General features: G+C 46.9%; 1 protein-coding gene across 1 annotated transcript; it reads left to right on the top strand.

The window, feature by feature from the left end:
• Nucleotides 1-1,192: 1,192 nt before the first annotated feature.
• LOC102564163 (acyl-CoA (8-3)-desaturase) lies at nt 1,193-28,582 on the top strand. Its single transcript, XM_006274891.4, has 12 exons — nt 1,193-1,519; nt 10,763-10,873; nt 11,318-11,515; nt 15,415-15,516; nt 15,743-15,871; nt 20,260-20,317; nt 20,854-20,930; nt 21,410-21,507; nt 21,923-22,019; nt 22,811-22,890; nt 23,084-23,209; nt 27,954-28,582. The coding sequence occupies exons 1-12, from the start codon at nt 1,292-1,294 to the stop codon at nt 28,003-28,005; spliced, it is 1,356 nt and encodes a 451-aa protein (XP_006274953.1). The 5' UTR covers nt 1,193-1,291; the 3' UTR covers nt 28,006-28,582.
• Nucleotides 28,583-60,948: the final 32,366 nt, after the last annotated feature.

The raw sequence follows: 60,948 nt of genomic DNA, 5'->3' as shown, positions 1-60,948 counted from the left end.
CTGACGGATCAAGGCTCCAGGCAGGACCGCCCACCACACTGGTAGGGAGGTGGTGTCAGCTGTGGATGCTGCAGCTAGATTCTGTGTCCAGGCTCCTGACCTTATTGGCAGTGTCCACAGATGACACTGCTGCCTGCCCACTGCAGCAGAAGCCCTACCTGGGTCCACAGCTGCTGACTGATACTGCTGGGTGGAAGCAGTGCTGCCTGTCCACCCAGCACCACATGGTGGCTGGAGTTGCTGGCCACCCATGGGCTAGATCAAATTAGTTGGTGTCTGTCTATCTGTTGGCTGGGTCGTATCTGCTGGTAGGCTGGATCTGGCCCTCAGGCCATATTTTGCCCACCCCTGAGCTAGAGTGCTCTCAGTAGTGGCAGATGACAGAACACAGAGCAATGGTCTCAAGTTGAGGCAAGGGAGGTTTAGGTTAGATATTAGGCAAAAGTTTCTCATGAGGAGGGTATTAAAACACTGGAACAGGTTACCCAGAGAGGTTGTGGAATCTCCATTCTTGGAGATTTTTAAGATCCTGCTAGGCAAAGCCTTGGCTAGGAGGATTTGTTGGGGATGATCCTGCTATGAGCAGGGAGTTGAACTTGATGATCTACTTAGGTCCCTTTCAACACTAATTTTTTATGATTCTATGTTTCTATATGATTCTAAACCAGCCCTTTTGTGGTGCTGAATAGTTAAATTTCAGTGCATTGAAAATATAAAAACAGAGTAGCAAGTGAATGTAAACACCAAACAATGTCTCATATATAGGCTGGGGGAGCAGTTGGGCAGACATGCTGAGAGCTGACATTAGCTCTTACAGGCATCATGTACAGGCACATTTGCACACCAGGCACTTACTTAAAAAAGCATAAGGTGTTATTTAATCAGCATTGCCCTAGGCTTTTTTCTTTCTTGTTTTCTATTCGGGTGGTGCCATTCAGGATTGGTTGAGTTTGCTGACTTGCCCAGGCAGCTTCTAGTTATAGAAATTCTATCCCACGCACATCTGGCTGTCTGAACCTCCTATTAGTGGCACAGCAGTACTCAAATCCTCTTGTGCTATGGAATGAAATTCCTTAGAGTAGGAAGGTTAGTCATGCACTTTTATGTTGAAGGGTGTGTCTGAGATAGTTGGAGCCAATAGGCTGGCAGAGTCTCTTTTCAGGGTGCATCATAGAATGTAAGATGTTATATATCAGGTAATGAGAGAACTGGTCCAGTTTGCATCTGGGCAGTGTGACAGCAGATCTGGGAACAGGACATGTGAGTGTGAAGAGTGTAGCCAGCAGTGAAGATGCCACCACATTCTGGCCCCTCAATAATTATATCAGAGCCTATTCCAGATTTTCCCCAACTTTTTACTTGGGATGAGATTGCAGTCCGTACTGGCCGGGGCCATGGGACCTCAGGGAAGGACCGGTGGCTGGTAATTGACAGGAAAGTCTATGATATCAGCAAGTTCTGCCTGGTGCACCCTGGAGGCAAGCGGGTAATCAGCCATTATGCAGGGCAAGATGCTACGGTAAGACTCGCAAATGGGGAGCAGCACAACTTGATGGTGTCTTATCACCCACAATACAGAGCAGGATGGCATGATGAGACCTGTGGGAGGGTATCTGAGGTATTTGGCAGTATGCTTGGTTGCCTGACACAGTGACATAGTTAACAAAAGAGGAGAACAGCGGAGAAGTCAACATCCAGAGAGGTAGTGCAAGTTATTATTTAGGATAAAAGACCTAGGGAAGACACAAGATCCTAGGACAGATTATGAAGGCAGAGGCATTATTTTGAACCAGGGGGCAAAGCTGGAGAAATGCCAGAGGCAGAGACATTTCAAAGGCATGCATGAAGGGGAAGGCTGGGAACATGAAGGAGGAATGAGCTGAGGAACAGCAGATAACCACGAAGAATTCTCCATATTTAAAATAAATTTGCTGGGAATTTCTTCCGGTATCTTTGGAGCTTATTTTCTGTGAATGACCTTACACGGATGTTCAGAGAAAAGCTTGAGAAAAGCTCACAGCTTATTTGCAGAATGTTATATTTGCTGTTGTAGTCACATGTATTCACCCTAGAAATGCAGTCTGTATTACAGCATTATCTTGAGAGCTGAAAGAGCCAGATTTAATTCCCTGCCCTGACAGGTATTTTCTGTGACCCTCAGCAAATCTCATAGCTTCTCTGTGCCTCAGATATCCATTGGTAAAATGTAGATAGTACTTCCACAAGAAAGCTTAAGCAAAGTGTACAGTTTATTTGCAGAATGCTAGAGTTGCTGTTGTAGTCATGTGTATTCACCCTAGAAATGTAGTCAGCACTAGAGCATTAGCTTGAGAACTGGAAAAACCAGATTTAATTTCTGCCTTGACACAGAAATTTTCTGTGACCCTCAGCAAATCTCGTAGACTCTCTGGGCTTTAGTTATCCATCAGTGAAATGTGGATAGTACTTCCCACCTCACATAGTGCTTGAGAACAAAACAAAATTATGATGTGTTTAGAATCAAGCTTATAGGGATCTTATACATTTCTATGAAACTTGTAAAGTTTATAAGGAAGTGGGACAACTTTTCCAACAGGGAAACCATGCAGTGCCTAGAAATGAATCACTCCGAACTTCACCTTTAAGGTCCTTATGAGACCTACATCCCCTTACCCTTATTTTCAACTTCAGTTTAATCTTTAATTGAATTGTCTCCTGTCTACTATCACCTAATCTATATCTGAAACTTTACTATGTACTGTTGCTTTTTCTTCTACAATAGCAACACAAACCTGTCTCTTTTGCTTAGTACTCAACAATGAACCCCTAGCTGGTGCCATGGTCACTTCCTAGTAGTTGGCTCTAACCTACTGTAATGAAATGAAGAATGTTTTTTCATCTTTTATTTCATGAAGATTAGCACATCAGTTCCCAGGCTTCTGTGGGGAGTAAAAATCTCCGTAGTCCTGTTTATACTTAAGTCTGAGGAACATATGATATTTTCCCTGTCACCTTAGGTCAATGACTTGGGGGAGAGGGTGGAAGTAACAAGGGTCCCACAGAAAAGTAAAGAAGAAACAACAACTGGTTGTAGGGGGATATTATGAGTTGTGTCTGTGTGAGAAGAGCAGAAGAAAAGCATATGGATTGCCTTAAAATCTTCCAACAGGCAAGAAACTGTTTTGTGTGTCAGGGTTTTCCATTAGTCAACCCCTCCCATTTCTCTTTGCCTGCCTGTAGCTCCCCAAAGCCTCTCTATTTTTACTTTGCTCTAAAATCTGGGAGCGACTTAGTTTTTGGTTGTGCTGCAGCGAAGACTATGTTCTGCATTTCTGCTTGCTTAGATTCATTAGGTTTATCTCACAGCTGAATTTCCCCAGTTTTGACATACATTAGTACAGCTGTTTACACATGCAGCTTGGCTAGGAATTAACTCTAATAAGCCCCAAATGTCCTGGGGGAAAAGGTGTTATTTTGGTAAGTCACAGGTTCTTCACAGGTCCTAAGGGTGACAGAATACATTTGTATGTCTGTAAAATCCCAGAATAAAAAAGTTTTTCCTTGGGGAAATCAGTCCTCTGTTTTTTGCCTGAGGGTATGGACATTCCTAACACTTAAAACATTTTAAATACAACTTGAAACCCCTGGGACCCTAGATGAGTAGGGCACTTTAGGCTGTTTTAAACTTCCTGGAACATTTCAAAAGCACACTGGAAAAATGGAGTGCTATGTTAACCTGGTCCCCCTTGAACCAATTTAATGTTATGTGCAGACACAGGGCATTTTTGCCTACTGTCTCATCATTCCTCCAGGCATCCCACACTGCAGTGCTCCAGGACCCAGTGCTTAGAACCCATACCAATGCTTCTGCCCAGGGACAATTGTGAATTGGTTCCCAGGCAGTGACACTCTTGAAATGGTTAAAGTGGGATGTCTGTCTGCACCATAAATGTTCATCTTTCAGTCTGAAGTGGAGTAGGCAACCATTTCCTTTTACTGTCTCATTTCAGTAGGTTCAGATAGATGTTTCCCCCTTGCCATTCCCAGTCCTTCAGTTGTTAATACTGAATTTCGTTTCTACATAGTATGATGCAGTGATTAGATAGTGATGCCTTGAGACATGACAAAAACAGATGCACTATTTGTTCCAGCTTTTTATTGTCTGATAAGAACAAAACCCAGTAAATCTGTGTTTGTAGAGTACATCATTGCAGTTCAGACAAAATAATAAAGATACCCCATTGAACCTCAGAAATTGTTATGGTCTGGTGACATTTGAACTGGCAGCATTAGGAAACTGAATTTCTCCAAAAGAATGCCAACTCCACCTACAATGCACCTGTTTCAGTGGAGGGAAGGGTGGTCATTTGCACAGTTTTGTGAGTGCTGAGGACTGGAGGTGAATAACCCTGTGTTATCACAGGTACACAGCTAAATATATTTTGATATTGCCCCTTAGAAGGAACTGAGGTGGAGCAAGGTCTTTTTGCTCTGAATCCAGGCTGTACCCTGGGAATGAAATAAAATGCAAGATACTTTAGAGAGTATCATTCACTGCCTGTGGTCCCAGCATGAATTTTCTAATTGGTGTTCTAATCTACTCAAGACTGTCAGGTTCACAGTAATGCCAACTCTCATGAAAAAAATCATGAGACTCCTGATTTCCAAGTCAGATTAACTCTGACTCATGATCTCATGATTTTATGATTTTTTTTCTTTCAGCATGTGTAGAGAGGGCCAAGCTGGTAAGTCTATGGAGGGGAAGGGGCAGTGGGAGTGGGAGAGGGAAGGGGGAGGGGGGACAGATCAAGGTCGCCAGGGTGAGGGAGGGAGTGAAGCAAGGGCTGGGGTGAATGGGGCTCTGGGGACAGGGGGAGTCATGCAACAGAGCTTCAGGCAGCTGTCTGTGTGCGTGTGTCTGTGTGTGTGTGTGTATGCATGTGTCTGCCCCTAACTCCAAAGCCACAGCTCCCCCAGCCCTGCTGCTGCCCCTCACTCCTGACCCACAGTACCCCGCATCCTGCCAGGGTGTGCGGGTGCCCCCCCCTGCCAGGCTCCAAAGCCTGCACACACACCCACAGCCCCCACACCTTCAGAAATAACGCTCCCCCGCCCCTCCACCACACACACTTCAAAAATAATAGCTCATGATTTACATTCCAAATCTCCTGATTTTCAAGAATTTGTCTCATGATTTTTGACCTGGTGGGGTTGGCAATACTGGGTTCAGAATCGGCAGTGAAATGACTGGCCTAAATAGTGGTGGTATTTCTTACTACTTGAGTACTCACTCTCTTCCCTTTGCCTTCAATAAAAACATAGACATTGCTATATTCTTTTCTCAAAACTGCCCAGGTTACAGCATAAACGTGAGCAGAAAGTGTATTGTTTCATTCTGGATGAGAAATAACATGCATATTAGTAACTAGCTGCTAGAATTGCTTCCAGAAAAGTTTGTTGCTAAGAATCCTTTGAAGAGTCAATATGTTCTAAAAGCAGGCAAAGCCTCATTAGAGTGAGTGGCATTAAGAAAGCTTTATGAGGCTGGTTTTGAAGGGGCAGTGACTATAGGAGGCATGGGTACCACAAATGGCATAAGCAGCCTTCATGTGCAGCATGCAGTAAAGCAGGGAAGGAACAGAAAGCAAAGTGGCAGAGAGAGAAGCAAAGCAGATCAGGCAGGGAGCACAGGGCTAAGAGCAGAATGCAAAACAGAAGACTGGACAAGGGAAGGGGATCAAAGTGGCACTCTGGGAGGGTACAGGGCTAGTTCTGTGGCAGTCTTGCTCCCTCTGGTGACCTGGAAAGGCTTGTTTGAGATGAGCTTTTAAAACACTCTGCAAAGGTTCATTTGTGCAGAGGAATAACTGGACCCAGAGTGGTGGCAGTGCATGGGGAAGCAGCTGCAGCTGGGCTGCCAGCAGTGGTGGCCAGGTCAGCAGCCTGCCCAACCAAGTTGATGCCCGGGGCCGGTGCCCCAGTTGCCCTCTTTTAGTTGTGCTATAGCATGTGTGAATTGTGACTTTTCACTGTCTTGTTCAAGTCTTTGATTTCCGAGTTTGAAAGAGATGGGTATTTTTATACGTAAAACACATGTTCTAAGAAGTGAGCACAGAATAAGGGAATGGAATAAATTGGAGATGTTCAGAGAAAGACAGCTTGCCACCTAAGAAGCCTTCCTCATAGTACAAAACTAAGAAGTCCAAGTTAATTAATTGAACTAGAAGAAGACTGAGGTGTGTCTTGGTCACAATGTGCAAGTGCTAACCTGTAGAGAATTTTTCTGCTGAATGAGGGCTCTTAAGGCTTTAAATGATTCAGTCAAGAGAAGCTGAAGTTAAATAAATTCAGACTGGTAATAGGTACAAATTTTACCAGTGAGGGTAATTACTAAGTGAATTAATTTAAAAGGGTTTTTTGTGGGTTCTTGGTCTTTTGAGATCTGTATATCCAGGGTTTGAATTACACTCCAACTCTTGGTGGGGGCGGTCTGCAGTGTGAGGGCAGGTGCCGGAAGGAGCCACCGCCACCACTGCCGCTGCTACCTGACCTGCTTAGTTTCTTATGGGATGGGCTTTCGTCTCTTATGGGGGAGGCTTTTGTCTCTTATGGGGGGGCTCAGCTCCCCCATAATTTGAATCCTGTGCAGATTAATACTGAGTGGATCTCCAAAAGATTGGCTTAAGCTGAGCCAGCAATTACAAGTAGGTGCAGGAATTGCTGGAATGAAAGTGATGAAACTAGGAGATTGTAAGGGTTTCTTCTTACCTTAAAACCTGTGAAAAATATTGCCTGAAAGGGAATAATCTTGAAGCTTGAACTAGTACAATACAATGTGGAAAAAAAGAAAGGCACCGAGGGTTGTGCAAAATAAAATGGAATACTAAAGGCACACACTGAAAGGGGGTGAAAGAAATAAAGAAACTGAATGGGGAAGGAATTTGGGATGAACTGGAGGTGGAGGAGTGTAAAAACCAGACAGACAGAAAGTACAGTTCTAGCAAGAAAAAGCAACCTAGATATTGACCAGAGTCATTTCAGTAAAGATTGGGATGAATTTGGGGATACTGGGTGCATCTACATATGCAGTTAATGCACATGAATAAACTACAGAGCTTATTGTTCTGGAGTTTTTTGCTCCTGGGCATGCTGAGAGATGTGGGTGTTTCAGCATGGGGGCTGCACCCTCATGCCCCACCAGCCCCACCCTGCTGCACATGGAGCCCAGTTGGAGCAGACCTGGGTTGGCAGGGACTGGGGCTGCTCTGCAGCAGTCTCCCAAGCAGCTTGCCAGCCCAGGGCTGCTCTGACTTGGCTCAATGTACTGCCGAGGGGCTGGCTGGGGCATGAGGGTGCTCCAGTGTAGGGCTAGCTGGCAGGCAGTCCCTGCACTGAAGCACACTGATGCCCCAGCCAGCCTTGTTACTATCTACATATGCGCTGTGGTGAGTGAAATGAGACTGCCGTAGGGTGCCACTTGTGTTTAGCTGGACATCTTTGTGGTGGCATTTATTAGTCTACTGTGACCCTATAGGGTTGCACGTGTAGATAGTAATATTTTACTTCAGAGCTAATTAGTCAGATCTGAAGTAAATGTCTTGTGTAGATGCACCCAGTATAGCTCAACAAGGTTGGAAAAAGCTACTTGCCTACCAGCTCCAAACTAAGAAAATTTAATCTGAGCAAATGCAACACCTATGTACAATGTCCTAAGCAAATCGCTGACCTGAATTTACTGTATTGTTTTGCATACCATATGCACTCTTTCCCTGACAATTAGCAGCCCAAATTGGAGTGCATGCCTCAAGTGAGGAAACTGATTTCTGCACCTGAATGGAGGCAGGGGAATGCTGACACGATGACATGAGGCAAGGCTCAGCGCTGACTCACCTAGGTCAGAACCCTCCGGTTGCCTGGAGTAAGGGTGGTCTCATCATCAGCACCATTACCTCTCCCCTGCTGCAGAGCTGATACCTACAGGTTTATCCCTTTCACAGCCAGTGCTAAATTGGCACTTGTTGTTGACAAAGTAGCAGAAAAAGAGGGAGTGACACTAATGATAGGACAGCCCCTGCTCCAGGGTTCAACTCTACCTGAGCTGGTACCCTGCCAAGGAAGGCTCTGGAAATTGTTTGTCTTCCTTCTGTCTTCCCAAAACAAGGTGTGTGTCTTATTTAGTGGTGTGGGGTATGCTAATAAATATGGTAATTACAGTGATTAGATTTCTAAGAATAGGTGAGAAAGACCTTCATTCTGGTAGCCCTGCAGCAACAGCATTATAATATAGTCAAGTAGGTGTACTGAGTATTATACAGGCAGGTTAAAAAACAAGGTTCTTGCTCCCTAGCAGCTATGCTTTAAGGCAGCAGTTCTTATACTTTTTAAACTCAAAGCACCCCTCGTTCAACTTGAGGCACCCCTCATTAGACTTGAGGCATTCCTTGGAAAATGCCAGCTTTTACTTTTCATTCATTTCTTGACAACAGAAAAAGAATAGAGCAATTCTTTGGTTACAAGGAATTCAGATAGACTATGACAGATCTGAAGGTTTTGACATTATGGATTCCTATTTGAAATCCCCAGGTTTATTTATTAATCATGTACACACACCTAACAATAGGAATATTGCATGGCACCCCTTGACACACATGAAAGGATCTAAAGGCCATGACACCCTGGGAGAGAATTGATGGTTTAAGGGCTTAATCCAGTTCCCAAAGAAAAGACACTCAGGGAGACATTATTTTCTTTACTATCTGCCCAATTGTCCAGAATTCGTCATCTACATGGTTGTCTAGGGGCCAAAAATGCCATTTATGTACAGTTTGGGATTGTACCCTGGTCACTTAACCCAGTATGCATGGAAGATTACATATGTACTCAGACTTGGCATATTCCCTGGAAACAAAACAGGAGAGACTCTTCTCCTTCAAATAGCTACGTGGCTAAAGTATTCATTTGGGAAGCTGGAGGTCCTGTGTTCACCCCCCCCCCCCCCCCCCCCCCAATCCTGAGGAGTTAAGCGATTACATTTCTCTGGTTTTCCATACAGCAAGCTATGCACTGTACCACAGCCATATTCCAATCCCTTTTCCAGTGTTTTTTTTCAAAGCTGTTCCCCTGGACAGCCATGAATAGAAGATTTGTGCAAGATTTGTGGGGCCTGGATAAAATGTATAAGCCAACAGGTGTGTAGGTCAGCAATGTAAGTGCTGGACCGAAGGAAAGTAGTTCCAGGTTCTAGCAAGGTGCTTACTTCCAGTAAGGAAGAAACTTACCCCTGTGTTACTTTCCATTCATTTTTTTCAGTGGCTATATTAATGACTCAGCTTCAGAAGGAGCACTGGAGAAAGCACTAGCAAGTAGCTGATCTATGGCCTGGTGGTTGGGATCCTACATTAGGAATTCAGAGGCACCCAGGCTCAGATCCCTTTTGGGGAAGAAGGGAAAGGGCTACAATCCCAGACTCCCAGGTGACTGCACTACCCCCAGAGGTGTGCAATAAGAATTAGGTGACCTGTCAATATATCCCTGTCATCTGTTCACCCAATACAGGGTGTAAAGCAGAATAGTGATGACGTGTCTTTCTTTCCACATTCCTAGTCTTAGAAGTTATGTCTCCATTGGATTGCAGGCTTCTCTGTTTGTCTGTTTCTGTGTTTTACAGGTGGAGAAATAATGGTTGGACATGGGTTTGGAATAACTGCTAGAGGAAAACTTGCTATTGAGTTTGTCTCTGGTTGTAAGAAGGACTAGCTCTGTGATTATTCATATCTGTTGAAGGAACAGACAAAGAGAAGAACATGTCCCTCACATCATGAGGGCCAGTCATGAACAGGGATTGGAACATCAGGACCTCACCCCTAGATTCTGTTTTCTGCCATGGATAGGGAGTCCCCATTGGGATGTGTTCACTGAAAATTGTCTTGCTAAGGGTGTGGTTATATTATACCTTAAGTGGATTTTTCATGGTGATTAGAAAAAGTAGTAATAGTCCTGCCCCAGAGATCAGGGTGAATGTGACAGACTTCAGGGAGAAAGAGAGGGGGAAGGCCAGGAGGAAAGCGAGTTCAAAGTATGAGTTACTGTTTGGTTATCAGAAGTAACCCCTTTATGGTTATTTTTATCTCCTGTGGGAGCAGGCAAAGGGTGGAACACATCTTTCACATTGCTAAGGCTGGCCCTGAACATGGATCAGAATATCAGGAGCAAGATCTTGGAGTGTATTTGACAACAGAGAGAAACACATAAATGAAACTTGTCTTGCTATGCATGCAGCTATGTTATACCAGTAATAACTTTATTTTCAAAGTGGCCAATAAGAGTAGCAGCAATTCTAGCCAGGAAGTTGTGATGTATAACAGTGAATCCCTGATAGTCTGAATGGACTACCATCCCCTGAGCATTTGCAGATTGTCGTGGGAACTTTTACTTCTTTGCTTTGGGTACACAGCATCAGTACATGGGGACAGAGGAAAATTCGACCACCACATGCTCCTCAAAAACTCCAGTGAAGAACGCCCACTGTAGAGCAATGGTATTGACGTCAGAAAGAAGTCTCTACAATCCAAATTGCAATGGAGATTCTTGGTTGATGATCATCTTCTGCCTCAGTTATTATGATCTGTGCCTTCTTCATTGTCTTGTTCAAGTTGAGGATCTCTTAGTATCCTTGAGGAGAGTCTTTCTGTGTAATAAAGCAGATGACACCCAATAATAAAGGGCCACAAAGAGCAGGTCTACGTCTTCTCTTTCTCATACCAGGCCCTTCTGTCTTTCTCAGGATGCCTTTGTTGCTTTCCACAATGATAAGGCGCTGGTGAAAAAATATTTGAAACCACTGCTGATCGGGGAGTTGGCACCAGATCAACCTACCTCTGAGCCCGGTAAAAATGTGAGTACCTGGAGAACCAGATGTGGGATGGGATGAGGACTCCTATGTGGGAAAATGAAATATGAAATGGACTGGTGGCAAGATTCAGCAAACTGTGTGTCCAGCATTGCATCACAGATAGGAGGGTTGAGAAGCCCACCCTGGGAGGTAATGCATGCATAGATCTTGGGTTCAAAGAGACCTCCCCTGGAGTTGTGGGCATGTCACAGGGTCCACCCCGTGTCACTGGGACCCCACTCAGAACCCCTCACTGTCATATTCTCCAGGATCAAACAGTTACTGCATATAGCAAAGGCTGTCAATTATTGTATTTCCCCTTTGCCACAGAAATGCCTATTCAGGGAAGGGATAGCAAAGTGTCTCCTCTTGCTCTGGAGGCTGTTTCATAACTCCAGAGATTGCTCTCCTGCACAGATAATGCAGTAATGTTTTGTGTCTCCACAGAAACTGCTGGTAGAGGACTTCCGTGAGCTGCGTGCCACTGTTGAGAGGATGGGACTCCTGCAGCCTAAACACTTCTTTTTCTTCCTGATTTTCCTGCACATCCTGGTATTGGATGCTGCTTCCTGGCTCACTGTGTGGTACTTTGGTTCATCCTTAGTGCCTTTCCTTGTTGGTTTAGCACTGTTCACTACTGCACAGGTAAACTACCCGACCCAGCAAAACAGCTCAGGTTATTTTGTTCTTTGTCATGCATTAGATAGTTTTGTTCCAGCCACCCCCACCTGTAGTTTCTTCCGTTTAAACCCTATAACCTTTCTGGTAGCAATCAGGTACCTATGTCATTGGGTTTCTGTTAACACTGGTTAAGTGGGCATATAAAGCAATGTATTAGAAGTATTTGGAAGGGGAGTTTGAAGAACTCATTTTCTCTGTGGTCATATTTTCCTGCCTGATGAAAGGTAGGGAACACTATATGACTGATGGATGTCCTAGCCTTCTTTTCACAGCCCCTGATTCTGGGAAGGAGTGCAGAAATGCTGAGTGTAGAGAGCTTGGATCTCAGTCTTCCATTCAGGCTTCAGTGGGGACCTGAAGGGCTAGATGGCATGAAGTGCTGCATGAAGTGAATCTGTTTCATAAGTTGAATGTGAAATATGTTTTTGAGGAAGCAGAGCTGGTGCTGGCAGCCCAAGTCCACCCTCACTCCAGTCCACCAGACACCTTCCTGCTTCCTGTCTTGTTGTATCAGAATTGGGGCTGTCCTTCTCTGACTTCTTATTTCTGAAGATCAACACATATTCTTAAGCCAAGACTTCTATCTATTGCTATAGGAACAATGAATTTACTGGAGATCAGGACTTGTTATTACCAAAGATCCTGGTTTTCTCTTATAAAAATCACAAATTCTCTGATAAACCCCCCCAAATCCATTATTTAAATTAAAAGTCCCCTGCAGCCCCCCGAGCCCTGCTGGTGCCCCTCACTGTCCCTACAAAAGCTGCCCACCCTACTTGTGCCTCTTGCCCCCACCCACAACCCCTGTCCTGCTGCAGGGGGCCCTCAGCTGCCAGACCTATGGGGCCAGGGACCCAAGTTTGCAGCTCCAGCAGGCAGCTGCAGTAGAAACAGCATGGAGCCAGATCCCCCACTGCTGCTGCCTGCCTGGGTGGTGGCAGGGCCAGCTCCTGTCTCCCCACAGCCCTGCCAGTGCCCCCCAGCCATGACCTGCAACCTCCCAGCCCTGCCAGAGGGGCCCCCAGCCCCCTGCAAGCCCCACTTACCTCAGGCTCCAGAAGCGAAGAGTGAAGCTGAGCTGAGTGGAGCTGTGGCTGACTGAGCACCTCAGGCCCCACCATTCCCCCTCCCCCTCCTCCTCCTGGCAGAGCGGGGGGGGGGGGGGTTCCTGCCCTGCTTGCAAACAGCTCTTGCAGGCTGGAGCTCAACCAGCCTGCAGAGCTATTTGGAAAAGCAGAGAATCTGCAGGTTTCTCTGCTAAAAGGAGAAATTCACGTTTTCTCTAATAAAAAGGGGAAATCCATGGTTTTCTCTCTTTTTCTGTGGGTTAAATGGAAAACCAGGATCCCTGGTTATTACTAAAAGACCTGCATTTTCCTCTGCTCTCCAGCTGCTCCCTTTGGAATTACTAATATGCAGAAGGAATAGCACACTTCTGAGTTTTAGAAATGCAACTAACTGCCTGTTTTGCATTGCTGCAGTTTGAGAATAAGTTCTATCTATCTATCTATCTATCTATCTATCTATCTATCTATCTATCTATCTATCTATCTATCTATCTATCTATCTATCTATCTATCTATCTATCTCAGAATGAAAGTAGGGTCCTTAAGGCAGATATAGAGTAGGAGGGTACTGATAAAGATTTTTTTGGGCTGATACTGATGGCCAATTGTTGACCAGCCATATTGGCTGATACTGATCTGATTGCACATGTGCAGCCTGGCAGGTTGGAGAGCAGCATATGGCTTGTAAGTCTGTGAGGGGGAAGGGGCATGGGGGAGAGAAGGGGTGTAGGGGGAAGATCGAGGCATCCACAATGAAGGAGGAAGTGGGGCAGGGGCAGATGCTGCCCAGATGGGAGGGGCCATTGGAGGGAGCTATGGCTTGTTGGGGCAGGGCACAAAGGAAGGGGCAGCTCCAGCCACTGCACGCACCCCTGGGGCAGGCATGGGGGGCACATACCCCCCAGATCTGTGTGCGGCATGAGGGCTGGCCACTGTGGGATGGTGGGGCTGGACCAGGGCTGTACTTGGGTGGGTGGCAGTGGTGCTGGGGGGGGGGTTATGGGGTAGGCTATAGCCACCCCAAAATTTGCCATAGCTCTCCTGTAGCTCCCCTTCCTAGTGCTGCAACCATCTGCCCTGCCCCGCCCACCCTGACTGCAGCCAAGGCCCAGCCCCACCTCTGGGAAGAGCCTGGTGCAGCCGTGTCCCGAAGCACACAGTGAGCAGCCTGCTCTTGCCCTGTGCACAGATCTGGGGAGCACACATACCCCCATACCTCCCCCGGGGGTGCATGCAGAGGCTGGAGCTGCCCTCCAGCTCCCTGCCCCTGTGCCCCCAGATGAACCACGGCTCTGTCCTGTTCCCTGCCCTGGCTGGGCAGCACCTGCCTCTGCTCCTGCCCCAGCCCCAGCCTCCCTCCCTCACCATGGGGGCCTCGATCTGTCCCCCCCATGCCCCTTCCCTTGCCCCGTCCTTTACCTCCAATGGACTTACTGGTCAGACACTACTTTCCATGTTGCCAGGCTGCATTCCTGGCCAAGTATATTCTGTGGCTGTGTGCATGCACATGGCATTTATCAGCAACATTATCAGCCATATCAGCCAAGAAAAGCTGATTGCCGATAATATAGGTTTTCCTTTTATCAGTGCTGATATGACATGGACCAATGTATCAGTGCATCTGTAGTATAAAGGTTATTTTTTGTCAATGGGTGGACCTAGGATTTTGAAAAGTGGGGTGCAGGTGTTGCGGTACATCATCATATTACACAATGTGTATTTTTTCCCAATTGAAAAGAAACTTTACTAATGTGCTACAGGCCTAGGGCTAAATTATTCTGTTTTAGAGCCATGCAAACACAAATATAACTATGTCTGGTGGAAGTTGGGTGGGACTTACTGCCAGCCCCAGGGTGGGCAGGCACCTTGTGCCAGAGGAGTGCGTCTGTTACCCCCAACCTGGTCACAGAGAAAACGACTGCCTGTGCCCCAACACCTGGATCCCCCAGGCACTCCACCATGGCCCCAAATTGTACCTCACTGCCCTTCATACATTCTTTGTGCCACCTAAAATGCCTCTTGGCTCCACTCCATCACTTCACATATCCTCTATGCTCAGCCCCATCCATTGTGCCTCAAGCTCCATCAGATACCTTCATTCCCCTCATGCCCCATTGAGTCCTACCCTGTGCCATCACTTCCTTCACGAACTGAATACACCATGCACAGACACATCCCTTCCCCACCACAACCCAACCCCCTTGATCCCTCACCATCTCTCTTACATTGCCCCACTTAGCCCTCCCCTGCCCTTCTGAGCACCCAGACCTCACTGTGATCTCTCACACCCCTGGACCTTCCTCACCCACAATTCCTCTTGCTCCCAGCCCCCTACTCACACCTCATTTCAGCCTCACAGTTCACACACCCCCTCAGCCCCACATCCCTTCTGCCCCTCACCTTCCCTACCCTCCTAATGCCCCAGCCCCTCCTCACCCTATACCCTTTTAGCCCACAGCACTTCCCAAAAACTCCTTGGTGCCATGACCCCTAACTGGCCCCTCATTCCCCAGGAACCCTGTCCCCTCAGAATCCCTCCCAAACAGTTCTCTCTGTCCCTCACAGCCCCTGATCATGGGGCAAGACACAGCTGTAACTGTACTTCCCTCCACTTTCCCTTACCACACACCATCCTCACAGTGTGCCCATAGCTTCCTACTCCCAGGATCTGCCCCTGTCCTTGTTTTTCCAAAATGGGATGGAACTGCACTGACAGAACAGTAACAGAGGGGTTCCTTTATGGGTTTCCATACAGTATTGCTAAAGCTGTTCCTCAGTGATTATTTTTTCTTCCAGATCCAGGTGTCTTGGTTCCAACATGATTTGGGGCACTTTTCAGTCTTCAGGGAGACAAAATGGAACCGTTTGCTTCATATATTTCTAATGGGTGTTGTGAAGGTAAGTGTTGATCCTACGAATGATTCCTGGAGCTGACCAGGATTGTTTGGTATATGGAGCATACCCATAAATTTAGGCACCATCTTTTGTAAGAATCTTCATTCTAAATGCAACAGAAAAGGGAATGTGTTGCATGTTTCTTGGATGAATAGATAAATGGCCAAGTGATTAAAGTAATTCTTAATAGCAATGTGCTTTGAATCCTCTGGTTTTGATCTTCCTTCAGGGAGCACCAGCCAGCTGGTGGAATCACCTGCACAACCAACATCATGCCAAGCCCAACTGCTTCTGCAAGGACCCTGATCTCAACATGCATCCTTTCTTTTTTTCCTTGGGCAAGACACTCTCTGTGGAGGTGAGTTGGTGGAAGTTTGGGAAAACTTAGTCTATTCAGAAAAATCTATTAGTAAAAGGGTTTTAAGCCATGAAGCTGTTGGATGGAGATTCACTATTTAGCTTGGTTCTCCTCTCCTGGCAGATATCAATCTGTTTGAAACACTTAGCAGTGAAAGTTTATTCTTTGAGATCAGAGTCCCTCATGCACATTTCCAGGGGAAGCTGTTACCAGATTTGCCCATCACTTTGGGGTGTGCTCATTTATGAGGAGTACTTTTCTTGGGTGGCTGTAATTCTATAAATGTGCTGCTTGTGTTACCTGTGTTTCTATATGGAGCTATATCTCTCCCTTCTACAAGTCCTCACCCCCAGTGGAGCTATCTTGCAGGAGTCAGGTTCAATGGGTCTGGGTTCCTCCAACCACCGGATCAGTCAAACACATATACATACATACACACACAGATTAACAGGGCATGCCTGAGCCAGGCTGGGTTATTCAGCATTGACAGGCTAACACTCTCATGTGCCTTGAACTCAGTTCACCAGGGCAACAATAAAATGCAGTCAGACACAAGCACACAGGTTAACAGAATGCATCAGAGTCAGGCCGGGGTATTCAGCACTGGCAGGCTGATACCCTCATGTGCCTTGAACTCAGTTCATCCCTTATTTCAGCTGGACAATAATAAATGCAGTTAGACACACATACACACAAGCTAACAGAGTACATCTGAGCAGGCTGGGTCCGATCAGCACTTTCAGCTGATACCCTCATGCTCCTCAAAACCCAGCACTTCCCAATCTCTTGTCACAATGGTCCTAGTAGTAACCCCCTTGATGAGCAGACCCCACTGTAATTTTGGGCATTACAGGGATCTTTGGCTTAGGTAAAAGAAGTGTTGTTGCAGAGCAAATGGGGAGGTCAAGGGGAAGGAAGAGTAAGTGGGGTTCAGAGAGAGAGTATAGCAACCAGCTTGACCTTAAAAGTAATTTATTGCCAGGTATATGAACTTAAGATGATACCAGTAGTAACAGCCATATAAGAGCAACAAATAAAACAGTTACACTATTACATAGTTTCAATTAGGTATTTGAGGAAGTCTAGCTCAAGTGTGATCAGCAAAAGTCAGGTTTAGAAAACTGTGCCTGGAGTCAGAAAGCAAAAGTCAGGTTCCTGGAGTCAAAGAGAGAGGGAGAAAAAGAGCTGGGGTCACACTACTCAGCAAAGCTTGAACCAGTTAAGGTTCCCAGGTGTTTCTTGGAGCTTGCAGACAGGTAGAGCCCTCAGCATGGCCAGTGGAGGGATTCCAGGCAGAAAAGGAGTGGAAATGGTGCGGCTTTTGGATCCAAGCACCAGGACAGAAACTTAAGCTTGGGTAGGGGTTTTTGTAGAGAACTAACACTGACTCAAGGGAGAACACTAGGTTTGTTTATGGGTAAACATCATATGCTGGATAATAGGAACTGATCACTCCTGGCTATGGGTGGCATTACTCTGAGGGAGCTCACAACAGGAAACCCTCGCTATTCGCAGGTTTGGCATTTGCGGTTTCAAATATTCGCGAATGCCGAACCTGCAACCTAAATACACATAAAGGAGCTCCTTGGGAGCTCCACACTTGCCGCTGCCAGGCTCCTGCTGCTGCGCTCCTGCTGTTGCTAGAGCAGCCGTGCCCCCCCCCCAGCTGCTGGGGGCACTGCGTTCATGAACGCAGATGGCGTTCATGAACACAGTGCCTGATTCGTGGATTTTGCCATTCGTGGGGGCTACAAGAATGTATCCCCTGCAGATGGCGAGGGCCTCCTGTACAGACAGGCAGATTCAGTGTTTTGGATACCAATAAAGGAGTCATTACTAGAATTGGTCTGATAAATGCTGAGCTGGGTCTATGCAGACATGGCTTGATTATTATTTGGAGCAGAGATCCCTCATCATGCAGTGCTCCCCTGCTTCTCTGGTCCCAGAGGTCAGTGCGGTCCTTGACTTTGAATCTCTATTCTCCATCCTGAATGGTAATGAAGGTGCTTTCCTGTCAATCTCCCATATAAATGAGGCCAGGGGAGTTGCTTCACTCCTATCACCCTTGTCTGTAGGGGTTTAGGTGCATCTCCCACTAAATCTTCATTGTCTTTTGTAAGTCCTTCCTCTAATCAGTACTTGTTCAGACAGAGGTGGGGAGGGGGTGAGTCCTTTGAGTCAGACAAGCAGCATACTGTGCCAGGGTTCCCCAAGAACACAGAGCTGCGAGGTAACAAAGCCCATGAATTGGATCCTTCCTTGAGCAGTAGGATTTGTATTACTGCAGTGTAGGGTCTAATACTCTACAAGTTGTCACTTCATCCCTGGCTGCTTGGACACATTTCCTCATAGTTTCTCAAAAGTGTGCAAGTGGTTTCTTGCTTTAACTCTACAGGAACAGTACAGCAGGTAAGCTGGAAACCCAATCTTTCTTAGCAAATAATTTTCTTAAGCACAAACCCTTTAATCTCATAAAAGCACAACAGGCTCATGGATTGGTGGTGAAGAAAAATGACCTTGAAGGCAGGTTTTATGGTCTCATATCAGCCCATTTATTTAATACTAGGGCCAGAGTGTCTCCCCTGCCTTCTTTATCCTAGCAGCGTCTACTTAGAAGAGCAGTGCAGACCACATAGTATGCCCCACAGATAACACAAACATAAGATTTATGCCATCTGCATCACACAAGCTATATGCTACGTGCTTTAATTTTTATATGAGAGGCATGAACTCAAACAAACGAAGCCTGCCTCTTATTTCATTTGCAACACTGTGGGTACATCTACACAAGACACTTTACTGACCATTAGATTAATGTAATGCACCATAAAGCATCAGTGTCTACATGTGTGCAGGACTTACTGCACAGCAAATTACAGTTTGGTACCAAGAAATACAGGTGCTAGATTAATGGTGCATTAGCTCCTGCATAGTAGCAGATATGTAGACACTGACTGGGAGAAATTTGCTCCCTGTGAGCCCAGGCAGCAGGGGCCCCTCTGCTGCCTGGCTAAGCCCCAATGTGTGGGAAGCTGTCTCTGCGCTACATGGGGACTGAGACATGTCCTGATCCCCATGTAGCCAGGAGAGCTGTCCGGCAGCTGGGACTGCTGCGTCCCAACCATGTGGAGTTCAGGTTGGGACCAGATCTCCATGTGGCTGGGAGAGCTGTCTCAAGAAATACAAAGACTATATTTGCAAACAGTGTTGATCATACTTTGACATATCTTCCTTCAACAGAATTACTAAGAAATAAAAAGATTGTTGTTCTTAATGGGGTCTTACCTACTCTCTGCTGTCAAATTTATTTGCACATATATATGCCAGCTGGGCTTTTCAGTACTTGATTAAAATGGTAGCCTCTTAGGGCAAAATTCTATTTCCCTTTGTCCATCCATCTGGATGTTTTCTAGTCATCTGCTCAGTGGTTTTATTTAGCCCATGCTGTATATGGTGGCTGCATAAGCCTGTGTGCATAGATAGAACATGTACCATAAGGCTATATACTTTACTGGTCAGGCATGCATTCAGTGGTGGGGGGGTGTGTGTGCATGCATGTGTGCACATGTGCATGCACACACCCCTGTGCCTGAGTCCCAGAAAAATGATGGGGTGTGCAGAATCCTTGTTTGTTTTAGATGGACTTTTTGAGTGGTTAGTACACTGCTTAGGAAACTGGTGACCTTGGCTTTAGGTACCCTCCTTCAGCAGTGGGTTTCAATTGGTCTCTTTCTGACTTCCTAGCACAGTGCTTTAAGTACCATGCCATGAGTCAAGCATTAGCTAAAGTTTGTTGTTCCTTTTGAGGCTAAGTGACTCAGTCCTGCATATTTGCATCTTTGCTGCTTAGGAGGCCAGCTTCACTAAGAGTGCTGGAGTGTGTCCGTGCTGTTTTGTGGTAGTTGGAATACTGTAGGTTCACACCCACTCTGGGCAAGGGGCTTAGAATTGGGGTTGCTTGTTTTCTGGGTCAGTGCTCTAACCACTCAGCTACTAAAGCTAGGATTTAGGAATGCTGTTCTGAGGAGTCTAATGCATGATGGTCAGAGGTTTCTAGCCAGCTGCATGTTTTTAACTTTTATATATAGGTACACATCCAGAATGGGAATTGAAATGTTGCCATGCATTTGTCTAGTGAGTGCATAGCCAGCTTTGCATGTTCAGTCTATTAATTTACACCTATGCTATCACCTTTCAAGGAAAGTACAGTTGTTACCTGAAAGTGCCAAAAATGCCTCTTATGCAGCTAGGAAGCTGCCATTTAGGTACACATAGGAAATAGTTTTCCACATGTATTTCCTTCCAGGTTCTTCAGAATCTCCTCAATATAAAGAGTTCAAAGTTACTCACAAACAATAACAGTTGTTACTCCTCCTCTCATTTTGTAGCTGGGAAAGAAAAAGAAGAAATTCATGCCTTACAACCATCAGCACAAGTACTTCAGCTGTGAGTGTCTCCAGCTTCCTGCAGTGCCATGGGGCCTTTTCTCAGAAATGACTACAGCTTTCCATCCCTAAGGTTATACCTTTCATGGGCCAGACAAAGGATGTTTCAGTGTTGCAGCCTACTGGGCTGTGATCATTAAGTTTAAGAAAGCTTGCAGGGGGTCAGCATTGCCAGCTGGGTTTTACCAGGTAAAAATGAGGTATATCGTGATAGAAAGAGTGAATATTATATATATATATATATATAATGTATTTTTAATATATATATTCATATTTATTTACTTATTTATATAGGGGAGGGAGGTAAAGAGAATGAAGAATGGTTAAAGGAAAGAGTAAAGAAGGAGGTTGAGATAGGAAGAAGGATAGAAAGGAAGAAAAAAGATGAAAGAAAAAGAGATATGGATGAAATTACTCTTGTCCCTGTGCTATTCTGTAAATCCCTAAGCAGTATGAAACCATCCTTTCTTCTAGTTCTATGGGATGTATAAACTTGTGAGGTTGTTATAATCTTCCTGTTCTTGTTATTTCTTTCAGTTTTGGCTCCACTTGTACTAATTCCCTTCTTCCAGCTCACTGTAATCCACTTTACAAGCAAGCGGAAAAAGTGGCTTGTAAGTATTTAAACTATAGTGTGCAAAATGTAGTCACAGTGTCCTCCCAAAAACTAGATCTGTCACTGATGGATATGCAAGGTATTTCTGGGGACTTTGTTCCAGCTAGTTGGCTCTGTTTCCAAAGAGCCAGGAGAAAACAGCTTTTACATTCCCAACCTCTTCCATTAATAGGTCTCCCTAGGCAAAGGAAAAATGAGATATGAAGGTTGCTGAATGTACAGATAGACATGCATTTATAGGCCTGAATGTTGGGGCTTGCCTCTTGCTGATGCAGGGGAAAAAGTTGGGACTATGGGAGAATTTTCTGGGGGTCAAATTCATGTTGGTACAGAAAGATGGAGTAGAGCTACAGGTTACATGCAAGAAGCATCGCAGGGGAAAAAAATGTGCCACACTGCCTGGTGTAGAAAGAAGAATGGGTATGCACTGCTATAAACTGCCCAGTGAATGAGGCCTTCTTTCCTTCTGCTTGGCAGGAACTGTTCTTGATTGTCACCTTTAACATCCGAATTTGCCTCATGTACACACCTTTAATGGGATTTCAGAGTACTATGGTATACTACTGGTTGGCCAGGTAACAATGTACCTAGAATTATCTTAGCTGATTGTCTAGTCCATGCCTCTTATCAGTATTGCCAGATTTAGCCTGGGAAAAAATAATTATATATAACTATTAATACACATTGATGATTTAAGTCAACCATAGTCAAGAAAAAATGAGCTGGGAATCAGTGAGGGCCTCTAATAAAAATGCAGTACTGATCAAAAAGAGAAAATACTGCACTACAAAGTATTGTTTTATATAGTCAGTCTAAACCCTCCTGTGAGTTTGGATGGACAGACACTTTATCAGACTTTTACCTATTTGATCTTTAGGATCTACTAGAATAATCAATGGTATTGGCATGCAGCAAAGTGAATCTCTTAATGAACATTTTGGAATGGATTGAAGGTGATGACTTTGTGTGTATGTATATTTGCCTACCCAGGTACCTAGAGAGCCACTGGTTTGTCTGGGTTTCACAAATGAACCACATCCCAATGAACATCGCTTATGATAAAAATGATGACTGGGTATCTACACAGGTAATATCTTCTCCACTCCTGGGAATTATTTGGACTGCACTTGCGTATTCCAATAGTCATAACCTCATGTTGCGATACAGACTGAAAATCATAAAGAGCATCCAAGTTTACATGCTAGTAGCAGCAATTCCTTGAAAGAACAAGTTTGAAAATAGGATATTTTTCAGTGATAAAACCTTTGGACAAATTTCCTCAACTGTTTTCCTTAATTAATACATAATGTAGCTTCTTATGCTAGGATTTAGTTCCTCTCCTTGTCTTGGATGAGGAGTAGCGAATAGATCCAGTTTTAATGGAACCATTTAAACACATGACTATTTTATCTTTGTATAGAATCCACCAAGGGGATCATACAACTTTAAATTTCTCTTTTTTCAAATATCTATAGTTATACTACCAAAATAAAAAATCTGTGTAGTCAAGCCTTTCCCACAACAAGTTGTTTGTGCTTTTGCTATAAAGGCAAGAGAGTCCAGAAAAAAACTTGTGTGATTCCTCAGTTTGCATCTCTTTTCTCCATCCATTTGGGAGGTAGGAGGAGAACCTCTTTAGGGAGTATAAGAGACAGATCTGTGGAGGAGCAATATGGGCAATAATCATCTCATATTGCAACATGCTATTTTCACATAGACCTTGCTCCCCTGTTCAGAACAATGATGGCTATGATTCTCAATGTCAGGTAGCCATTTCAAGCTACAGCAAAATACAGTTGTAAGGCTGATGTTCAGTTATTCTTCAATTCAGAAAAATAAGCAGAATGTGCATTTAAAAAAAAATGTTTTCCTGTCCAGCTCCAGGCAACATGCAATGTGGACCAATCCTGGTTCAATGACTGGTTCACTGGACACCTGAACTTCCAAATCGAACACCAGTGAGTATGGGTAGGGGGACAGGAGTGGGAATAATCAGAAGATACCTAAGTGTAAGATCCTTCAGTGTCCATGAGAGGCCAAAACCATAAAGAAAACAAATCAGTTTGGTACCATGAAGTGGGAGGAATTCTTTTGGGATATTGAGTCAGGGGTAGCAAAATCTTAGTAGACATGTCTCTCTTTCTTCCACAGCCTTTTCCCCACAATGCCTCGACACAACTACTGGAAGGTGGCCCCCTTGGTAGAATCCCTCTGTGCCAAGCATGGCATTGAGTACAAATCCAAGTGTTTACTCACTGCCTTTGTAGACATTTTACGGTATGTATCAAGTAAAAGAATAGTTTTGCATAGTAGTACACAGGTTGGCATGGGCTGCAGTAGAAGAGAAGCTTGGGAGTTGATTAGAGAGACAGACAGATCAGCATAACCATATAAGATGTAGGTGGGATTCAGGTGCTCAGGACATTAGTGACTATGTCATGGACCTTTTCACCTTGTGTCACATACTCAAACTCTTCTCTTCTTATCAATCCCTTCCAAATTCTCCAAATATTAGTAAATGCCTGAAATGGCTGCCTGCTCTATAAGGAAAGGAAAAGGAATCTCATCCCCCTCTCATATCCTATATGGTGAAGCCTGTGTAAATAACTTGGTATAAAAGGTGCCCTTTCTGGAATTGTCTTGGTACATACTGGGTGCATCTACACATTCATTAATGCACAGTAGTTATTGAACACTTAATTTAGTACTTGCTTAATGAAGTACTAACTAAATGCTCAGTAACTATAGTTACTGCACAGTTGTGCTGACAGTCACCTTTTCAGTGACACTACTGTGCAGAAGCCCAATAATACTGCGCAGCAGCATATTAGTGCTGTTTGTGCTGTGACACGCTACTGTGCAGTGTTATTAGGCTACTGCACATTAAGTGTCTTGTGTAGATGTGCCCACTGAGATCACACACAACAAGTTAGTAAAAGGTCATGCTAATGGATGGTGAGGTGCTGAAACAGACATATCAGCTCAACATTCATATAAAACCAAACGCATTTTAAAAACATGGATTTCAGCTGTCCCTCTATATATGTTCATTGTCTATTTTAATATTAAAGCCTTTGTGTAACTTTGTCAAGAGTGCCTAAATGATGTTAGTGCCAAAGTCACAATTTCAAGAGTGCCCTAAGCACTTATGAGCCAATGTGTTATTGAAAAAAAAAAAATCTGTGGGACTATAGTTCCAAGGACACTTAGGGTTTTTTGTACATTTTCTCTTTAGGCTTTAGGCTGTCTATGAACCCTTTGCAGGTTTAGTAACCTGACAACATTCATCAAGGATTTAGGTTATTGGTGGGAGAAATAATGCAGTCTCTAGATAAAATATAATTAATTCAAAACTACACCTCTAAGAAGATACAAAAGGAAAAAGGGAAGATTAAGAGCTAACATCCCCAAGGGAAAAAAGAAGAAAATATGCTTATCTGTTATTAGTTTCTTTTTAAAGCGTGGGTTTCCTGCAATTGACCAAGACTTTCTGTATTTTAAACCAAACTTTTAAATGAAATTAAAACTGGTAGGGGGAAGAAAGCAACATTAAAAAGTATGGAAAATAAGTAGGACATACTCTTAATGATTTGTTTAATTAACTGATCTTTCATTTTTATTTAAATAAATTTCATGGATATTTTTAATTTTGGGATTATATAAGAATGATATATATTAATAAGAAAAGAATTTGAAAAACAGAGTATGGTCAATTGGAAAAATAACCTAGAACCTATGACTATATTTGATTCATCAAAACTGGGACTACTACAATAAAATAAGAAGTATACTGCATACATATCAAAACCCTGAGACATTAAATACAGTTTCCAGAGGTAAAGGGCAAACATGGACAGAAAGCAAAGAGTAGAACAGCAAAAGGAACTGAATACTGTCATGGGGTACTCCACACATTTTTTCAAATACTCCACTCTAAGGGCAGTCTGCCTTGTTCTCATCTGCCATGCCTTGATGTTAATAGATATATATAGTGCAGGAGGCTGCCCTTATCTTAGTATAATGACCACCTGAATTGCTCTCGGAGCTGCTTTAATTAAACACCCTCCTCCCTCAGCCCAGGAGCACCTGTAAAGATGCCCTAAGAGAATTAAATTAATAGTGCCATGAAACTGTCAAATTGAAAAGAGAATATATATTTTTTATTTGGTTTTCCTGGGAAAAAACCAAACCAAACCAAACCATAGAAACAAGCACTCACATCCTCCAAAAACAAAAAAAACCCATTAGTTTCCAGGATGCTTCACAAAAAATGTGTATTTGAAATAAATGAAAGGCATATTTCCTAGACCATCTTGGCTACAACTTCAATACTATTTGAAATCAGGTCCTCCTTCCAAGAAAATCTGTTTTTGCTAGTTCCATTTCAACCAGGTATAGTTAAAAGTATTAAAATGATCAGTTTAATCATTTGAAACTTGCTTGCTAATGGTTTCTGATACTTTCAACACTACCTTGACTTTAAGCAAGACCACAGTTCTTCAGGCAGTCACATGCTTAGTTTCACTACTTCTAGTAGCTCCAGTATTAAAGTTAAACAAATGATGGCCAAGAGGTTGAGGGCCCATGTCTTGTATCAGAGAATCATTCCTATATTAGTGGCCTCTGACAGATGTGAAAAAAACCAAAAACAGCGCTTTACCGGAAGAGGCATCACATCAGTTTGATCTGGCTTGCCCAATATCTGTATAGATTGCATGCTTCAGCAGGACTTTTTGGTACTTTTATCTAATAGCCGATTCAATCAACTATCACAGGCAGCAGAAGACCAGGGCTAATGGGCCTTACCCCCCCAAACAGGGGGCAGAGGTAGCAATGCGTAGGGCCGCAGGGCTGCCCATCTTCTGGCTCTGGGCGGCTGCAGCAGGGGGGGAGGGACACATACAGATACAGGCATGCAGCCACAGCAAACCAGCTGTGTGTAGAGCACTGCCCACCACAGCAGGTGAGTTGTCATAGGGAAGGGACATGTGGGGGCAGGGGCTGGGGTGACTGGGGCCCCAGGGCTGGGGCTGGGGCAGGTCATGGGATGCTCAGAGCCTGGGCAGCTTATCCAGGGCTGCGGGGAGGCTCCCACTGCAGTGCGCACACTGGGGGCCTGGGGGGCATATGCCCCTTGGATTTATGTGTGGGGCAGAGGCGGGCTGTCACCATGGGCTGGGCTCTGTGTCCCACTGCCGCTGCCCCGGGAGCAGCACGATGCTACGTGCCTGCTGCGCGCTGAGTTTGCTGTGTCCCCTGCTCGCCCAGTGGCTGCAGGCACAGGGTGTCGACCCACTCCCGAGGCAGTGGCAGTGGGGCACAGAGCCCATCTTGCAGTGGCAGCCCGCTTCTGCGTTGTGCATAAATCTGGGGGGAATGTGCCTCCCAGGCCTCTGCCAGGATGTACACAGCAGCAGGAGGCTCCCTGTGCCCCTGGACAAACTGCCCAGGCTCCGAGCATCCCATGACTGGCCCCAGTCCCAGGGCCCCATTCACCCCAGGCCCTGTCCTTGCCCCTCCTCCTGCCCCACTCTCTCCCTCACTGCGGGGGCCTTGATCTGCCCCCCCATGCCACTTCCCCATGACAGATTTACCTGCTGGGGGGCTGTGCTCATCCCCCCCAATAAGATTTTCTCCCTCCACATATGTCAGCTATTAGATAAAAGTGCCACAAAGCTCTTCTGAAGCACATGTTCTATACATATGTTGGGCAAGCTGGATCAAACTGACATGATGTCTCTTCTGCGCATGTGCTGTGCTTGGTGTGGGGATACGCTGAGCTGAAAGTAAAGTGCTTTTTTGTTTTTATTTCACTTCTGTTAGCCACCAGATGGCCAGAGCTGGATGGAGAACACTGGAAGGGGCCCTCCCACTATTATTCAGACAGAAATAAACCATTTGTGTCCTTCTGCTCCAGTGGTCCTCAACCTTTTTGAACTGGAGGCACCCCTAATTGGACTTGAGGCACCCAGTTTCAAAACTAATTTATACATTACAATGCTAACCTCCTTGCAGAGGGGCTTGGCAGTACTGGTGGATTACTGTCCAGGCAGCGACAAGCCTGAGCCTGCACTTAGCTGCTTATCTCCATGTAACTTGCTTATCCCCTCACATCTTGAGGTACCCAGCAAAGGATCTTGAGGTACCCTGGGGAGCCCCATCATCCTGGTTGAGAATCACTGCTCTACTCTCATTCCCCACCTTATCCCAACTATGCCTTCTATTTCTTTTTCTTTTGGCTAACTGAGCAGCTTTACTGCCCCTCTGTCTACCTGGTGACTCTTCATATCTGAGTCTGTCTTCAGTCTGTTGTTGCAATCAACTCCTTCAACCCACCCCTTGGCTCAGTATTTTGACATTCATTTTTTCAGGGAAACTATGACCGATCCCCAAAGAAGTTCTTTCTCCTTTCTGTCCCTTAAACCCCGTTTTTTCTTTCCACTCCATCCTCTGTTTCTCATTTTTCCAACTCTGAGGTGTCTTTGCTTCTGGTTCTCAATCCTTCTCTTACCCCGCCTCCCTTTCTAGGAGTGCTTCTTTCATAAAGCTAGTTTGCCATCTCTCTCCCCACATTTTCCATTGAGATCACTAAGCAGATTGCCACCTTCTAAAATTAATGCCATCTTTGTTCTCCATGCTCAAACCAATTGCCATATTTATCAGGAAGGAATTTTATCTTATGGTCTGACTGGTATGACCTGTAGCGGGGTTGCCTTCCTCTGAAGTTAAACGTGTGGCCTCCACCTGGGGTCACTTGATCATATATTAACGACTTTTATAGAAGTAGGATGATGGCTGCCATGGTTCCCCTGCTCTACATGAGGCAGGTTAAGGTGCTATGTCTTGTGTTGTGTCTGGGCTGAAGGTAGTTTTCCCCAAAAGTTTAGGTTATGGCTTTGTATGGGATAGTTTAGGTAAGGATGATCCTAACTTAGGCAGAGAGTTGGACTAGATGACCTATGGACAGCACCCCCAGCCCTACTTCTCTCTAATTGGACTCTTTCTTTCTCTGTTCCTGCAGCTCCCTGAAGGATTATGGGGAACTCTGGCTTGAGGCCTATCTGCATGGATAAGAGCTACAGCTCTTCACAGGGAATCATTTTACTATGTTGCTGCTACAAAGACCCTGAACAGACTGTTGGAGAGCATAATGGACTGAGAGATAGATGTGCCTTGATTAATGGGCTGGGGACTTGGATAAGCCTAATTTTAGTTTGACTAGAGGGTTTAAATATATTTTGTCTTATTCTGAATGTGTTTCTCCATTTGCTGCTTTTGAAGCTCTGGAACTGGATGAACTTCTGGAACATTTGGACTGAACCTGGACGAAAAGGCATTTTAGGAATGAGAAGAGCAGTCTCTCTCTGCTGAGATGTTACTGTGAATGTGGGAATGAGATCAGCTCATCTCTTTCCTTATGTGTAATTTTTTGAAGAAACCTTCAGTCTTTCTGATTTGATAAGCAATGGAAATAGTGCAGGGGAAAGCTAACTGCAGAAAATAAGGAGAAAATAAGGTGGGGAGAAAGATATTTCAGGGGCTACATTTAATTGTTGAAAAATAAACATGGAAACAAATGGATGATCTCTATTTGAGGTGGCTAGAGAAGTGAAATCACTGTGAGCAGATAAAAATCTGTTATTTAATCACTGTCATCTTCACATGTTTCATATTTATTCTATTAACTGGGTAAGTGTGATGGCCTGTGTTTGCTGCTGGATGTGAAACATGTCATATGCATTTTAATCAAAGTTATGTGATTAGAAAGCATCCATCATTATGGAGAGTATACTTCTGATAAAGTCATTAATATGATTTAGGAAATTATCCTTCAGGTTGCAAAATAATTATCATAATTTTCTTGACTAGTGATTCCTGTATAAATGCAGAAGTATAAGGTTTACATTATTTTTAATATTACGTTAAGACAAGGAAAGGACTGAGGATTTGCACTTGTATGAACCTATGCAAATTTGGAGGAAACTGAAAATTCTGCTAAACTGGAAAAAATGGGTTGTATACATGGAAAAAAAGAAATGGAAATGTGATTCAAACACACTTAAAGTTTAAGAAGTACGCACTAATATGTGAATGAAAAGATAAGATAATGCATCTCATGTCAATGATAATACCTTAGCCTGTGACTACTAAAGACTCTTAAGGAGAAGTCCATCTGATTTAATGCACCTACAACATAGACTCACTAGGCACATCTACACATTCATTAGTGCACTGTAGTTACTGTGCATTAAGTTTAGTAGTTGTATAACCAAGTACTAAATCAATGCAGAGTAACTGGTGCTACTGCGCAGTAGTGCCAGTGCACAGCTTTTTACTGATGCTAATCACGCAGTAGCCTCCCCATGCAGCCCCTGCTCCCCAATCGCTCCCCCCCTCCCACCCAGCACCGCCCCTAATGGCTCCCCCCTGCCCAGCCCCAGCATTGCGGCAATTAAAAAAATGAAACAAAAAACCCACACTCACCGGCAGTAGCAGGGGCTCCGGGGGCTCTGGGGCCACATGGCAGAGTGCCCCCTGCCCAGCACCCGCTTCCCAATCTCTCCCCCTGCCCAGCCCTGCCCTGCCCCCAGTGGCTGCCCTGCCTGGCCCCAGCCTCTCTGGAATTAAAAAAACCCCAAAAAGCAAACTCACACTCACTGGCTGTGCCAGCAGTGATCAGGGCCTCTGAGGGCTCATGGCAGAGCCCGCTATGCAGTGTGAGGCAGTGGGGATCATTCCCCCACTGCCTGGCACCCACGTGGCATCTGCTCCATGGCGCAGGTGCAGCACGGCTTGGCAGGGCTCTGCGTGCCACATGCTGGCTGGGACCTGGGGCCAATGGGGCTGAGTGGTGCCAGGCTCTGGGTGAGTGCCGGAGGCACCTCAGCTCCCAGGCAGTGTGCAGTGCCCTGCTAAGACACACTGCATCCACACCCTGGGGCAGCTGCCAAGCGGGTGCCAGGCTGGGGTGGTGATCCCTGCTACTCCCCATGCCACACGCTGTACGGGGGACTCTGCCACGAGAGCCTCAGAGGCCCTGATCATCGCTGCCAGAGCCAGGGAGTGTGAGGCTTTTTTTTTTAATTGTCAGGAGGCTGGGGTCAGGCGAGGCAGCCATCAGGAGGCAGGGCTGGGCAGGGGGTGCAGATCAGGGAGCAGGTCTGTGTGTGTGGTGGGGCGGAGGGCTCTGCCACATGGCCCCAGAGCTCTGACAGAATCTTTTCCAGGCTTCAGATTAAATATGGACCTTTTAATGGGTTTTCCGGTTTGATTCAGATTTGGAGATTCAGTCACCGAATTGGCCCAAATCTCCTCCAAATTGAATCGGCAACCGAGGCTTTGCACAGCCCTATTCTTTAGCCATCTAAACATTGCTGTCATTGTCTGTGCATTTGCATCTCAAAAAAGGCACATCTACATGAAATGCTTAATGTGCAGTAGACTAATGAGCTGTGCAGGAAATGTCATGCATCGACATGTGTGCCCATATTAGACTAGAATAAAATAATTAACTTTGCAGCAGGATAGTACTTGTAAATACAAGTAGCTCCCTGCTACAGAGTTTTTTAATCCACAGCAGGACATGTGTAGATGCTGTCCTGGCTGGCTGGGGCATGAGGGTGCTTCAGTGTGGGGGCAGCCTGCAGGCTAGCCTTATCAAGAAGGACCCTCCTGCCCCAACTAGGCGGCATATTAAGCTAGGAGCAGCCCCAGGATGGCAGGAAAATAGTTAGGGGGCTAGTGTACAAGACTTCTGAGAAGAGGCTGAGAGAACTGGGCTTATTTAGTCTAGAGAAGAGAAAACTGAGAGGGGATTTAATAGCAGCCTTCAGCTACCTGAAAGGGAGCTCAAAAGAGGATGAAGCTAGACTGTTCTCAGTGGCGGCAGATGACAGAGCAAGGAGCAATGGTCTCAAGTTGCAGGACGGGAAGTTTAGGTTAGACATTAGGAAAAACTCTCTCACTAGGAGGGCACATCTACACGTGCATTTATGTGAGGCTAGATTTACTTTGCAGTAAGCTACTGTGCAGTAAGTGATTTTTGCTAGATGTCTACATGTGCAAATTTGCTGCTAGGTCCCTCCAGCCCTGCTAGGGGCTCCTGTGGCCACTGGAGGGAGCTCCAGGCTCCAGCCACAACTGCCAGCATCTGGCAGCCATCTTTAAAACCCAGCCCTGCTCTGTGCTTTCTAGGCAGCCAGTTCCTGTGCTCAGGAGCGCGTGGCACATGCAGAGGCTGTACATGGCAGCTGTGTTAGTGTCCACTATGCCTCTCTGTGCTATGGCTGCCCCAGCCCCTGGCAGTGAGGAACAGGGTCCCAGGATTGGGCTGGCCATGTTGGTCACCCTGCTGGCTCACCGTGCTGACCGTTGCCTGGCTCATGGCTGGCTCGACCCACCTGGTTGCTCCCCATGCAGTGATCACCTGCCTGCCTGCAGTGTACCCCCCCCCCCCAGGGCCCCTGCCACTGCCGCACAGCTGCTGCACTGACAAGAGGCTCCCTGAGGCCACCACTGGGGACACTCTCATCTTCCTGGGCCTCCAGCTCTGCTGCCTCTGGGCCCCCTGTGAAAGCCAGCACTGGCAGCAGCACTTTGTGCAGCAGACCTGGTATGGTGAGCAGTGGGTGGATGCCTTTTGGCTGACCCACATCACCTTTGGGGACCTGCTCAACCAGCTGCAGCCCCACCTGGGGCACCAGGACACCAGCATGCAGCCACCCCTCCCTGCTGACATCTGCCTGGCCCTGGTGCTGCTCAAGCTGGCCATGTCATAGTATCATAGTATCATAGTAGCTAGGGTCAGGAGGGACCTGAACAGATCATCTAGCCTGACCCCCTGCCACAGGCAGGAATGAATGCTGGGTTCACAAGACCCCAGACAGGTGATCGTCCAACCTCCTCTTGAATATGTCCAAGGTAGGGGCGAGGACCACCTCCCTGGGAAGTTGGCTCCAGATTTTGGCCACCCTAACTGTAAAATATTGCCTTCTGATCTCCAACCTAAACCTATTCTCCATCAGCTTATGACCACCAGTCTCCAGTATGTGGGCTACCTGTTTGGTGTGGGCAAGGCCACTGTAGGGGAGGCCACCCTCCAGGACATGCTGGTGGACACCATCCTCTGTATCCATGACCCCCAGGGGGTGGTGTCAGGGTTCCATGCACTGGGGTTCTCACAGTGTATCGGGGCCCTGCAAGGGACCCAAATACCAGTTACCCGCCTACCCCATGCAGACCACCCCTATTGTAGCCACAGGGGGTTCCACTTCATGGTCCTGCAGGTCATTGTAGATCACTGAGGGATGTTCATGCACATGACTACTGGCTGGGCGGGCAGTGATCATGATGCCCATACCTTTTGAAACTCCAGCCTGGCTGCCCTGGTGGAGAGCAGGTGCTGCACACCAGGAGTGGTGGACCTGCAGCTGGGCGCTGTTGTTGTCCTACCCCTGCACATCAGGGAACCCTACTTTTCTCCCTGCTCCTCCCCTGGCTGATGAGGCCCTACACTGGCCACCTGGACCACTGCCAGGTCCACTTTAATCATGGAATGAAATGTTTATTTAAAGAAGAGAAAAGCAAAATGCTGTATGTAGCTGAACAACTTGATAAGTAAAAAGTAAGAACTCACTAGTAAAGTAGAGGTGACAGAGGCAAGCTATAGATATCTGAATTTGGAACAGGAGTGATCTGCAAATGTCCACACTTGAACAAGAGCAAGGGACATCTTCACACACACACAAGAGAGGAGAGAGGCTAATGGGGGCATCTTAGCTATAAACACAAGGGATGAAAGACTTGCTTGTCCTAGCAAACTAGGGGAGTATGGTTGCATGTTATCAAGTTGCTACCACTGGTTCAGAGCATCCTGGCTAAGCTTGGTTGATTTCTTAGCAGACCAGCTAGTATACTGTCCTAAGTGACAAGAAACCTCTCTGAGCTTTCACCAGTGAACATAAATTTGAGTTCTTTCTGCGTTGCACCCAGGCTTCAGAAGGCTTTTTGCAGGCATCAGCCTCTTAGAGCACACAGCCCCAAGCAACCTGAACATCAAGAGGGAATGTAGGCAAGAGACCAGCTGAGAACACTCCCTGATGCCTCAGAAAAACATGGGTGACCCTGACCTCTGATTTGTGAATCATGACTTTGCCTTCATATAAAGGTCACAACATGTAAAGGCAGAGTCCTCCATGTTAGGTAATCCTTTCCTACCCGCTCTCCAAATTCAGAGGCTTCCAATTCAATTAGGAGAGATTAATGGGTCTCCCAATTCAATTCGGATTCGGAGATTCAGCTGCCAAATAGAGCTGACTCTCCTCCATATCGAATCAGGTATTGAAGCTTTGCACAGCCCTATTTACAAGTGACAGGCTTTAAATCAAATTAGGCTCAGTGTACAATTCACAGTAAATTAAACCGTAACCCTGGGCACGACACTACCCACGCCTTCACCTGAATGGTGGGATCCTGGGGTACCTGGTAGCTAGTGGCCCTGCCCAACTCCCTGGGCAGCTGCTGCAGGGTCCCGGAGCAGAGAGCATCCCCTTACAATCAAACAACCTTGCAGACTGTTATAAAACTATTTACAGGATTGAATTATTTACAAGGTAACATATAACCAATACAACAGAACAAATGTTACACCGCATGACCTGGTAATGGTGGCTTAAGGGTTAATGCTTCTTGGATACACATTACACTAGGGGAAGGTATACAAATTACCCATGATAAATAAGGAACCAATACATAAATACATTGATACTCCAACTAATAAACCATCAAAAACTTATTTACACAGTCTATAACTCACACAGTATGTACTGAGGACCCTGTGTGCACAGCCCCTGGCTGGGTGTCTAAGGGAGCAGGACTGCATCTGTGTCCCTGCATAGGATCTGTGGGCGGTGCTTGGTGCTGGCATCCCTCACATATGCTCTAGGGCTCTCCATGCAGCAGGCGGTGGCTCCCCTGCAAGAGAGCTTATTCCTGCCCAGACCCATTCCCTGGCTCAGCAGGGAGCAGTGTCTGGGCTGCAGATTGTAACAGTTTCCCCTGCCCAGCACAGCCTCACAGCACCCAGAAAACTCAGCTCCTCCTTGGTCCCTGCCTGCCTTGGGGCTTCTGGTGGCTGGAGCAGTCCCTGCCCCTCTAGCCCAGGGCTCCCTCCAGCACCTAAGCCTGCCCCTCCCTTCCTGTGCTCACCCAGACACACAGGGCTTGCAGGAGGGTCTCCCCAGGGTCAGAGTCTCCTCACAGGTAGTTCCTCTCTTGTCCTGCCCTGCAGGGCTTGGAGGGGAAGGGAGGGAGAATGGACACAGTGCAGCACTCTCTGTGTAGCCTCTGCCGCTACTTCTGCAGGGCTCTGCCAGGGGCTCGGGGGAAATGGCTGTGGGGAGATCCTTTCCCAGTCTCCAGCCTGACTCTCACCCCCCCCCCCTTTCTTTGTTCTCCTCCTGGGGAAAACTGCTCCCCTCTTTTAACCAAGCCTCTCAGCCAATCCCAGGCCAGGGCTTTTCCTAGGATTTTGCTAACGTCTCTCATTCAAACCCTGCTGGAGTTATATCTCCCCTCCCACGTCCAAGAGGGCTACCTCCAAAACAGCTTCACTCACCCTCAGGGCAAACCGTGTCCCTAGTGGGACAAACTCTCTCTCTCTGCAGGGCAGCCCTTCCTATTCCTTCAGGTGGGTGTATTTTTAATGCTGCTACAACAGCAGGGAGAGCCACATAACAATCCACCCCACTGATCTCTTTGATAGTCAATTACATCAGGGGCCCCAGCAAACCAGTAATCTCCTCGCTCCTGAACCCGCCCCTGAAAGCTGTAGCTGTCCGCAGGGAGCCCCATGCCAAGCCCTGGTTGCCTGCATGGTCATCTGCACCCTCCACCACATGGCCCTGGCATGGGTGCCCACCTGTGCTTTGGTGCATGTGGCTCCCCAAAAGGTATGCTTACTGACAGCCACACCATCACCCCATAATCTGCTGCTGGTTCCATCAAGGAATTAAGAACCACTTGGATGCTTAAAGGGTGAGCCCTGGAGCACTTTCATTTGCCCTTCAGAGCAAATGGCCCCCTCCCGCTCATAGGACTCCCCAGGTCTAAACAGGCTAGCTCCAAAAGACTCACCAGGTCCAAAGTAAGAGGTAACACATTAAATTAATTTATTTTCCAGTGTGCAGTCATTCCTTCCCCCCACCTCAGAAGCCAACCTACAGTTTTTTACCAGAATTACTGGATCCACCACTTTTTCCCAACCCCGTGCTGGTCCCTCTGCCAGCTGCTGTTGATTTGCTGCTAATTGCCCATATTCTTTTTTCAGCAGGCTCCTTCCACCAGCTGCCTCACCCGCTGGTCAGTGCAGGGGTGGAAAGCCAGGGGTGTCAGGCAGGGTTGGTTGCCATGTACCCGCTATTCATAGAGTGGCAGCACTGTAGTTTCATGATGGGGTTCTTAGAACTCCGCTCCTGGCTCTTGCATAAAAGCAGATGGAAATTTAATGGGGTTTTGGGGGAGGGGAGTCATTTAAGCTGTAGCCAGCTAAAAGGTTCTTGGGGTGACCTGGCCAGGGGAAGTTCCCCGCTCCCAACCCTGCAGTTTAGTTGCATGCAAAAGTTGGCACAGCAGACAGACAGGCTTCTGAACTGTTGCAAGTTTCTATTGGCTCTTCAGCTGTGTAAGAATTGAATTGTAAATAGCAGGGCAGCTATAATGCTAATAGATTCTATTCAACAGGCCTAGCTATTCACCCAACCCCCCCCAGTGAACTTTGGTGGTGCTTTGTGCTAAACAGCCACCCTACTGTGTTCCTCATGTGCTGTGTGCAACATAGAGTAATAGAGAATTAGGGTTGGAAGCGACCTCAGGAGTTCATCTAGTCCAAGCCCCTGCTCAAAGCAGGATTATCCCCAAGTAGATCAGCCCAGCCAAAGCTTGTTCTAGATGGATCTTAAAAACCTCCAAGGATGGAGGTAACCTGAGTAACCTGTTCCAGTGCTTTACTACCATCCTAGTGAGAAAATTATTTCTAATATCTAACCTGAACTTCCCTTGCTGCAACTTGAGACTATTGCTCCTTATTCTGTCATCTGCCACCACTGAGAACAGTCTAGCTCCATCCTCTTTTTAACCCCCTTCAGGTAGCTGAAGGCTGCTATTAAATCTCCTCTCAGTCTTCTCTTCTCTAGACTAAATAAGTCCAGCTCCCTCAGCCTGTCCTCATAAGTCATGTCCCCCAACCCCATCACCATTTTTGTTTCTCTCCACTGGACTGTCTCCAATGTGTCCATATCCTTCCTGTAGTGGGGGGCCCAAAACTGAACACAATACTCCAGATGTGGCCTCACCAGTGCGGAATAGAAGGGAATAATCACTTCCCTTGACCTGATGGCAACACATCTACCAATGCAGCCCACAATGCCATTAGCCTTTTTTGCATCACTCTTGGATCATATTCAACTTATTGTCCACTGTAACCCCTAGATCCTTTTCTGAAGAGCTGCTGCCCAGCCAGGCTAGGGACAGACATGACAATAACCTAGTTTAAGTTATCAGAGACTGGTTTAAACCTGTAACAGAACAGATGTTCAGTGCACATAAACCAGTTTGAAAATGGCTGAAACTGGTTTGAGATAAACCTGGTTGAATGTAGTATCAGACTTAAATGATTTGGCTGAAACCAGTTTATGCAATGTCTGTCCCAGACCCCTTGCTGGAGTCCCCCAGTATCCTGGCATGCTCTCTGGGCTGGGTGGGGCTCTCTGCTCCACAGCAGGGGTGGCCCCTCCCCTCTGCTCCCTGGCTGGATCTCAGCACAGACTTGCAGGCACAGCAGGGTCCGCTGGCTTTCCCAAACCTCTTTCACTCCCTCCCACTCGCTGCTTAAGCAGAGATCCCTTCCTCCTCTCTGCCACAGCAGGGATTGTAGCCAGCATGCGGTATGCTAGCTAATGCTGAGATGTGTCTGTGTGTGTCTCTCTCCAATTTCACTGGGATAGACAGACAGAACAGTGACCGCTTAGGGCTTTTGGAGCTAATCAACAGGTCAGCCAGTAAGCTGTTTAAGAAGTTTGGTGTAATGTGGAGAGAGGCTAGTGTTTTGCTAATTGGTTGATAAAGACTGTTATTAGCCCCTGGCTGGTTTGCTTGCCTGTCAGTTTGCTGCAGACAGTATGACAAAGCCCGGAGGCAGTTTGAAAAGCTCTGTATCATCAACAGATGCATTCATTGCACAACCCCCTTACCTCAAAGTGCTAGCCCAGGGCTGGGGGCTAGCAATATTCTTACCCCTTGCGCAGCCAGCGGGGGAAAGCCTGAGACCGTGCAGGCAGACCTCCCTAATGAGAGTGTCCTGCCGGGACCTGGCCATGCTCCCCCAGCTCAGTTCCCCACAGAAGGGAAGTGAGGGCTGCTCTAGGGCCCCTGGCTTCTAGCTTGAGCCACTGCAGGTGTGTGCTTGAATTTCCTCAGTCCAGAGGGGATGTCTGTCCAGTTTCAAACCAGTTCAGCCTAGTCAGGTTAGATTAAACTGCAAAGATTAAATCAATTCAGGCTCAGGTTTTTTGAACGTCTCTCCCTAGCCCCAGTCAGCTCCCAGCCTATAGCGTGCATGGGATTGTTCAGTGTTGTGGAGACCCCCAGTGGGGAAGCTACATCTGGAGTCCTGTGCCCAGTTGTGGGCCTCCCAGTACAGAAAGGATGTGGACACATTGGAGATAGTCCAGCAGAGGGCAACACAAATGGTGAGGGGAACCCCATTAAATCTCTGGCCAATTTTAGGCAAAAACAACTAGCTAGGTTCTGAGAACCCCATCATGAAACTACAGTGCTTCTACTTTATGAATAGCGGGTGCATGACACCTGGCTCTGCCTGACACCCCTGGCTTCTTGCCCCCTACCCTGCCCCTGCACTGACCAGGGGGTGAGGCAGCTGGCTCAAGGAGTCTGCTGAAGGCAGAATATGGCCAGTTACAGCAAATCAACAGCAGCTGGTAGAGGGACCAGCAGGGGGGGGTAGGAAAAATGGTAGAATCAGTAATTCTGGTAAAAAACCGCAGGTTGCCCACTGGGGGTGGGGGTGGGGGTGGGGGGGGGGACAGAGTGGCTGGGCAATGAAAAATAAATTAATTTAATATGATGTCTCTCACTTTGGACCTGGTGAGTCTTTTGGAGCTAGCCTGTTTGGACCTGAGGAGTCCTGTGAGCAGGAGCAGGCCATTTACTCTGAAGGGCAAATGAAAGCACTCCAGGGTGCACTCGTTAGGTGGCCAAGTAGTTTGCACTTCCTTGATGGAACCAGGGCAGATTATGGGGTGATGGTGTCACTGTTAGATAGTGCACCCCTTTGGGGAGCCACAGGCAGCAAAGCAAGGCACAGGGAGGGGCAGCAATGCCAGGCAGAGCCATGGGGTGGGGGGCAGGGAGGAAGATAAAAGCTGCAACCCTATGAGCAGGAGGGGGCAATTTGCACTGAAGGACAAATGGAAGTGCTCCATGGCGCCCCAATTGGGGTCCCAAATGGCTCTTTATTCCTCGATGGAACCAGGGCTGGATTATGGGGTGACATTGTTGACAGGGTGGCTGGGCTGCTGTACCCTGGTGTCCAAAAATACACATTACACACAAATACATAACAATTGCAGGTCTCTTCTTTCTCTATCTGCAAATTGAAGCTACATCTGGTGGACAAAGGGGCTTATTACACATCATTCAGTGAATTTCTATGTACACCGGACAGATCAATGGATGTATCATTTTAATCTGTGTCAATGCAAACTAAAATACATTGGGATGTGTTTTACTTTGAATTGCAAAAAGGATATTTAAATTGCAAAAAAACCCATTTGTGTAAAGTGTAACACAGTTAAATCACAAAAAGGGCAATTTTCATCATGTGTACAAACACTCTTTGGTGTTATAATGTATAATTTATACATTTATGTTGTACCGAACTTATCTGTTTAGTTTCCAAAAGAATTTACCTACCCAGGTTAAGACAGTTGTATGAAGAAATGTTACAACAAGAAATCTATCAAGGTGAAGTCACAAAAATGTCATTGGGTTTAAAGAAAAAAAAGTCTGAATCCAGTATTTCCCTGTGAAATTAAGCAAACCTCACAATGCTGTGGAAACAGAGATAAGCATCCTACAAAAGTTGGTCACAGTAGGCATGTCTACACGTGCCCCTACAGCACACTTGTTACTGCACCATTATTTAGTACTTCCTTTTGGAAGTATATTTTATATATATCTACAGAAGAAAGAGCTAAGTTTTTCATATTCCCGAAGCATAGACTTTAAGAGCAACACCAAAAATCATGAGAGTTGGCAACACTGTAATAATTTTCTCCCACTGGTATTATTCAGTTTTTTATTTCCTTGAGACCGGGAACTGGAGAAATCCAGTTTTCCTGTGGACTTGAAAGAAGCCAACTAGCTGGGGTCTGTGTCCTTGTGAAAATGACAACACAGAGAGGGGATTTTTTCTTTCACACAATCTGGGAATGCTACTTGCCATGTTCTGTTTCTTTTAGTTTGCTAAGTCAGTTGTAACATCTGTACAGGTTCACTCTGAAATCCATTTTGTGGGCTTTTACTTTAGCCACACTTTTACAATTGAACATAAGTCCCTTAAAAGTGGCCAAGGCTGACAACAAGGACATGATTATTTGAATAGGACACTAGGGCTGTTTGCAGACGTAAAAAGCAAACAGACAAACAAACCATAAAGCTAACTGGAAGAAGCAGCATGTTACTTGGACCCAGCTCCACAGTATCTGTGTAGATCAGGTGCTTCAGTGGAGCATTTTGGCACATTTATATAAAGCTGATTCAATCAGATATTATATAAAACCTCCATAAAAGCCCCACTAAAGTGCTTGGTCTATACAGATGTCGGATGAGCTGGGTCCAATTAATGCACTGCCTCCTATAGGCATGCATTGGGCTCAGCATGGGAGCACATGGAGTTTAAAGTAAAGCACTATTTTTTTGTTTTATTTTTAACCTACTGAAAGCAGTGTAGGTGACTACATACAACTCAGTTCTTATCAAAAGGCAAAATATCTGTTGTTACTTTCAGATGCTGTTACACATTTAAAAAAAAAACAGTTATTCATTCTTGGCTGAATCAAAAAAATATTCTTATTCTACTTTCCCAGGCAACTGCTTAGGATTTAAATGCAAGCTTACTGATTGTATGCCAACTTAAGCACATATTATTCTTAATGTAGGCTTTTGCTAAGTCTGTAGTCTGCACCTGTCAATGCAGTCTGTCAGTCACTGACCATGTCTACAGTCTGCGCTCAGGCTGAACTGTCAATCAGCTTGTTTCTCCCATGACTGGTTTTATGTTTCAAAATGCACAATTTGGTAGCATGAAAGGGGAAAGCTTTGGCCCTTAATATAAAGCTAATTCAACAGCAAATAGAAAACAGAGAAAAAAAATCAAGGGAAAGTGCCCTGGTGGGCAAATCCAGATGATGTTACTTTACACCCAGAAAGTAGATCTGCAAGTTTGATAACTGTGGGGATATAGCTTGTGACTGTGCTCATGATAGTTTTGATGTGTTGATCTGTATAGATTGGAGGAAAAGATAAAATCCCAACAACAAACACAGGTTTTGAGTGGAAACAGAACTGTAGATCTCAGCTGAACCCAGGATTCAGTTTTCTATTGCAGTGTATAATGGTGATGCTTAGTTTATAGTTGCTTTCAGTATCAATTGTAGAAATGTAAGTGTAGCTGTGTAACATGGTGCATGTCTGGGGTGGTCATAGTGCCCCTGAGTGGCTATGTGGCACCCCTCTGCCTAGTCTGGCTCCTGTGTCTGGGTCCCCTCCCCCATCTGCCACACCTTGATGTTACAATTAATATATTATTTATGAGGTTGCTTGGGGTAATGTAAGTCTAGCAGTGGGTGCTTTGCTTCCCCCTCCTCCTTCCCCAGCTACTAGTCCAACTGAGCAACACGCCGGCCTGCTCTTCTCTGCCTCTCTTTCACCCTCTCCATCTATCCTTGCCTGGGGCCTCAGCTCCATTGGTCTCTACCCACCTTATTTCAGTCAAGGCCCCCAGCCCATCTGGGTTTCAATCCACTCCCAGACCTCCACCCACTGGAGGCTGCTATGACCTCCACCTCCAAAACCAACAAGAAAATAGGAAGAATACATAAGAAAAAAAAAACAAAGGGGAAAAATTGCAGGGTGCTGGGCACTCTCTTCTGGAGCCTCCACACCTCGCTTCACCACTGGTCCACTCCACCAGGTGTTATTGAGGAGAGAAGAGGAGAACTAGACCTGTACTGGTTTCATGTGTGCAGTTCTGGTCCTCAGGGTGCACCCACTTCTTCAGGCACCCTCTGGACAAACATAAACAGTTCTCAGACTTTTGGGTGCACTCTGTCCCTCAGGACCACTCCTAAGTTAACATAAATGGCCCCCAGTCTTCTGCGTACACTCACTTCCTCCAGGACTCCTCCTGGGTTAACATAAACTGTTCTCAGTGATTTCCAAACACTCACTCACCCATTCTACCCACAACAGGGGCTCTTCTTCCCAGGCATCAGTTCTGGTTGGACTTGTGTTCCCCTTTTCTCCCTGCAGGGATCCATCATTTTCCACTGCCATGAAGAAGAGTTCACAATCCAGTCAGCTCTGCCTCCTTGTTCAGCTGGCTAGACTTCCTGTTGTGGCCCAAAGGTTACTAATCTCCCCTCCCCTCTCACTGCTGTGTTCTGCAGCCAGGTGTTTGCAAACTGGGTTCTGCAGGGATGAGTATATATCTCAGTGTCAATCATTTTATGAATGCATCAGGAGCTCGGTGAACAACTGTTTACTAGGGCACTCTGGGGAAGACCAGGACCAATGGATACAAACTCCTGGAAGGCCGCTTCAGGCTTAATACCAAGAAAAACTCCTTCACAGTCAAGGCGTCCAGACTGAGGAATAAACTCCTTCCAGAGGTGGTGCAGACACATACCCTGGTGGTTTTCAAGAAGAGACTGGACAGGGCAGTCACCTTGCTGGTACACCTAACCCCAGATGTCTTCCTGCCTAGAGCAGGGGGGCTGGACCCAATGATTTGCAAGGTCCCTTCTAGCCCTGAACAACCTATGAATCTATGAATCTTGCCTCAGGAGGTTTCTTCTCTCGGATGTAGCAGGCAGTTTGCTCTCTTATTTTTAGATAGGTGTCTCACCTGGTAACTGGGACCTCTATCACTCTGGCTGCTTTGGCAGGGCTTTCTGCTGCTGCAGGGCTACAAAAGCTCTGGCTTTAAATGATCCTTGCTGATTTTTCTTCCCTGGTCCACTTTCCCCCATAATAGGGTTAGGGTTCCCTGTTACAAGGTGTAACAGGGGGTTGCCCCCACTGTTACTGGGAAAAGATTGAGGAACAGAGCTGAAGGGCAAGGTCTCTTTAAGACTAGGACTTTCTGGGACAGAAGGAGTGAAAAAACATGGAAGGAGTGTGAGGTTAGGCAGCTGGCGTGCAGCTGGAGACCCACCCCTATTAGGAACTGCAAGCCAGAGGGGAGACCCTGCGCTAGCCTAACACAGGAGACTTATGACTATTTGTCACTTTGGGGGGCATGGGTCTAAGTCAGGGATGGGCAAAATATGACCTGTAGGCTGGTTCTGGCCCACAGAGGGACTTTGTTCAGCCTGCAGTGGGCCCGTTGGTCCTGCCTGGCCCAGGTGCTGTTTGCCTCATGGTGTGTCTCATTGCCAGTAGGTATGCAGCAGGGCTGGGATGGCTCTGCAGCTGGACTGCACTCCTAGGCAGCCCAGGCAGTGGCAGCTCCTTCTGGCTGCTGCCATTACTGACCCCAGCCCCAGGGTACTGGTAGGGACCCATATGCACAGCCCCAGACCTGTCCCTGGCCTGCCCTGTGCATGCTCCATACTCACCCTAGCCAGACCAGAGCAGCTCTGGACCAGCTAGAACCCATACACAAAGTGCTGACCCTAGCCTGTCCCACACCTGCTCTGGACTGTCTGGCCATGCTGGGCCGTGGCAACAGCAACAGCAGCCAGGAAGAAGTTGGTGCTAGATGCAAGCAGCCTCCCCCTCACCATTGCAAGGCTCTTCTTGCTTCAGCTGCAGCTTCCTGGAACCCATACCCAGGCTGCCCTGTGGCCAGCTCCTCTTCACTGCCACCACTGCCCTGGTGGGTGGCCTGGAGGCAGTGGAGATGGTGGCAGAGAGGAGCTGCAGAGCAGCCCAGGTGTGGGCTCTAGGCAGCTGCAGCAAAAATGGCCTGGCAGTGGTGAGGGAGAGGGGCCACATTTCCCCCATTCCTAGCAGCAGCTTTTGCCCAGCCACCACCACTACTGCTGCTGCTCAGTGTGGGTGGGCAGTCTGGAGCAGGCATGGGGCAGGTTCCTGCTGGTCTGAAGCTGGTCTGGTTTGGCTGGGATGAGTCTAGAGTGGACATGGGGTGGGCCAGGGTTGGGGTTGGGGCCATGCACTCAGCTGCTGCTGGGTGGTGGTGGGGAGGAGCTGTAGGGTGTGTGGGCTCCAGGCTGTTGGGGAAGGAGGGGTGCAGACCAGCCCGCAAGAGCTCCCCAGAACTATGTGGCCTGTGGCCCCAAATAATTGCCCGCCCATGGCCTAAGTCCCCCAAGTAACTTATTGTCCTCCCTCAGGTGGGGAAGCTATAGAAAAGATGGCAATTGATTACTTGGGACAAATAATAATGAAAACAGGAACAGGAGTGGAGGTCAAAGGTTCATAACAAGAGTACCAAGGGGAGACATCAAGCAGAGCACACTGGACAGTTTCCACCAGCCCTTGAATTAGTCCAAGGAGCCAGTAGTGCCAAGGTCTCCTTCCTGGTCAGGTGTATAGCCAAATTAGCCAGACCCAGGAGGAAACTGATCAAGAGATCCCAGGACTTGATGGGGCCACGGATAGAGAGTGCATAAATGAATAGGTAAGGGGAATAGTGCAGCCAGAACTTCAGCAAAAGGGTATGGAGGAGGTGGTGCAGGGATTGCAGCCTGGCACACTCCAGATATGCATGCACCAGAGTCTTCTTCTGTTCACAAAAGGGGCAGGTGTCGGGAGCATCCTTGAACCATGCCAGATACAATCCTGTGGTGATGGCTCCCTAGAGGAGCCAGCAGCTGAGATCCCTGGTGGCTTGCAGGTTCAAGAAGTACAGACTTGTCCACCAGAGACCCTCGCCCCCACCCTCATCTAGGATGTCCTAGGGTATCCCACTCAGACTTGTTGTCTGAGTGGGATACAAGGACCCATCATGGTCAGGTGGCCAACAAAGAGGAAGGGCCTAGGGGCAGCCATAGTGTCACATGGAGTAAGTCCCCACATGGCAATGACCGGAAAAGACACGCAAATGCCAAAGGCCTGGTTCTCCCCAGTTCCTGATGAATGGCAGCCTGAGTCTTAACAGAAAAGTGGGTAATTCAGTTTGTGCAACACATCAATGAAGTACATAAACAAATTGCTAACTAAACAGGGCTAAACTCACCCAGCCTCCTCGCCACCGACACCATCTCTGGGTGGTCCCCAATCACTGCTAGCTGCCACTCATACTGCTGAAGTCGTCTGTGGGTGGTCCCTGCCTCCACTGCTGACACTGCTGTGGCCATCTTTAGGAGCTCCCCACTTGGCCCGCTGCCCCCGGTGCCCCCCAAGCCTCCAGGTGCATGCAGCGTTCATGATGTAGCTAGATTGTTTTCAGTGGTGGCAGATAACAGAACAAGGAACAATGGTTTCAAGTTGCAGGAAGGGAAGTTTAGGTTAGATATTAGGAAAAACTTTCTCACTAGGAGTGTGGTAAAACACTGGAACAGGTTGTGAAATCTCCATCTTTGGAGATTTTAAGCCCTGGCTTGACAAAGCCTTGGCTGAGGTGATACAGGTTGGGATGAACCTGCTTTGAGGAGGGGTTGGACTAGATGACCTCCTGAGGTCCCTTCCAACTCTAATTTTCTATGATTCTATGATCTATAAATATTGGGCATAGACTGAAGGGAAATTTGGAAAACTCAGCAAATTCAAGAAGACCTGCTGCCAATCTACATGCCATCCTCCTCCCACCTCTCGAGTCTCCCCAGCTATTATAGGTGAGAGTCTATATTGTCCTTTCATGGATACTGGACCTTGTCATGCATCCACAGATACATCTCAAGCAGGTCCAAGGAGGTGATCCTCCCCCTCTTTGCAACACTGGTCAGGATGCAGTTGGAGTACTGCATCCAGTTCTGGGTGCCACACTTCAAGAGGGATGTGGACAGCATTGAGAGGGTTCAGAGGAGGGCCATTTGCATGATCGGGGGGACAGCAAGGCAGGCCCTACGAGGGGAGGCTAAGGGACCTGAACCTGTTCAGTCTTCACAAGAGAAGGCTGAGAGGGGATCTGGTGGCCGTCTATAAACTGGCCAAGGGAGACCAGGGACCAGCTCTGAGCAGGCTCCTCTGCCTGGGTACTGCCACTTGCCTCACTAGCAGAAATTCTGGTGTTCCCTAATTAAAAACTAAAAAATCCTGAATAAAAAAATCCCAAAGTTCATGTTCTTCCACAATTAAAGCAAAAGACCACTATATATATATAGAGAGAGAGAGAGAGAGAGAGAAACAGTGATTGGTTGGGCAAAGTTTTATTTATATAACTCCAATGGTAAAGCAAATTGGAAACCTACCAGTGTCTCTATCATCATAATAAAATGAATTCTAAATACCTATGTTTTTCTGTTTGCCTTTGGTTTTCTTATCATAGAGCAGTTAGAGCTCCCCCTAACCACTTCACTCACCAGGATGTGGGGACAGCTGCCCCTGCAGCCACAGCTCCTGCCAGCAGGTCTTATGCTGTCTGGCAGCTGTGTACTCAGGGTTTGTGCTGGGGGGATGTTGGGTTTGCAGAAGGGGAGAGGGAAGTGGGGTGTTACGATCTGGGTGGCTGTGGAGGGATGTGGGAGGCCATGGGGTGAGTAGATAGGTGTGGATAGATTGTACGGGGACTGTGGGGTAGGGGTCTGCTCAGGAGGGGTGGGTCTCCTGCCCCCCACAGGGCAAAGCTGCTCTGCACAGCTCATGGACTGCCCCCCCACAGGGATACATCCACCCAACAGGGGCCACAGCCCCCCACAGGGGCTATAGCCCCCCCAACAGGGCCAGACCCCTCCACATGGGCCACAGCCCCACAGGGGATACCACCCCCTGCATGGCCCATGTGCCCTCCACCCAGTCCCCCAGCCCCTCTGATGGCTGCCCCACCTGGCCCCAGCATGCTGGCACTTAAAAGAAAAGCTCTGCATTCACTGGCTTTAATAGTGGCTGTTGGGGCCTCTGGGGCATCCTGCAAGAGCCCCCCTGAAGAGCTCCTGCTTCCTGATTGCCCCCTGCCCAGCCCCACTCCTGATCACCCCCCTGTCCAGCCCCAGCGGTCCCAGACTAAAAAAAAGAAACCAAAACAAAAAACCCCTCACTCACCGGCAGTAGCAGTGGCCATTTGGGTCACTGGGGCCTCCTGGCAGAGCCTGGCACTTCTCAGCCTGAGCAGCCCCAGCTGCCTGACAGAGCACATGATGGGGCAGTGGCAGCATGGGTGCCAGGCAGATGGGGCCAGTTCCCACTGCCCCCCACTGCCCTGTGCTGTGCAATCCTCTGGTTGTCACTTTTTTTGCCCAGGGTATTTTTTGACTCCTGGATATCCAGGGGTTTAATTTTGCCCCTGCACTGCAAATTTGCACACTTACTGCACAGTGATTTAGGTTACTGCGCAGTAAGCAAAAATTACTGCGCACTATGGGTATGCATCTGCACATGCAGACCTATACTGTGCAGTAACTATGGTGACTTTCACTGACTTAGGCATAAATTTGCTACCTGTATCATTCAGGTAGCAAATTTACTCCCAAGTAGGTACTGTGCAGTAATGCATGTGTAGACACATTACTGTGCAGTAACACTGTGTGTGTAGATTGACTTGGGACTAATTATAAGTCAGTCCACACACAGCATTACTGCACTGTAACACCTGCACGCCAGCTTAAAAACAGCTTACTGCACAGTAAGTTACTGCACAGTAAGTGCACATATAGATATATCCCTTGTGTCATATATAGTAGTGTTGAATGCAAGGGCTGATCAGCCAAGAAAACAGTGATAAATATAAGTGATAAAATGTGAAGTTTCAACTCTGGAACATTTTCAAAAGATTTGGGATTGCTGTTCTATATTGTTTGCTCAATGTACAGAGTCATGTTGCAAGAGGAGCAATTCTACCAATGGAACTGCAAGCCATGTGGGTGTGGATTACTCACAGCTGGCTACCTTTGAGAGAAAAAATTTTACTGAGTTATAGGCTTGGTCCAATACAAAAGAGATTGTGATCCTCGGCCTACACATTGCTACAAAGCAAAGCTGGCTACAGTGGGAATTGAATACTTAATAACTATGGAATAATTAAGTTGTTTAATTAAGTAGGCAGCTTTAAAAAAATAGCAGTAGCATGATGTAAATGTGGATAATCTTGTTGCAGCAATACAGGGTGTTTCTATGAGTTACTAGCTGCATTTTAACCAGCAGGTTTAAACATGTAGACATTGCTTGTTTTTGTATCCTTGTATTACTTTTTGTCTTTCATTTTTTACTTTCACTTTTTGTTTTTTCATTTTAAGTGTCTGACTGAAAGTCCTTTAAAGTAAATGGAAAAATTCTTAATTCTCTTCAGTCTCCTTTAGCCTATATCTAATAAATGACCCAGGTGCTAAAGCAGGGGTTAGGTTATTGTTGGTGTGTAAATCCAAAATTACCCTTCAAAATGTCCTCCCACATCAACTACCTCATGAGGTGCCTGAACTCATGAGGAAACTCCCTGTTTTACTCTTGAGGTCTTTAGGTACCTGATCCAACCCTCTTCCCCACCCTTTGCCACCATGTTTGCTGCCATGCTGGCCATCCAGTTGGCCCCAGAATCCCCTATCCGCATCACATGGTCACACGTGCTTTCTGAGATGAGGATAATGCAGGCAGAAGCAAATATGGATTCTTACACTATGCCTGGTAGGACCCCTTGTTTCTGCTTTATCACTAAGGCTTGCCATGTTCCTACCAGGAAAACACTAAAGTAGAAATAGTTCTGAGGAAATGGGGAATTAAGGAGAGTAGTCCTCAGCTCAACAGTTGCCTGAGTCACCAGAACCTGGGCAATGGACCCATGCAAGCATGCAGCAGAGTGATGAACCTGATGCCCAGACTCCCAGAGCAGACATGGAAAATTTAGAAGAGGAGTGCCTTGTGATGGACCCTGAGTGGGAAGAAGATGTCTACAAGAGAGCAGAGATACTGGTGAGAGGCTTGAACCATGCATGTGGGGCTCTTAGGGGTTTGGTGGTAGGGTTTTATAGGCCACATTGGGGTAGGAATTAGCCTACTGGCTAAATAGTGGTTAAATAGAGATTTTCAGTTGAAATCCCTCTGCAGCTACATGAAGCCTTTCTAACGACTCTAGAAAGACAGCACACCAGCAGTCCTGTAACCCTGATACTGGAGAAGAGAAGCTGTTTTTGTGAAGAATAGAAGCCCAGTATTTCAGAAGAAGATGATTATGCCGTGGCTTTTAGAAGAAAGTTACCTGTGACTCTGTGAACTGATCAGATGAGAATATAAACTGGACAATTCAGGAGGTCTGTGCTATGGAAAGTGTTTTAAATGCACTTATTGTAATAGGTTATGCCATAAATTGTCTGTGCCTCACAAAGAAACATTTAACCCAGGGCATGGCAATTATAAATGCTGTTCATTTTTTTTGAGACTCCCAGTGCTGCTGTATACGGAGAGAACAATGAGGAGGATAAATCTCTGGTGCCCCTATATTGAATGCTTAATTGGCACTAGAAATTATAAAACCTTACTTTGGAGAAGGGTGTAGCTACAATATAGTGGGCATGTCTACAGATGTAATTAGTGCTATATGTGTTTACTGCACAGTAAATTACTGGGCATGTCTACAAGCGAGCATTTACTGCTCTGTAAACAAAATTACTGATTTGGTAATCATGCAGGTATCAAATTTACGTCCAGTTAGTTACTGCACAGTAATGCACCTTACTGTGCAGTAACACTGTGTGTGGGCTGACTTGGAACTAACTTTAGTCCCAAGTCAGTCCACACACAGCATTAATGTGCTTTAATGCCTGTACATGTAGATGCTGACCTGTTCCTGCTTTTTGCATAGTAACTTTAAGCCAGTATAATTTACTGCACAGTAAATTTAAGCCAGCACAAATGTGTGTGTAGACATATCCACTGTGCAGGAAATCTACCCTGAGCAAGCAACTACATGTGCAGCCATTTTTGAGCAGATTTGGCCCTTTTGGCACTAGTTTGCTCCCACAGTCCCCCTGCAGCATCCAGTGGGAGCTAGAGGCTCCAGCTACAGCTGCCTGGGGCCAGGGACACTCTTTAAAAGGCAGTCCTGAACAGTGGTCCCTGGCCATCTGAGTTTCTGGTCTGGAGAACTCTGCAGTGTGCTGGCACAGCCCTCTGCAACTCTCTGCCAGAGCCTGTGCCCACTGTGTGATGGTTGCTCCAGCCCCAGGTCCCAGGAGTGATAACTCATGCCTTGGGCTCCTTCTTGCCACCCTGCTCACTGTGCTTCACTGCCACGGTGACCACCACCTGGCCCAGGTCAGTCTCCACCCTACCTGACCACTGTGCTGCATGGCCATGTGGCCAGGCTCACCACTGCACTGAGGCCCCCTGCAACTACACTGACACCACCCAGCCCCTGGGGGCCACCTGGACCCCAGCAGGGATGTTGATGATGCACACATGGATGCCACCACTGATGCCATCCATGAGCTCTGAGGGTTCCAGCCTCACCACCTGTGGGCCTGCCTGGCCAGCCAGGACTTGTGGCTGCACGTTGTCCAGTGCATCTGGGATGATGAGCAGTGGCTGGAGTCCTTTCAGATGACCTGGGCCACTTTCTAGGAGCTCCTTGATCAGCTCAGTCTGAAACTGGAGAGGCAGGCTACCACCATGTGGCTTCGCCTCCCCACAGAGACCTAGCTGGACATCAGCCTGCTCAAGATAGCCATGCTCACCAGCCTGTGCTACATTTGGCCACCTCTTTGGTGTGGCCGGAGACCATTGGAGAGGCTGTTCTGGAGGTCTGTGGTGACCTCTAGGATGTGCTGGGGCACACCATGCTCTAAGGCCATGAAGCCAGTGGGGCTTCCATTCCGTCATCCTGCAGGCCATCATTGAACCAAAGGGGAGGTGGGGGGGGGGGGGGCATGTGCTCCCCAGCAGACCTGGAAGTGGACTGGAAGTGCTTCCGGTCCACTTCTGGGTCTGCTGCTGAGCACGCTGGGGAGCCCCCCACATTCCTGTGGGACACTTCATCTGCCCCAGCATTGCAGCATTCACGAGCCACCTGCCAGCTAGATGGAATGTAGAAAAAACAGTTAAAGCTATCTCTCAGATTCAATTCAGAGATATTAAAGGGTCTCCTGATTCAATTTGGCCACAGAAATGAGCCGAATTTCCACCTGATCAAATCAGGGACTGAAGCATTGCACGGCCCTCCTGACAACCTGTTGATGTGCTAACCCATGGTACATAACATAAAAGCCTGAACTGCTTTGTCTGCAACCTACATATAAAAAGGGTACCTTGCCTTTGCTAGTGCTTGGGGAGCAGGAATTGAAGGGCATGTACACGAGGCTAAATGGGAGACTAAACTTAAGGTTACCTTTGGCATTTAGTCAGCACGTGTGCTGTAATAACTATAGGCAGAGAACAACAAGTACTTTGCTGTCAATGGGTGAGAGCAAACTGCACAAGCAGCATGAGTGAAGGAAAATGGGGAACTGAGCAAGTATTATAGGAAGAACTACTTGTAAATTTGTATCTATGGGCACCCTCAGTTGCTTTTCATTTTGCCAAACTTCAGCTGTTCAGACTCGTATTTTCCATGTCATGTGTGTGCTCCATGCTGATCTATTAAAAACATGCCAGCAAAGATGGGTAGTGAAATTAAAGAAAATAGTACTTTACCCATGACAAATTCTCTCATCTCTATGCTTGAGAGATTCTCATACTTCTGTGCTGTGGAGCAGAACCTGGATGTACTGTGGCATGGTTAGCTTGTATTTCAGGGGGTGGGGTTTGCTTCCCTGTGAAAAATAGCACTACATTTGGCCAAGATATACAATATAAGCCTCTGTAAAAAATCTTTTTGCCCAATTCGAGCAGTTACATTTTGTTAGTTAAATTTTCTGAATATTGTTTTATTAACTGAGCATGTTCATTCTCAAGGCTGCTGGTAATTTCTCTGTCCAGCTCCTAGGGTCTACTTTAGCAGCAGAACTCTTAGGGTAGAAATAGGTGTAGCCTGACTTCACATTTGTACTTTGTGCTAGGTAGTTCCTCCTCAAGCTTGGCTCAGGAGCCAGCCTTCCCTATTTTCTACTTTGAACTAAACAGAATAACAAAATACCAATCAACCCTGTCCCCCACCCCACCTCACCCCACCCCACCCCACCCATTCAGGACAACGGCTTCATAGTAGTGCTGCTCTGTTGCCTTTCTTCTCAGCTTCCCTCTCCACAGCAACATCTCTCTGGTAGCTTTTAACTTCCTCCAGGGCCAGCCAATCTTCCCTGTCAGCTGGTCCAGTCTTTCTTATGCTCTAACCCCCTGCAGCTGGACTTCAATCTTAAGCCATGCATATTTTTACATACTATCATTTTGTTTTTTGGTGGCACAAATGGTGATAAAATAGCTGTCCTTACACATCAGTGGCAACAACAAAAGGCAGCATAAAATAGATCTGCTTCACTGCTAAGGGCATTTATTTGCTTTGTGGTGGGAGAATGTGGGCGGCACTCTCTCCCAAGCCACCCTGGGAAGGTGGTCCAGGGGCTTGAGGGCCCAGTCCTATGTACCCTGGGAGTTCCCATGCAGAATCAGTCCCCTGAAGCCATGAGAGCACCTGTCTGGCTTTTCTCACTTACAGAGATATGTCCTGGGGAATCTTGGGACACCACTCTGTAATGTTGTGGTTCCTCTCTTACAGAGGTCCACCATCAAATTTTCAGGGGAACATCTCCTTAAGTGGGGAAAACCTATGTTGTGCCTCCAGGCTGGAACACACACTGACCCATGCCTCACTATGAAGCGTGAGTCTGTACAGGACTTGGAACAGGTCCCAGCATGGAAGTACAGAGAACTGGGGATTCTTTGGCTTCCACAAAGACCTGTACCTCCTTGCTTGGATCCATGCTGACCTTTGGCATCAGGTACAGGCATAGGTCACTGTGAGTCCTGTCATGGAGGCACAGGATGCCCAGACTCTCTCTGGGACCTCTGTCACCCCACAGCAGAATCTGCACTGATCTGTGCCTCTGTATGAGGAACATGTTCATACGGGGCCCGCAAGAAGGTGTGGGGTAGTGAGGGATGTAGGGATTCCCTGGGCAAGGGGAACTTTTCACCCATAGTCCTGCATTGGGCTCCTGCCTGATGTGGCACAATGGGCAATGTGTGTTTCACAGAATGAAGTGTATCATCTGTGGCAGGATGCTTCCCGCCACAGTTGATCCGCTTCATTTGGCAAAATCTGTTTTTGCCCTTAAAGGTTCTCTTTCTCAGGCAATGGACAAGATATGGGTAGATGGAGAAAGAGGGTTGAAGTAACAATGCCTTCACAGCAGCATGTTCACAACAATCAAGGACAATAAAAAGTCCTTCTACAGATACATAGCGAGCAAAAAGAAGGTGTAGAGTAGCATAGGACCCCTGCAGGACAAATCAGATTAGTTGGTGGTTGATACAGACAAAAAGGCAGAGTTCTTCAATGAGTTCTTCGTTTCAGTATTCCTTAATACTGACCAAGACAATCCCCCCACCTTGAGCATAGACAGATGTCCAAAAGGCACCAGACTGCCAAGGTTTAGTGTTGACTTAGTTAAAGAGCACTTGGAGGGCCTGGATGGGTACAAGTCAGCTGGCCTAGATGACCTCCATCCATGGGTGCTGAAGGAATTCGCCAGTGTCATTGCTGAGCCACTGGCATAGCTGTTTGAGCTTTCATGATGCTCCAGACAAGTCCTTGAGGACTGGAAAAGGCCAACATGGTGTCCATTTTTAAGAAGGGGAGAAGGGAGAAGCCGGGTAAGTAGGCCAGTCAGTCTTACCTGTATCCCTGGGAAAATACTAGAAAAAAATCATCAAAGAGAATATTTGTGAAAGCCCAGCAGGGGAAACGACGCTGAAAGGAAATCAGCACAGGTTCATCACAGGTAGATCCTGCCTGACAAACCTTATAACCTTTTATGACCAGGTCACATACTGCCTTGACACAGGAGTGGAGGCCAATGTCATCTACTTGGATTTTAGGAAGGCCTTCGACACAGTTTTGCATCCTATACTCATAAGGAAGTTAACGGGCTGTGGAGTGGATGCCTACACAGTCAGGTGGGTGGCTAACTGGCTTAGGGACTACACCCAGACAGTGGTGATGGACAGGTTGTTCTTGGCCTGGAAGGAGGTGGGCAGTGGTCCAAGGCTCAGTCTTTGGACCATTGTTATTTAATATCTTCATCAGCGATTTGGATGAGGGTGTGGTTAGCACCCTCTCCAAGTTTGTGGATGTTACCAAATTATGGGGCAAAGTGAATTCACCAGAGGGCAGGGAGCAGTTACAGGCTGACCTGGACAGGTTAGATCAATGGACGGAAAGTAATAGAATGCAATTCAACAAAGATAAATGTAAGGTACTCCACCTAGGAAGGAGGAATCCCCAGCACACCTACAGGTTGGGGGATGTCCTCCTCAGCAGCTCAGAGACTGAGAGAGATCTTGAAGTCATAGTTGACTCCAAGATGAACATGAGCCGGCAGTGTAACGAGGCCATCAACAAGGCCAATTGCACCTTGTCGCGTATTAGCAGATGCATGACCAACAGATTGAGGGAGGTGATGCTCCCCCTCTATGCGGCATTGGTCAGGCCGCAGTTGGAGTACTGTGTCCAGTTTTGGGTGTCGTACTTCAAGAGGGACATGGAGGATCTGGAGAGGGTTCAGAGGAGGGCCACTTACATGATTAGTGGTCTTCATGAAAGACCCTACAAGGAGAGGTTGAGAGATCTAGATCTCTTCAACCTATACAAAAGATGGCTGAGAGGTGACCTTGTAGCCGCCTATAAATTTATCAGGGGAGGACAGCAGGGAATTGGGGATGCGCTGTTTACCAGAGTGCCCCAGGGAGTAACTAGGAATAATGGGTACAAACTAGTGGAGAGTAGATTTAGGTTAGACATTAGGAGGAAATTTTTTCCAATAAGGGTGGCCAGAGTCTGGAATGGGTTTCCAAGAGAGGTGGTGCCATCACCTAACTTGGAGGTCTTCAAGAGGAGGCCTGACAATCACCTGACTGAGATTGTCTGACCTCAGTCCTCTTTCCTGCCAGGGGCAGGGGGTCGAACATGATGATCCATTGTGTCCCTTCCAACTCTATAATTTATGAATCTATGAACTTTCAACCTTCCTCTGTTGTTAGCAAATAATGAATAAACTGAAGACTACTCTTGACTACATAGCTTGTGCACCTACATAGTCATGGAAGCAAGCAGATCAGGCATGTACAATAACAGTATGGTGGTCCTTCTAATCCTTTTCTGTCCTACAGCTGAGAAGTAAAACATTCACCTGGGAAGATAGAGGCCTTGTGTTCTTGGTCCTTCTTTCCTGAGGCAGATTCAGCCTTTGGTTTCTGCCTTCCCAACACATCATTTAAATCACCATGTTACAGATTACCAGCTTTTTTCTTTGGTGCTTATTTTGAAGCTGGGTTGTAGGTTGTAGTCATGTTGGTCTAAGGACATAAGCAGACAAGGCTTTTTGGATAAATTTGATATCTTTTATTAGACAAGCTCAAATAGTTGGAAAAAAATCTTCTTTGTAAGTTTTTGGGCACAAGCGCCCTTTGTCAGACTGAGGAAGCATCTGCAGTTGGTCTGTGCTCTTCCTGGATGGAATGAATAGTAAAGAAGCCAGAGGCTGGCATTCATGCAAGAAAGCCAGTCAGTGACAATGTAAAGTAAGGAGTCAATGGGTGAGAGACAGATTGGGGGGAAGGTGGGGGGGAATGAATGTAGCTGGTAAATAGTGGAGAGGTACCTGGGGAGTCAGATGGTAGGCAGGTTATAATGTGTTATAAATTCAGCGTCTATATTTAGTCCATGGTGTTTCGTATCTAGTAGGTTGATGAAGTGAAGTTCATAGGCTTGTCTTTGAAAGGTGTTTGTAAATTCCTTTTGAGGATTAGAACTGAGAGATAGGAGAGAGAGTGGTTTTCTCGTGAGAAATGTACCCCCACAGGTAATTGGGTATTTTTGTCTTTGATAGGTTTCTTGTGTGTGTTCATTCTGGTGCGCAGTTGTTGTTTGGTCTCTTCTACATATTTTCCATTAGGGCATTTGGTGCATTGGGTGAGATATATCACATTTCTGGAGGTGTAGCTGTAAGATCCCGGAATGCTGATGGTTCTGTTGTGGGTGTAGTAATTGTAGGGGTGGTGGAGATATGTTGACAGGTTCTACATTCCTTGTCATAGCATGATCTGTATCCATTCAGTGTGGCCCTTCTTTTTGATAGAGAGGGGTTGTTATGGTGGCATGTGTTGATTACTCCACTGTTCATTCTTTCAACAATCAACAACACATGACACCATAACAACCACTCCCTATCAGAGAAGAGAGCCAAAGAATCTCTAAGATGTAACCACCAAATAGTAAGAAAACCAGCAGATAGATAAAGGAAGAGCCACAGTCATCCTGAACTGTGAAGACTACATAAAAGAAGCCAACAGACAACTCTCTGACAGCACCTACTACAAAAAACTACAGGAAGATCCTACTTACCTTTTCATCTTGAAACTCAAAACTACCATCAAATAATTTCCACAAGAACTACAAGGAAAACTACAGACTTTGACCCCCTACTACCTAACCCAGGGACTTTTTACATGCTCCCTAAAGTCCACAAACAAGGGAACCTTGGCAGACGTATTATATCCAACCATAGAACCCTAACTGAGGAAATATCAGGTTTCATCAACTCAATCTTAAAACCTCTTGTCACCCAAACAGTGAGTTTTGTCCAAGACACAAAATACTTTCTACAAAAACTGAAAAACATAGACCACCTTCCCAGCAACACCCTCCGAACCCCCATGGATGTTACCAGCTTATATACCCACCATGGTCAAACCACAGCTCACTAGCTGCATCCAGCTTGCCGGCATGGTACTTGCAGCTCTCCAGAAATTCACTGAAGTGCCACCCACTTCTCCCCAAGGTGGCTCCGGAGGACATGACAGCCTGGCATCTTCTGCCACTCTGACTTTCCCCATGGGGAGCGCAGAGTGCTCCCCAAGCCTTCCCCCCTTCCTCCTTCTCTCCCTCTGGGACTGCCAGCTCAGGTGCTGGGCTTCTGGGGCAGGGGATGAAGCTGCACCACTTACCCTGGGGTCCACTCCCCATGGGGAAAGCTGGAGCAGATTGGCGGTGCAGGGGCTGAGGGTGGGGATTGGACTGACAATAATCTGATTGCCATCCACAGGGTTTTGAACTAGCTCTGTTGTGCACAGTGCACTTAAAGCACAGACAGAAGTGACAATTTTTGCCCTGTCTGGCCACAGAAAGTAGTTTATAGCTGTGACCAAACACAAGTGCATGGCTGCAGGCAGCTTCAAAAATGGTTGATTGGGTGAAACTCTGATCCATCCAAGAGGGGTCAGATGAAGACATTTCAAAACAGAGTGCCATCTTCTATAACTTCTATCTACCTGCCTGCCAGCCTTGAGCTTTTTTCAGAATGGGAGGGGGGAAAGGGAGTGGAGGGAGTCCAGCCTGGGGGGTTTTCAGCCCATGCTGGAGGGTGGGACAGGTGTACTGGAGCCCCCTCACCCCCCAAAGTGGGGTGGCTCCAATTCACCCACCCCACCCTCCACAGCTGGCTGGGGAATCTCTAGAACAAGCTCCCTCTATTTCCTTTCCTTTCTCCCATTCTGAAACAGGGACAGCCTGGGAAAGAGGAGGTGCAGTTGCTAGGGGAAACTGACTGCAGGCTCACAGCTAGCAGCTAGATTTCCCTACCCCCTAGAACCAACAGTGAACTTCTGTTCATTCCAGGAGATCATTGTAATTTAGAACACTTCCTGCAAAGCATTCTGAGTTACAGCGGGGAGCTGCACTTCTGTCTGCACCCTTAGAGATCATAGTAAACATTGCTTTGCAACTGCTCAGAACACGTTCTAACTTTCAACAGTGTGTGGGAATGCTTACTATGATCTAATAAAACACTTACTAAGTGTTCTGTGTAGCAGGGCTGTAACTGTGGCCTACTATTAGATTAATTGGCAACAATGGTATATCTGCTGTGTGCTTCACTCACCAACATTTAAATCAGAAGTAGTTAGATGTTTTAGTCTGAAGTCAGGCAGAATGTAGGGCAGGGTGGCATCATACAGACAAACTGGTTCAGAAAGGCATGAGCTGTCATAGGCAACAACCTGCTTCATCAGATACTATAAATGGAATAGCAGAAAGAAAAGATTTTGTAGAGAAGGGGGTACCTTGATAAAAGAGGTAATGAGTAGGTGTCCCTGCAAGTGTTATCTACTTTGTTGATCTCAGTTGATCTATTTAAGCCACTTACTACCTCTAATTTTTCTCTAGAATTGCCAAAAACTAGCTGCTATGAAAAAAAAAAATACTTGCCTCACAGTGGTTTCCTATTGTGCAGTCTGAAATGGAGAAAAAAATATTTTTAAGGATTAAAACAGGGGTGTCAAACTTGCCCCATTCTCCAGGCCATATCTGGACGGTAGGACATTTCACAGGCCAGCTCTTGACCTAGGAACAACAGAGCTAGTGGCGTGAAGGCAAACAGTGGTGGTGGCAGTGTGATAAGTGGCTGCTGGTGGAATAGATGATGGTGATGGGAGTGGAACCAAGTCAAGCAAGAGTGAGGTTGCACAGCTGCCCTTTGCCTCCCCACTGCTGAAGGCCATCCCCAATAGGCCCCCACAGCCCCAAATTCTACAGCAGGGCCTGCCTGCCTCTTCCCCTCCTCCCAATTTCCCAGAACCATCAGGAGCCCTGTGGGCTGGTGGAAACAGTTCAGCTCGCTGGATCAAGTCCAGGTGACACCATGGTATAATCACACTGCCTTCAGCAGTGAGAAAGAAACTCCAGAGCACCCTTCACCCTGATGCTGCTGCTCTTAGAAGTGGGTGGAAAGAAGGAGATCAAAATTGTGCAGTGGAGGACATGAAGGCAGTCTAAAGGCTTGTCTCACCTTAAAAGAAAGCTGAATGACTTCATGCCAGTCCCTGAGATGTGCCTGCACTCTATTGCAAACTAACTCCTCAGCTTCTGTGGAATGTTTCATACTTCCACCCCTTTTTGGGGAGGAGTGTTAAGGAAGGACACTCAGAGAAATAGGAAGCCCATAAGCCCATAAGCTCTGGAGATGATGCCAGGGTGGGAAAGGTCTCAAGCACAGCACTGTCTTCTGTGACTGAAGTAATCATTGCCATGGATCCAGGGAGGAACAGTGGGAGAGGAGAGCTTGTGTGGGGTACATGGGGGATGCTGAAAACACAAGGAGATGAATGCAGATTTAAGGTTGCCCAAAACAGCCTTGTACTTTTTTAAAGTGTGAGGAGTGGTTAAATGCACAGCTCAGAACCAAGAAATACAGAGTTAAGGTACATGTAATCCTAAGTATGCAACCCTAACTCTCCTCAATTTAAGCGATGTCCTGTGCAGGAGAAACACACTTACTAAAACTCTGTGCTTGCAAATGGACACCAGCTCTGCTCCTTTTGCCACTGATGTTGTTTGTAACTTTTCAAGGCTAAATGATTTTATGATGCAGAAATGTATTTTGTACACTGGGAAAGCAGGGGCTAACTGCATGTTGAAGGACACCTATGAAGACCTGTTATAGGGCCATGCTGCATGCCACAGTATTAGGCAATAATTTTGGGCAGCTCCTGGAACTCTTAACCCTTGGACTGTCCTCACATTAACACCTGAACCTAGTTTTAAGCACTTTTTGTGCTGATCGAAGTTATGCCACCTCAGGGCAGGATTATTTCTGATCTATGTTAGGGCATTATAACAGTTCATGACTGTCCTTTGTGTAATAGGAGTTGGGTAGTATGGATTAGAGACAATCCTGCCCTGGAGTGGCATAACCCTGAGCTGCCTAATGATTGCTTAAAACCATTTTCAGGTGTTAATGTGCAGATGATCCAGTAGTTAGGATCTCCAGAAGCTGCCCCAAATTACTGTGTAACAATGTTCTTACCCAGCTTGTGTTACACTAAGGTGTGGGCACTCTAGGCTATAACTTAGTGTAAACAATCCACTTGCACCCACTCCCCTGTTGCTCTGGAGTGAGCCTACTGTACCCTCATAATCCTCCCAAGCACCCGAGATCCCCACTCACTGCCCACCCATGCCTCCTGCTGCTTGCATGTGGCAGCCCACACTGCCTATCCCAGGGAGCAGACAGGGCAGGGTTAACTTGCCTACCTGGGCCCACCACTGATGCTGATCTCTGGCATGGGCTCAGCCCTGAAGCAGTGGTGACAGAAGTCAGGCAGGCAGGTTAAACCTTCCCTGCCTGGTCACCTGGAACAGACAGCTTAGGCAGCCACAAGTCATTGGGAGGGAGAGAGGGAAGGGGGGAGCCCTGCATGTGGAGGTAACTGGGGGAGCCCCAGAGGCAGGGGGGTGATTGGAATGGGAAGGGTAGAGTCTTACTTGGAAGAAGGCCAATGTGGTGCCTATCTTCAAGAAAGGGAGGAAAGTGGATCTGGCTAACTATAGGCCCATCAGCCTGACTTCTATCCCAGGGAAGATCTTAGAAAAGTTTATTAAGGAGGCCATCCTTAATGGACTGGCCGACGCCAACATCTTAAGGGATAGCCAGCACGGGTTTGTTGCGGGTAGGTCTTGCTTGACCAATCTCATTTCCTTCTATGACCAGGTGACCTATCACCTGGACAAGGGAGATGAGATTGATGTCATATATCTTGACTTCAAAAAAGCCTTCGATCTGGTGTCCCATGATCGTCTCTTGGAGAAACTGGCCAATTGTCGCCTTGGGTCCTCCACGATCCACTGGCTGGAAAATTGGCTCCGGGGTCGGACCCAGAGAGTAGTAATTGATGGAAGTCACTCATCGTGGTGTCCTGTGACCAGTGGGGTCCCCCAGGGCTCTGTCCTTGGACCCATACTGTTCAACATCTTCATTAATGATGTGGACACTGGAGTCAGAAGCGGACTGGCCAAGTTCACAGATGACACCAAACTTTGGGGCAAAGCATCCACACCAGAAGACAGGCGGGTGATCCAGGCTGACCTGGACAGGCTCAGCAAGTGGGCGGATGAGAATCTGATGGTGTTCAACGCCGATAAATGCAAGGTTCTCCACCTTGGGAAAAAAAACCCGTAGCATCCTTATAGGCTCGGCAGTGCTAACTTGGCTAGCACTATGGAAGAAAGAGACTTGGGGGTCATCATTGACCACAAGATGAACATGAGCCTGCAATGCGATGCTGCGGCTAGTAAAGCGACCAAAACGCTGGCTTGCATCCATAGATGCTTCTCAAGCAAATCCCGGGACGTCATTCTCCCCCTGTACTCGGCCTTAGTGAGGCCGCAGCTGGAGTACTGCATCCAGTTTTGGGCTCCACAATTCAAAAAGGACGTGGAGAAGCTTGAGAGAGTCCAGAGAAGAGCCACGCACATGATCAGAGGTCAGGGAAGCAGACCCTACGATGACAGGCTGAGAGCCCTGGGGCTCTTTAGCCTGGAAAAGCGCAGGCTCAGGGGTGATCTGATGGCCACCTACAAGTTTATCAGGGGTGACCACCAGTATCTGGGGGAATGTTTGTTCACCAGAGCGCCCCAAGGGATGACGAGGTCGAATGGTCACAAACTACTACAAGATCGTTTC

Source organism: Alligator mississippiensis, chromosome 2 (genome assembly GCF_030867095.1).
Source record: "Alligator mississippiensis isolate rAllMis1 chromosome 2, rAllMis1, whole genome shotgun sequence".
Classification (NCBI taxonomy): domain Eukaryota; kingdom Metazoa; phylum Chordata; order Crocodylia; family Alligatoridae; genus Alligator; species Alligator mississippiensis.
The sequence above is the reverse complement of the archived record's forward strand: the minus strand, read 5'-3'. Positions and strand labels throughout refer to the sequence as shown.

Bases quoted from the DNA above. Each gene is read 5' to 3' on its own strand.
- LOC102564163 (XM_006274891.4), top strand. From the start codon at position 1,292: ATGCCACCACATTCTGGCCCCTCAATAATTATATCAGAGCCTATTCCA. The intron at 20,318-20,853 runs GTGAGTGTCTCC...TATTTCTTTCAG, and splicing joins TCAGCACAAGTACTTCAGCT to TTTTGGCTCCACTTGTACTA. The intron at 22,891-23,083 runs GTGAGTATGGGT...TTTCTTCCACAG, and splicing joins AACTTCCAAATCGAACACCA to CCTTTTCCCCACAATGCCTC.